At 31.7% G+C, this 72,089-nt stretch overlaps 3 protein-coding genes and 1 long non-coding RNA gene across 5 annotated transcripts in view; all 4 read right to left on the bottom strand.

Moving 5' to 3' along the window:
• LOC132719327 (glycine receptor subunit alpha-2-like) overlaps positions 1-9,311 on the bottom strand; it is a 13,979-nt gene extending 4,668 nt beyond the window's left edge. Inside the window, exons 1-4 of the mRNA XM_060703095.1 lie at positions 8,708-9,311; positions 6,992-7,056; positions 942-1,009; positions 230-299 (exon numbers count right to left, since the gene is read on the bottom strand). Of these exons, the coding sequence (XP_060559078.1) occupies positions 230-299; positions 942-1,009; positions 6,992-7,056; positions 8,708-8,808 (304 nt within the window). The 5' untranslated portion in view covers positions 8,809-9,311. The remainder of the gene's footprint in view (positions 1-229; positions 300-941; positions 1,010-6,991; positions 7,057-8,707) is intronic.
• Positions 9,312-15,011: 5,700 nt separating this feature from the next.
• LOC132719323 (glycine receptor subunit alpha-4-like) lies at positions 15,012-34,456 on the bottom strand. The gene is made up of 13 exons (XM_060703089.1): positions 33,958-34,456; positions 29,474-29,538; positions 28,312-28,379; positions 27,509-27,578; positions 23,676-23,832; positions 22,960-23,042; positions 22,263-22,394; positions 21,553-21,783; positions 18,421-18,653; positions 17,742-17,837; positions 16,750-16,845; positions 16,448-16,540; positions 15,012-15,771 (listed from the first exon to the last, which is right to left on the bottom strand). The coding sequence occupies exons 1-13, from the start codon at positions 34,068-34,070 to the stop codon at positions 15,598-15,600; spliced, it is 1,611 nt and encodes a 536-aa protein (XP_060559072.1). The 5' UTR covers positions 34,071-34,456; the 3' UTR covers positions 15,012-15,597.
• Positions 34,457-37,588: 3,132 nt separating this feature from the next.
• LOC132719322 (uncharacterized) lies at positions 37,589-61,671 on the bottom strand. 2 transcript variants are annotated; one of them, XR_009624206.1, is made up of 5 exons: positions 61,537-61,671; positions 47,883-48,409; positions 41,297-41,887; positions 40,348-40,462; positions 37,589-39,236 (listed from the first exon to the last, which is right to left on the bottom strand). XR_009624206.1 is itself a non-coding variant. In XM_060703087.1 (4 exons), exons 2-4 carry the CDS (start codon positions 41,486-41,488, stop codon positions 38,953-38,955), a joined length of 591 nt encoding a protein of 196 aa, XP_060559070.1. In that variant the 5' UTR covers positions 41,489-41,887; positions 61,537-61,655; the 3' UTR covers positions 37,589-38,952. The 2 variants fall into 2 exon arrangements, 1 of the variants encoding a protein (XP_060559070.1); XM_060703087.1 differs by lacking the exon at positions 47,883-48,409 and having other exon boundaries at positions 61,537-61,655.
• On the bottom strand, positions 52,663-54,983 carry LOC132719321 (uncharacterized). Its single transcript, XR_009624205.1, has 3 exons — positions 53,972-54,983; positions 53,493-53,566; positions 52,663-53,172 (listed from the first exon to the last, which is right to left on the bottom strand). It is a non-coding gene; the product is annotated as an uncharacterized LOC132719321 (long non-coding RNA).
• Positions 61,672-72,089: the final 10,418 nt, after the last annotated feature.

Raw genomic sequence — 72,089 nt, 5'->3', positions numbered from 1 at the left:
CACCAAATTGAATGTTTTCTTTGCCTGAAACAGTATTGCTTTCTTAGTGGTTAAATTATAATTTCAGAAAATAATATTATAATCTTATAGCAATCTTGGTTCGATAGTTTCAAGGTGCAAATGTTTTCTGACAGAATCTAAATGTATATAATCGTAAATAGCCTACATTTATTTTAGTTAATATATTAATTCATCTATATTTAGTTATTTTTTCTGGCGGCTACCATACCTGAACTAGGTTTATAAACTAATCTAGAATCCATCCACTTTTGTCTCAGAAATATACTTATTGAAAAGTCCTGAAAGTAATTAAAAAGAATATAAAATGACAATTAAACAATAAATGCTCACAATTTGCTGAATTGTGAATATGATTTGTTCATAGACTAAAAAAAGTATAATATCGTCATTTTGGTTTCGGTTCACTCCTATTAAACTATATATAGAGTTAACCTGTTATTGTACAATATACAGGGTGCAACGATCAGTTTGGTCAGAATGTATCTAATTAGGCAACATATTTTGGAAATCTAAAGAATATTAAAAGTAAAATCTTTAAGTAAAACTGAACCGATCGTATTATCAATTGAACACATTAAATCACTCAGCTTGTTTCTCAGTGTCTCGTTAGGGTCATCGCAACACATATACACATAACTTTTAACCATTACAATTTCGACTTTTCATCATCGTACCTTCGACTTCTTACCATTGTGGTTTAATTGTTTTGATTTTTTACCATCGTATTATCGTGTCTTCGAGTTATGTTGTGGCATCGTGGTCTCGTTATCTCGACATTTCACTATCGTAGTATACAGTTATGTGTGTGTCGCGATGACCCTAACGGTACACCGTATAATTTGAAATAAAACGATCAATTGTTTGTTGTTAAAGTAACAGTCTTTTCTTGTTCATCGTTCAAGTGAAATATTGTTGCTTACCATATTTGTTTCACTTATTGTGTCGATACTGGTGATAAGTATTTGGACTGACACGTTTGTTGAACCACCTACAAAATATATATTTGATCTTGAAGCATATTTAAAATTGCAACCAGTAAAATGTTAGCGTCTCCTAATACACACCGTATAACCGGCGCCAGCGATGACAGATTGCTGCTGTGATGTCAGAAATCTAAAAAGCACTGATAACTACTGATAGGTCATCAACGTGATAATATCTCGGTATGAAATCGGATACAAGTACTTAACAAGACATTGGTAAACACGTACCTGATTTGTTTTTATACTGTAAAAAAAGGTGTAAAAGTAGGCGAGAATTGTGCTTGGAGTTAGTCCTTACTGGGTACTCCAATAATGAGTTAGATGAGTTGGTTCCAATTAAGTTTTTTAAATGCAACGCATGTAAAACGAGAAAGACTGCTTACATGGATTTAAATCTAAAAGATCAGATTATACCCTCATGATTATCATTATTATGAGTCCCATTTACACACTCATACTTATTGGTTTTTTTTTTAGAAAATCTGCTTATAAATATTTTTCATGAGGACTTTGATTTTCCTAATTAGGAGAAAGAAGCCTTATTAGAATTGTATTATTCTCATTAATGAGTTTTTAAAAGGGTTTTGGGAGAAATTACAGACTAATAAAGAGTATTAATTCATTATTAGAACGGAATACTGTTATTTGGACTTTGTATGCCGTTATTAAAAAATGAAATAAAAGTATTTATTAAGATAAGTAAAATCCTAATTAGTATTTTGTTTAAGTACTTAGGGTTTTATTTATCATCTCAATTAGGATATGACAACTTCATATTTACTTATTAAGTTTTGAAAATTCCTAATAATTTAAAGTCAAACAATCTTGTAAAGTTATATCTGAGAGTAACATAGTCCTATAATATTACTATACACTAGGACACCTAAGCTTTTTGTATTTAATCTTATTTGTTAGAGACTTTCGACCGTGCGACCACATACACGCATCGAGGACAGGTTGGAGGAAGTGTGACCGTGCGACACATACACGCATCACTAATTTCCCCTTCTCATACGAGAAAGGGACAAAGAGATGTCCGCCTCTACAAAAAGGGCAGTCTTTTAAATTATGCCTTCTCTTATTCTTATTAATAAGGACGTTACTTTATACTTTTTTTTTTTTGATGCGTTTATTTAAGGTCGCCGCCGGAAAGCCCATATGGGCGACCATACACTCAAGTCGGGTCATCCTAGAGCGTCCCGCCGAGATTTTTCGTCGATTTTTTCCAGCTTTATTGGTGGAGGAAGACCCCAGGTGCCCCTCCGGGCATTATTTCAGGCACGAGCGGGCACCTGGGTAGAACCACCGACCTTCCGTAAGCCAGCTGGATGGCTTCCTCACATGAAAGATTTCGACCCGAGTGAGGATCGAACCTACAGTGGTGAGGGACCTGTGATCTCAAGTCAAAGACTTTAACCACTCGGCCACGGAGGCCCCTTACTTTATACTTCAATCTAATTAGAATATATACTGCTATAGTTATGCAAACCAAACGGGGTATCACTTATCATTCTTTTTCAGTTCGCTATGAAACATTAAAAAGTTCGTATTTAATTTATAGGGAAATCTTGAGTTTGGACATTTTTCTACTTTTCATTTCATGTATATAATAGAATTATCTAATTTCTGCAAAACATAAACGTTATTTATACGTTCGATATGGATATTTATTTTCACACTTTGCAAATATTGATCTGGGGGCATTTTTGTCAAATTACGCATTTGACTTTGTACATTGGACATTCGGAACTTGTAACAAAAAGAGTAAAATGTGATGACCTGCAAGAGAAAAAAAAAGATTCAACTTTGGGAGCCGACATTGTTTACATTGATAAGACTTATAGATTTCCAAGCGTAATCCTGAACCCGCTGAATTAAATATATACTATGCTTATTTTCTAGTAAATTTATTGAAATCTATGAAATGCTTAATGCATATGTCTTATTTAAAATAAAAGAGCGTGCTCACTTTGTATTGGAATCTGCGTTCCTTATTATGGTTCAAGTAGAACTTGTCCTTTGTTAAAAAAGCTGCTATTTGTTAATGACACTACATATGCATAGTGTGTTCACCTTTATACATGTTGTATATAGGATTTAAAGCAGAACATATCTACTTCGTGTAAACATGTTTATTTTATATTTACAGATATTGCAATTATCAATATATAGAGGATATTGAATGAGTGTAAGTTCAATACTGAATTTATTGCACTCGTTGAATAAAATTATATTATGCTCGCCAGAGGCTCGCATAATATTATTTTATTCAACGAGTGCAATAAATTCGTGTAAGTTCATTACTGAATTTATTGCACTCGTTGAATAAAATTATATTATGCTCGCCAGAGGCTCGCATAATATTATTTTATTCAACGAGTGCATCAAATTCAGTAATGAACTTACACGAATTTAATATTCTATTTATCACATACCCAAAATAAATACCGTTTAAAGTGAAATAAGAGTCATTTTTCATTGACGCGCCTATAGTATAACGCTAACATTTAGCGCGTCTTTACGCTAATGACGTCACGTCAAAATATATGCACGGCCGTGCAATACCATTTTTACGGAGTCGCAAAATCGGCACGGGTGTGTGATAATTTCAAATATTAAATTTCAGCATTGTGAAATGAACTATTCAAGCTTCCATGCTTAGAACTGTCAGGTACCTGGAACTGTCGATTATCAATCTGCAAATATCAGAAAAATAAAGAAATGTAAAGATACATATCTAAAAAGTTAACCAACAGTACTAAGCCTGATCCGGATTGCACGTATGATTAGCCTGGCTTGGTTATATACTTGTTAACTCATTTCGGTCCCAGCAGGATAAAGTGTTTTTCATAGTAACTGTTGTAATATCAAGCAGTTTTTATCAAAAAAGTCGGAATCTTCGGATTACTGGCTGCGGTGGTTAAAATCACGTCAGGAGCAGGAAGTAATATTCTTGGGCAAGAGTCTTTATACTTATTGCAAAGTTCCCTCACCGTATTAAGCCCGTCTCACACAAAACACGGTTGGACACACGATTCTTATACGGTATACTCGGTTATACACGGGTTGACTTGTACGAGTTTTGAGCTCCAGTCGTGCTTGTGGATTAGTTGTCACGAATAAGACTCGAATATAGCACGAGTATGTACGAATTGAGCACGGAATTACTCGGTCAAGCAAGGTTTGAACACCGATTTGCATACGAATACATACGACTGTTGTACGGTTCCAAGTACGGTCTAGTACGGTCTGGTACGGTTAAACACGACTTATACTCGATTTACTCGACTTTCACAGGGTTTACATAGGGTCCCGCCGACTTTTGTTCGAGTTAGGCTCGAAATATCACACATTTGTGTATGTTTTGATATAAATTAACCCATTTTGATGACTTTGCTTCATGAATTTTCGAAATTTCAACGAAGAAAACCTATATATAGATCATTAACATCAATAAATGAATAAAAAGGTGAAGAAATGTAAAATGAATGTGTCTTTTTTCTGTGGTGCAGCGGTTGCTGGAGGGTCCACCGAGCTGGCATTGGAGTTTGAATCCCTGGGAGACATGGTTATTGTCGGTTGGTCCTCCAGCTTATCAGAGTCAATAAGTTGGAGTGGTCGGTGGGCCTGGATGGCTTTTCTTGTATTCCTTCTATGCGTCCAAACCTTCTTCTTTGGATACATTCTAGTGTGATGCAGCAAGTACTCTTGGTAGAGTGGCAGCAGTTAGTTGTGTTTTTGTAACGTTCTTGCTGAGGCCCTGTTAGAACGTACGAGGCCGTGTGAGACCCTGTATACCCGTACTTTAGCGTGTCGGCCATGTATGTTTCGTATATGAATCGTATTGGTCGTATGGCGATCGTAAGAAACCGTGTGTGCACTCGTTTGAATCGTACCGTGATCTTGTGACATTCGGGTGTTAATCGGGTGTTGGATGTAGGACTTGGGGACGGTCTCGAACGATTCCATACGATTTATATACGACATAGATACGGCTGGGCTCACTCGTGGAGTGGACTTCACATACGGCTGTATATACGGTCTCATGCGGTCTCACACGGTCTCTTACGGTCTTGTACGGGCGCTTATACGGTCATACACGGACATAGCATCCGTACCAGTTTTTTAAAAGTTTTAAAAATCATACACGGCTTACACGGATACACTCGAATGGCCCGAGTGTAACTCGGATAACGCTACGGTTAGTTCGGTTGTATGTACGGTTTACACGGGTGGCCAACCGTGTAAGCCGTGTGTCCTGTGTGAGATGGGCTTAACCGGCACTCGCAATGACAGATTAATGCAGTGACGACAGCAATCTAAAGTTTACTTATCACTACAAGTAGCTTAAATTCGGTTGGTATATTAACATTACACAAATAATGACAATTTTAAATTTATTGCGATAGACTTACTCTCCGTTGACTTGGGATACTATCAGGTAATTTTGGACTCGTTACCTCTTTTCATAAAATGTTTTGAGCATCTTTTTGTTGCTCATTCATTCATTCACTCGTTCGTTCGTTGCTTCGTGCGTTTATTCGTTCGTCCGTCTGTTCGTTCGCCTCCGTCCGTCTATCCTTCCATTTATCTATCAGATGATTTTTTCTATCTGACAAGCTACGGGACTATCGATTCTCATAGTATAGAAACAAAGTTCATTGACTGGAATTTTAAGAAGGTCAATCAGTACTAATGTCACTCTGTCATATGATATCCATTAGCTGATTTGTGATACATTTACAAAATATAAACATACTGAAATACAATAAAAAAATATCCCAAAACATTGCCAGCATCGATACAGTTCATTCCAATCAAGGATGTACTCTTTTGATATCATTATCTATATTACAATCTGTTTGTCGGGAAGGATAATGTCCGAGTTGTATCGAATATCTGATTCTGCACGTTTTTCTCGAGATCGGCTCATCATAATTTGTTGGTGTAAATAATGGGGCATAGTTAGTCCCAAGGGAGTGCATGACCGGGAAATAGTAATTAATTATATCCTCTTTTGATAGTATATAAACTATTTGGTTACTCTGGTAAATTGATGGTGATGAATATGTACATTCATGAAGTGACTCGTTCTGATAGAGGACCGGTTTGATCATCAAGATAAAATTAGAAGTCATCCGGGTATAGAGTGAATCCATTTGTTTCCAAGTTCAAAACTCACATTTTTCAAATATTCACAAATATGACTGGTAGAAAACACGGAAATAATCAAAATGTTTAACGTTACTGACCAGAAAAAGTTAACAACAAAGAAGCGAAGTACGGGACAACTCTTTAAAGCTGCCATGCGGAACTTGACACCTTCTGTTTTTAGGATAATGAGTGATCCCTCGGAAGCAGTGAAACAACAACTTCATAATATAATAATATGAATAATATAAGGGTTAAACAGAAAAATATTTAGTGGTTTTGCCACCACATATTGTTATTTTTACACCCAAGTCCGCCAGCGTAAACCGAAAGGAGCTAAACGGATAAGTAAACAATGGGTCGCTGGTCCGATCCTCAGGCTAGGTGTAACTTCTCCGAAACAAATGATCTCATATATTGAGTTTAATTGTCATTTATTTTGTCTCTAATGGCTTATTCAGAAATTATGTGGAATAAGAATTCGACCATTTGCGGTGAAATTGGTAATTATTGTTTAGTTGTCCAGAAAAGCATATGTGTTATGTTAAACTACCGCTGGGTTACATGAATGACCAAAACTGTTAAAATTAGAACGATAGCAATAATGATGCACATAAACAAAGCGGTTAGCTCTTACAGAATTGATCAGTGAATGTCAATGTTAAACCATCACTGTAACTTCTGGTACATCACTTTAAATTGACGTCACAATATCGATTTAAAGCTAACTTCAAAACACTGCTTCAAGATTAAAAAAATATGGGAAATATATTAAGATATGAAATAAAGTTTAAACAATAAATGTTTATTCATATTGGATTAAAGCTAATACAAACCATCTTTTGGATTCGGTGCCAGTCTGCTGTCGTAGTTGGAAAACAAATCTTTAATGAGCGTCTTCCTGAAATGAAGTTTGAAATGAAATGAATTTTTTTTCAATATGATTTATATTCTCTTGAAAAAAAAAGAACTTGTTATAGATTGCTTCCTATAAAACTAATAAAGATATCATGAGAAGTTTCATCAAGGAATAAAGACGATCAAATGAAATGCACAAAAAGTTGCATTGAAATTATTTTATTTGGGATTGTAAGGTAAGAAATATATGCCCTTGCATTCCCTTGTCTCTCTCATAGTTGTGTTATGACATTAATTATTATTCTATGGTGTAATTTATGTTTTAACGATTGATTCAAAGATAAAATAGAAAAACGTAGATAACGAATACAAACGAAAAAAATGTGATATTTCCCCCTGACATACGCTCACCAAGAACTAAATAAATATTTACCAAAAACCATTCATTCATCTTTATCAATAACAGCTTTTAGCAAATGCAATGACCGTTCAATAATTTCAAATCATTTACATAAATAATGGATAAATATTCTGTCTTTATATCTTTTTTAAAGACTAAAATACAAATTAAGGATCAATGTCTTTAAACGGAGCCTTTTCAATTATTCAAATTTTTCAATTATTCAATTATTTCCATATTATTATTCAATTATTTCCATATTATTATTCAATTATTTCCATATCATTATTCAATTATTTCCATATTATTATTCAATTATTTCAATCATTTAAGCATTGAATTCTTAGTTTCTGCTTCTGAGAGTCTTGTTTTTATTAAGTGAGATAAGTAAGTTCGAATACCTGCAGCTCCAATACGGGTTTGGATCCGTCTCATTGCATGTTACTCTGTCAGAAGCAAAAATAATTTCAGCTCATTTGACTGTATAAAATATGGGAGACCTTTATAGATTTCACGTTATTAAATCACTGCTTTGTAGACACATTAGATTTACAAAAAGGACGAAAATGGTAAAAATACATGTCAATCTTCCATAAGTAATGCTATTTTCTAAAAGAAATAGCCTTCAACTTACAGATCGCCAACATATTGTATATAATTATATTAATTCAACATTCACCTAAATGGGCAACTATGTGTGTATCATATTTCTATAAAAAAAAAACAAGTAACGCAAATGTTGTATTTAAACAAAACATATTTATTACTAAGATAAAAAGACATACCCCTTTATGAAAAACATAGACTTATTATCATAAAAGAATATTGAAATTTTTTTCGCTCCAATTAAAAAGAAAAATATTTGTAATGTTCTTGTCATACTATTAAACAAATACAAAACAATTTATTGAAATTTATATTCTGTTTTTTTTTTACATATTAGTAATTACCTTTCTAGACAGTAAATAACGACTGACCTATATGCGTTGTACTTAATTTGAAAGTTGCATGAAAATAAGAAAGAAAGAAAAACGTTTAAAGCAAAAATCCAATCAATCAGACACATATTTATTCAATTTACGTGTATGTATAAACTATATTTTATTAGTTACTTTTCGTAAATTTTAATAAATTTGATTATATTTGACAATACTTATTTTCTAATTCAAATTTTATCCTCATTGGCTTTAATATTTATGGTAATTAATAAATTTGATTGAATATTGCTGTGTTGTTAAATCCACAAAATTAATGTTGGTATAAATCTATAGTGTTTAATGTATATATCACTTACCGAAAACTTTGATCCGTGTGTGTTCCATTTTGTAAACCTTCAATTACTGACAAACAGGCAGAACCTGTAATTGCCAGCCATATATATTTAACTCTAAGCATTGTTTTATTAACGCTTATTTATTCTTGGTTTTTTAAACTTGTTCAAAATATAGTTTGCTCAACGCACCGACAATATTCAAGCCTTCCGTCCAGTTAGTGTCCAACTGTACAAATATCAAATGTCGTTGGTGACTCCTCCGACCAATATTCATTCCATCTCATTCCATTATAAATTGACTCATTTTGTAATTAACTCCATGAGTAAGTGTCTTGAATGTGGACATATATAAATTATTACTTTGTATTGCTGTATGTCACTTATACTCCATGATCTGAAAGTCGATACCGATGGAAATATGATCATATTACAATGTCAGTAACATTATTTGACCTTTTTATCCTTTGAAACTTTCGACAGTCAAATACAAACTCTGAAATAAAAGCTTTATCTCAAACTTAGAAAATTAAAAAAAAAGAATGCACTTCATGACACAAGCTATCGTTGTTTCATAACAAAGAAATATATATCAAGCCGTTCATTTTGTGCGAATTTCAGCCGTTAAATTAAATACATAAATTATTGTAAATGCACCAAAGGTTCATTTTGAACGCATTTAAACCGTTACGTAAGAACTCTCACATTGTCTGTCACTGTAATTCTCTTTACTTCAATATTCGTTTCCATATCATTTTAACTTGCAATATAATAATTTCAACTGAGCTAATATCCAATATTTGCATTGAATGAATAACCGATAAAGGGTGATTTTAGGGAATAGATACATTAAGATATGATATATTTATTAATCTATTATTACCATTTTCATTATTATTATTATCATTGTGTGTGTGTTTTTGTTGTTGTTGTTGTTTTAGTTTGATTATATGTCGCACCAACACTGCAAATGTCATAAGGCGACTTTCCAGCTTTCCTTGAGAAGGAAGACTTCAGGTGCCCCTTCGAGTGCAAATATTTAATAAAATGAACTGGAAAAAAATCAAAGATTGATAAAACTTTTAATTTTAGCATAAAACAGAATCACGTGACATTGTCGTTTAGAACGCCACATATAGAATACATGAAAAAATATGTTCAGGAATGTGAGAGATTGAAAGTAATTACTCTATTTCGAAAGCAAATATGAATTTTTGTGTGTACTGGAATGTCACCATACTTCTTCTATATCGATGTCTTTAGGAAAAGATACAGTTTTTTTACTGAAATATTATTTTGTCTTTGTCCACTTTCACCTAAGATTATAAATCGTATAAACTAAACCTTTTATGCATATAAGTAAGCGACTTTCTAGTATTTCTAGAACATATTATTACGTAAAAAACATGATTTATTCAGAATATGGAAAATACTATTGATTGCATCAAATTTGCGTTGCCGTTGTCAAGAAATGAGAGGAAATTGACGTTTTATTAATGCACAGATTAGAAATGCAAATGCATGATTACGTTTAGAGTTGTTTTGGCAGAATAAGTGCTTAAGTGCGGCAATCAATAATTCAAATGCATGTTTGCATGTTTGGAATTATACGTGAATAAGGCATTAGATAAAAGTCTCAGAACAAGCGTATTGTATAATGGTTTTAGCTTTAAACTTGATGTTAATGAAAACAGTAATAATCCACTTGTTGTCAATGTATACATAAACCAAAATTCTTTGGAAGACTTTTACACTTTTCTGTTAATGCTTTTCAAATATGAGATGCTGGTAACAGCAAAACAAATAGTGCGGATATAACCTCTATCAAGGCATATGATGTATACACATTTTTGTATACAAAGATTACAGTTTCATGTGTTTTTCTAACAATATCAATTCATATAATTAATTTAACGTGAATTAGATCTATATATCCAAAGATGAACAGCGAAAAGTAACATATTTTAAAGTGCCGCAGTCTGCACTCTGCGTAGAGAAAATAATAAATTTTCGTGAATTTTAGATATGGTAAAAGTATATGTTTCCTATATGTGCATTCTTTGGCTGATATTTTGTAAAAATGATACATTGAAAAAAAAAATTGTTGCGACAGTAAATTGTTTTTTCAAATGGTATTCCTCCCATTGTCTTAAAAATATATGTTTGTAAGTACCTTGTTATAATTTTTATTCTTATATTTCAGCGTTTCTATAGAAGAGAGTTTGATTTCGGATTTCCACTGTATTTGCATTTTCAAATTTTACTTACATGATGGTTGTCTTTCCCTACGTCATATCGAATGATTAAACAAAATTGTTTGCAACAGAAATAGCTGAAATGAACCACCAACAAAGAACCTGATCAAATATTTTTTTTTTTAATTAAATCAACTATATCCTTGTGAAGAGGTGGATATCTCCGTAAGCTTATTTACGTTGTTTCTCTTTTCCGAATCCATGTGACATGATTTATCAAAATAACAATATACTTCATGATCGACTGACTTGCAAAGATCATAACGTATTATACAAGTGCTCATATGGCTTGATATTTCATCTGTTTTAACCGTCTATTATTTTGAAACAATGCATTTCGCTTCTAAGAGACACAATTAGAACGGTTCCCCCCGCGTGACACTGGATTTTGTGGCGAAATGCATGTAATTCAGATTGTTAAATGACTTGACAAGAATCTGCCAGAAAACATAAAGGGAGTTTGTAGCAAATGTTAATTCAAGCGTTTATATGTTCGTTTTACTGTTTTTCTGTTTCCACTTATCTATCTATCACTAATTATTCACGGATAAAAGTGTTTCCTGGTGGGATTTTATGTAAGAAATTGCATTAATATTTGTCTCCTATTATGTTAAAAGTGGACACACATGAAGTTAGAGGAGAGCACAAAGAAACAATGACTACTATTATATGATTATGATTGTTTTACACTGTAAACAGACGGAAAATATCTACATTAATCAGTAATTGGAACACGTTAACAGACTGCCCAAGGAAAAACGTCTCACCTTTGCATTTTCAAATAAAAATTATTATGTCTGTAATATTTATAACTCCCTCAATATTTTTTTTCATTTACAACATTTAGTTTAGTTAATGTCGTTGATACCATGAAAGATGTAGTCATTCATATATATTGTTTCAGAAGAGGGTTTACACAAGGTGATATAATAGTAGTTCACCCATTCTACCAAATGTATTTGGAAACACAATACACTTGTTCTCAGAACGATTTTTGTAAAGAGGAAAGGCCTTTGCACCTGTACATGGCTAAACGCGACAACCTTTGTATGCACATATATATAAATGTATCTCATATGTACAGTGCGCAAGGGTTCCGTGTACTAATCTAGACCTTTATCTTTATCTTTATTGATAATTTATTGACTTTGCTATTATTATCAAACATGTATTAGACACAGTAACACACAAAGGTGATCGTAAACTTGTTTGAGAAAAGTACATCCCAGGTAAATTACTGCAATTTCATAGCGTCTTATGTTGACTACATTCTTATCAACTCATAAACTCATTAACCTTATTATTATAACATATCTGTTAAGTCGAACACACGCAGAAAATGCAATCTTGTTTTATATCTGCTGCTTAAACGTAAACGATTGGTAGTTAATCTTTGGCATTTCTCATTTTCTCATAACACGGAGTATATTTGTACGTTTGTAATGCTAAGAAATAGTTATCTATAATAAATGATGAGCTGGCTTTCATAAAAAAATACAGAACAGCACATACTGTTGACTGTTATATATACACATTGAAAAATAGGTTTATATTATATTTCACGCAAACCTTTTTAAGCGGACTGGTCTTCTATGGGCACATTTACAATAAGTATTTCAAGTTTTTATAACATTGATTTGAAATTTCACATACAAGTTGTTTTTTAAAGACTTTCATCAAATAGCATAAAAAATCTATAAAAATAATTCCAGTCCTGTCGTATCCTCAATTATGCCAATGCAAATCATGCAATTTTATGCCCAGAGGAACAATTTGGTAATTGTAATTTTTAAAGTTCATTAAAAAGATGCCGTCTTCCATTATGATATAATTTTAATTATAAATCGTTTGTCAGAAGATTTTCGTAAGAAATAAAAAGATCTAATTGACATTCACCACTTTTGAAGTCTGAGTTAATTGATATCGGAGTTCAACATTTTCAAAGACATGTCTATAAACAAACTACAAAATAAAAAACAAAAAAAATCAGTTATACTGTTACTTTGAATACAATTATTTCCTTATTTTCATACGTGGTCTATTTTGCACGCATTTGCCTAATTACCCTAATAATACCTGTTATAAACGATTTGTTGATGAGCCAAAACGGTAATTACAAATTCTTACGTTGTGTTTATTTCTTGTATACCACTTGGCATGTATGGATGCACTGGTTCATGTTGGTGGTCAAGTGTCTTCGGGATATTGTATATAATATATATATACATACATTCTTGATCTTTTTCTTCCATTTCCATTTCAGTGAGCTTCTTCAGAAGGTCTTTAATGAATATAATAAAATTAACTATAAGTTATGTATTTGTTCTAAACAAAGACTTAAAGTTTCAGATATTAGGCAAATTGTTTTGAATGTCCAAAATAGTTCAAAAAATGTAAGTTGTAACGACATATTTTGTACAGTTCCGCTTGTAAACACTTCGTTACATTTTATTTTGAATCTTTTTTGTGATTGATCACTCCAGTGTTCATGCGTAATAATATAACAATGGTTTAGTTATGTAAGCTCGCTGATCCTGGTAACTTTCATCAATCTAGCTCTTGTAAGAATGAAAAATGACGTTTCATTAGTTAACATAGAGTATACCCTACCAAGTTGATAAATGTCACACACAATATCAAGAGATTAAGAGCAACATTTCGATACTACTGTATATACGTGCCAAATTAGAAATGTATCGTCCGTGGCCGAGTGGTTAAGGTCGTTGACTTAAAAACGATTGCCTTTCATTGCTGATCAATCTGCCAGCATCTTTGAATTATTTCATGTTAAAAAAACTGTCAAGCTAACTTAGGAACGTCAGTGTTTCTAATCAGGTACCCGTTTGTGCCTGAAATAATGCACGGAGGGGCAACTGAGTTCTTCCCCAACCAGTACAGCTGCAAAGTCGCCATATGACCAATACTGTGATGTTTTGATGTAAAACCCATCAAAACAAAAGTCTTTTTTTTTTTACAAATTATAACAACGCAGAAATGTCCCGAATAGATTAAGTACTGTATTACTAACATTTAATGTGTTTTTTATTTAATAGACAACTATTTTTTGGTCAACGATTATAGGCTAAAGTTAAATTTTGTTAATTTGTAGTGCCCGGTATTCAACGCTATAGTGCCATTTATTTATCATAATTGCATAATGTATTTATAGAATATAAATTAAATCAATTAATTAATAAAAGAAATAATAAATGAATATTCAGCCATCACTATTGATTCCTTCGTCTGAAATATAGTTAATATTACACAATTTGAAAACTACTCGTATACTGTTTTCGACTGAAATAAAAACCATACAATTATAACAATTATTAAAAAATTTCTTGACATCTGGGCATATCTAATTAATATGTACTTTTCTATATAGTCATTTGAGAGTGACATTTGGGATGTATCGAAAGGTTTTAAGTACAATGCACACACAACTTCTTTGTATTGCTATAATTTTTTCGTGAATTATTATAACTGTAACAATACTTATTACACATACACAAAACGTTATACAAAATCATAAGAAAACAAAAAGTACAGGAAAGATATTTAAATTATGATTCTCATCATAAAACACGAGTGTTGTTATTGTACTTAACGTTTGTAAAACAAAGCACAATCTATAACTCCAATAACTTTGAAACCATTTGTTCATGCTTAACACACACACAAAATGTAGGTTTACATTATACTAATATTATTGGGTGATTAGTGCATCTTTTTCATCCAGAAGTATACAATATGGTTCCATAATAATTTAGCTAGGAGAATAAGGTCAGGTAATTCATCATTTGGCACTCATTATATGTAACATGGTATTCATAATATTGCGATTAGATATATTACATTGGAAGTATAATAATGTGTTGAGAGTATAACTGTAAAACGTTGTATGAATAAACAAGGTGACCTCGATCGATTTTAATTTAATTAGTTATATATTGTCTTACAATTGTATAGCAATAAATTCAGCATGTAAACTTATAACAATGTACATGTATTTAATATTATAAATATACAAAAAATTGTACGGTTAGAAATCATTTCAACGTAAACAATTCGGGCAAGTTACCATTTAAAGCAGCAAGCCTTCTACAGACATGAAAATTCTACAAACGTAAAATATTCTGAATAAAAATAAACACATTGCAACACGTAAATTACCAGAAATAATCCTTACTAAGTACGTCACACAGTAGAAACATGGTGATAAATACTGCAAAATTAGTCACTAATCACACACAATGTTTAAATTGAATTTTGGTCTTAAAAGTTTAATAAGTTTTTATCAAGTTTGATTTTCTTAAAATAGTTTGCCACATCTGGAGGCATGTAGTTTAAAAAAAAAACAACAACAACTTAAAAAACATAACAAACATAATGAAAACAAACAATCATAAAAAATGTCCCTTTGTTTACATTTTTGAAAATTATCTTATGCTACGCGGAAGGGGATTTACAAAAAACGACCAAATTACACGCATGTCAGGGAAAGTTCTTTTAGAATACTGGTGGCATAGGCTTATCATGTTGTTTCAACAGGTCACGGGTTCAAACAAAAAGACAAACAAACCTATAATTCTAAACACCTTTTTTCGCTCTTTAACCATGTGTGTTTGTCCCGTATTCCCTTTTGCATAACTAGTCCCTCTAGTCTTTCTGTGGTTCCCAGTAGATATAAGTTAACCAAAAAACTAAATTGAAAGTCAAAAACATAATTGGGAATAATACACGAGAAATTCTGTCTACATTGCGAGCCTTTTCTCTGTCTGCATTTAAAACACTTCGAATATCCAAGTTCTTGATGCGATTGAGCAATTTCGACTGAAAGATAAAAAAAAAAGAATATTAATTTGTACGGAGAAACAATACTTCAGGCAAGATTGCATTATTGGCTGATAGCAGTTTTAAGTAACAGTCACTGAACTGTATAGAACATGAAAAGCATGGATTTATGTTTTAAAAATAATATATATATATATATATATACAGTGCAACTGAAGCAGAAAGGTCCTCTGTAGAGCATGAATCAACTTTCAACAACGATTTCGAAACATCCAAAACAAGGACTTCACAATAGTTTTACCCCTCCTGAGACCAAAACATCTAAGCTAAAACCGAACCATTTTCCTTCCAAGGGGTGTTCCTCTGGAGATATGAAATTGTACTGTCAGTTTCTGAGATTACAGGATTATTCATGAGAGGAAACTCTCCAGCTAGTTTACGAAATTCATGTTATTGTTCTTTGGTGCTCGATCGTGCCTTAAATAATACACGGAGGGGCACCAGCGGTAAAGCTGGGAAGTCGCCATATGAACGCTACTGTGCTGGTGTATCGTAAAACCCAACAAAATTGAAATATATTTAACGTTCGAACTAATTATATAAACAATATAAACTATATATGTTAAATTAAAGTTTTTCTGTTCAATATGTTCTTAAATAACCAATGCTTACTTTATACTGTTTGGACACATTAACGCAAACAAAAATAAGCTACCTTTTCCTTTGATGTATTTTGTTGGCCCGCTTCACCTTTCTCTTGGTCACCATTTGTAAAACTGATCTTCTTCATAGCGCTGATAAATGTAGGCTGAAATTTAAAGAATATTGTTAAAATGGACTTAAATATGCTAGTATTCTAACATATGGTGGTTTAAAAAAGATTTCGTTAAATCTTCTTTAAGAACTTACTATGATAGACATACTGTTGTCAGATCTTTTTATTTCTCCGGCTGTATGAAACTCCTAATTACTTTTCATTTACAAACCGTTCATCTGATCATTTAAAAGCGTTAATACCTTTTCTTTTTCTATGTTTACTTCAGTTTCATGTTCAACATTTTCTTCATCATCAGTTACAGAATTCATCTTTTTCATAGCTTTCAGGAAGTTTGGCTGAAATATTTATAAGACTTTTTTTCCAAATGATATAACGTGTTGTGATAATGTTGGCAACATGCTAAAAAGTAAATAGAAGGATGATTGGAGAAATCTACATACTCCGATGACAATGTCTTTATAAAGGGATATTTAATCTTAAATATTCTTGAAACAATTTATAACTACAAATGTGCCATGATAAAGTAGTGACAAAATAAACAATATTCTTATATACAAATATTTTAGATAAACAAAACATCCTCGTGTAAACTAATTAAAATCTACTTTTCATATTTTTTAACTATTAAACAAATGTCAAAATTAATACAATTCAAAATGATTATCGTTTTGATGATGTCTTTTATATGCTAGATAATTCATTCTTCAAAAATATATTATGAACTTGAGCAAAGTGACTGCTATAATTATGTACCATTATATACATTAAAAGAAGTTCAAATTTCTGAAATTACGGTTATTTAGTTAACACAATAGCTCCCACATACACATTACACCTAAACGAGGAACTATCAAATATAAAGGAAGCGCCAAAAAAAAAACACGACGGTTTCTCTAATGTTAAAATTAAGATAATTATGTTCCTTTAGTAAAAAAAAGTTTAAGACTAACAAAATTTCTTAATTGTTTTGGTTTTAATCAAATTTACAGCATTGCTTCAATTCTGGGGAAATTCGTTTTGACACTGTGTTTTTTTTTCCTGATTTTACTTAAATACAAGTAAGAGTGGATACCGGTGTCGCGTAATAATTACACGGGCATAATCATGTCCACAATTTACACATGTTTCTTTTTTTTAACTTGCATGTGACTTTGTTTACCGGACAAAAATATTACTATTTATTTAAGTTGAATAAAACCAGTAATTATGAATTAAAGTAAGTTTCAGATACCTTTTCATTTGGCATGTCTTCTTGTACAGTTTCTCCATCATTTTCTTGATCGGCATTTACCGTCTTCATTTTCTTCATAGCACTGAGGAAATTTGGCTAGAAAATATATAACAAGATCAAACATCAAGTTGATAGATGATAAGTCTGTTCCAAGTTGAATGCACATCATCATCATCATCATTATCATCATGATCGTGCCATGTAGATAATAAAACGCTTGAAACTGTTATTTGCTATTTATACGATTAAAGTGATATTTATACGATAATGAATTTATCTTACTAGAGTAGGTTTAAACTTATGTATCAAATAATACTCAAAATGATGAGTTCACACATACTCTTACTCATACTTTACATATTTCAATTGGTGCACTTAAATTTTAAGATATGAAAAGATAATATAGAAACGTACTAAAATGAAAATTGTATGTTTGTGAGGTTCTCAGCTTCATGTTATCTGAGTTGTGTTAAACAGCTTTTCATTTTAAGGCCATTTTTCACACTTGAAATAATTATTTTCGAAATAAATGAATGAGCAGGTGCAAACAAGTTATTGTTCTACATCTTCAGTAATTCACAAATTCACAGATTCTGAAAACGTCCAACAATCTCATTGAAAACCATTTAAGTTTAAAACACAGTATGTTAATTTCGGTTTTATTTCAAGAATTACAAACCTTTACATTGGGCGTTACTTTAGAATCTTCCGATTCTTTGTTTTCAGATCCACCGGGCGATGCATGAACTGCATTTTTGGCAGCAACACCTGCCATCATTGTGCCTACGGCAATACTTCCAATTGTAGATTTCTTACGTCGCTTTTCAACACGGGATAACACATTCACATAAGCAAACTCAACGAGGCCCAGGAAAACGAAGCCCAAACAGACAGCCATCCATACATCAATAGCTAAAAACAACAAATATTTTTACATTTTTGTTGAAATAAAGATAATAAGAATGCATACATCCTAAGTATGAAGATTGTGTACCGGTACGTTATATTGCGTACATTGTCTTTTGTTTTATTGTTAAATCCGTCCGTTTTGTATTCTTTAATAATGTTTGATAAATAATTTTGAACCATATGAAATTGTGAAAAATGATACATTTTTAAGGCTGAGATATCAAAAAATATAGACAAAAAAGATATGTGTTTGTGTAGTGAATATGCTATATATCACGCTGAGAAGTAAAAAAATCGCAATATTATGGAGAGCATTTAACGCAAGTGAAAATGTTTATATTTTCTCATTTTGATGCATACTCACGATCAACAAACAAACATGTCTTATAAGAATATTAAAGCAAATAATACCGTTTTCTTTGAAACAAACACAGGAAAGACACACGTAAAACTAATGAGGTAAGATATTAAAGGTCTACACGAATTTGTGAAAACAAAAGTACTTCGTGTTTATAGTCATTATTGCTGAGTGATATTTTATGCAAAATTGCAGAATTATAAAAAAAAATCTCCAGAGCTATATCTGTAGGTGATGTATTGTTGGTGATATAGATTTTGTCCCACAACCGGTTAGCATAAAATAAAATATAACAATTGCAAAGTATTTTTGATCGAGTTTATTATGATACAAAGTGAAAAGGGCAAAATGCTCCACTCTGATTTAATCAACCATAAAAAAATGATTCTCAATACTAAATGTATTGCAACCAATGGACTGAGGTGACAAAAAATAAAGAAAAAATAAAAAATGAAGGCACTTTACAGAAGCACATGTCATTTTTTAATAGATAAAAATCATCAATTATTAGCACATACTTTTAAAAAAAATGAAACTTACTTAAAAATATGAGGACACACTTCAAATCTTAAATTTTAGCATCAGAAAAAATATCCAACGCCCCTTGTACATCGTAAATTCTTTCACGACAATACATTTTAACAATCACTATTATTAAAAAAATGAAATAACAAAATGAAATAGCCTCAAAAGACAGTAGGCTGCAGAGTGTGTATGTGAATGCATTCAGTAAACGTTGCTTTCCCTTGATGATTGTTCATATTTCAGGCACGATATGGCCAGTTATGTGTTGACGTGCCGTAAAAATCCAAGCAAACAAACAAACAGAAGTACAGCACCAATTAGAATAAGAAGTAAAAACAAAAACGTCCATGTGTGACGGCATTTGTAATAATAAATACTACTTTTGCACGATAGGAGATCATTTCTTTTTTTTCCTTATTGTACAGACCTCTAATTTTGTCAAGGAAGAAATTGCCAAATTTTAACAGAATGTACGTAATAAATGAAATTCAAGAGCACATCGGACAGAAATATGTACATCGCAGTGAGGTAAGTAGAAGAAGATGCTGACAAAACACCAAAGGATGTCCAAATCTAAAATTATATTACTCAGACAAAAATGGTTTAGGAATTTCCATGCTGGGATAAGAAAATTCACTAGAAGTCTATAATACGCTTAGAATGTTCTATGATTCAACTAATTTGAGAAGCGCGTGGTAATTTCCTTACTGCTATTCAAAGCCGAATATAGTGTCTATCTCTTAAACAATCTACTTAATTAGATAGTATCAATCGTTTAATAATTTCATATACGCAAGAAATGATATTGTATAAATCCTGCAGGGATCGACTTGCAGGGCAATGATTAGGAGGAAACATTATGATTTAATCAAAATAGAATTATTGTCTGAATCAAAGATTCATATTGCATGGAAATAGTACATCTTATCTAAAATTGGTGTTCATTTAAGACCTAAAGTCTTCTGAGGCCTTAAGAAAATGTTCTGGTGTCGTGCAAATGGTACCTGATAATTCTTTACATAAATCACCAACGAACTAAAAGGTCAGATCATCTTTTTGCTTATTAAATGAAATATCTGCCTCCTATTACAAGATACCAATTTCTCATGATTCAATTGTTATTTCAATACGAAGAAACGTCTGTAAAAGGCGTGTAATGTGTAATGAAGCAGCAATCGAAGCAGATTTTGTCCTTTTCCATTCAAGTGGCCTAACATTGTTGACGATTCTGAAACAATTTTGTGTAAAATAAATCAAATATAACACAATAGCCATTTTTGCTATACATTCCGGTACACGAATCAGACCATGTTAGGTTTATAACCTCCCCAATACCTGAAAATAATGCAGAAATAAAACTTTGGGCATAACAGCTTGAAAAACTTGCATCTTCTAACTTGAGCTGTACCAGCGTAAAACATAACAGAACCGATCATGACTACATGTAGTTAAGTCAGTATAATTGGAAAATATGTTAATCTGTATTTGAGAATCTCATGACATGCGGTAATATGTTGGGTTTGAATACACACTAACACGTTTGAAGGCATTAAGGCTACTCTCCAGCTTTACTGGTGGAGGGAGACCTCGGGTTAGATATGTCATGCGCTAAATATCTACGTTTATTTATCAAACTTCAATCAAATGAACAAAAAAATATTTGCCAGAGTACAAAATATTGTATGCATATTTCAGACCAAATGAAATTTGTCGTAATATACATGTACGATGATGGTTTCTGCCAATAGCTAGCTTCAGCCAGAAGAAAACACATACTTATATAATCATCATGTTACTTTTCTTTCTTCCATGTTAATAAGGTATAAATATAGCTGAGACAGCCGATTACGAAAATGACGAATAGTTTATTTAAGTTCAAAAACACTTAAAAACATGCATAATGTTAGCATTGGTGTATGTGCAAATATAAACAAGTGGCATGCACGGTGTTTATGCGCACACGAGTGCTTGTTACTTTGCTACGGAAATATTAATGGTAGTTTGTTTTCTTATCTGTACCTTTTAGATAAGACACCTTTGGTAGATTATTTCTTGCACCGGCGCTTTGCGTTGTCATAGTAAGAACTGTGAGCAACCCAAGAGAAATCCGTGCAGGAACGGCGTCTATGTCGAGCCAGAATGACACCCAAGATAGAAACACTATCAAATAACTCGGAATAAAGACTTGTGTGACGTAATACCCCACGCTTCGTTGCATGTATATGTCGAACCGGACGCAGCTGTATCCAACTATAGAAAAGTAAATATATTTATATTTGCTTTACTACTTATTACAGAGAACATTCTTACTGGCATAACAAATAAACGGGAATAGATTATTTTTGTCAACAGTAATGCAATAATCCTAAAATCTATACATTAAAAGCCTATTTTCTTGATCTGCGACTATTATCCCTGTTTTATCGTTTTATATATAACGTTAACTTACAATATAATTAAAAAGACCTTATTTCAACAAAATCGACATCTTACGTCAAAACTTACACACTGTTAAGTCTGGTATAATTGCATTTCATTCAAAAAGAACTACCAGAATTCGTATGGTCGATAATGCATTTAATACATGATACGAGTATAATGCAAATAGCATTTCATATTTCTATTCAATGACAGATGAGAATCCGACGGTAAAAGGTTCTTGTTAAAATATAAAATAGCATTTTCTTTTCATTTTGCTGGAAAGTACAAGCATCATAAATATAAAATACCTCCGTAGTAGAGCTTATCACATTGGCTCGTTGTTAAGTCATTAAGGTAAAACTGTGGTATCTTGATATCTCCCTGAGAGCTAATTGACTTTTTATCCCATTTAAATCGAAGTGTTTCAGTTGTATAACCATCTAGAAACAGAACAAAATTGTTTTTTATTCCATAAATTTATGAATAATACATTGGACAAATATTTAACTTTAATTTGATAAATTGTCTTTTCTATACAAAAAAAAACACAAATGTAACGTCATTAAATCTTGAGCAAAACTATAACAATATACTGAAAAAGCTTTCTTGCATAACTAAATATTAAATGTGTAATTAAAATTAAAATTCAACTATATTTCGCCGCTTATTTACAAAATAATTTTTTGTGGAACAATGAAATGAAACTATTTTATGCCTAAATTGCCATTTCCAATTACAAAATCTTACGAGTGTATTGACAGAACTTAGGCGATCAAAAGCAATGACTAACACGTCTAGCCTGCCAAAGTTTTCAGTCTAAATGCTTTCATAAATTCGTTAAAAATTCGTCGACACTTTCATCATGTGCCTGTGATGGGGCACATTCACTTGTTGCGTCGTATTAACTATCATAAAGTTTTATTGTAATTCATTAGAAAAATAAAGAAATGTCCGTTGTTTGCAAATTCAAATTAAAATAACAATGATAATAATATAGGTTCTTACAACTTTCCATTTCTACAAAACAATGCTGAGAATCCATTGGGAACTTCCGTAAATCAAAGTTGCATTTTATAGTCGCAGAAATCCTGAAAATATAATAAAACATGGAGGTTAGGCACTAATTATTGCAACATTGCAATATTCGTAGAGATAATTTTAAAACTATTGTTTTTTCTTAGAAATAACACTTTTGGTTTCTCATAGATTTTCAGGCACATTCAATTTAATTTTGACTTGTGGTAGCTGTTAAAGTTGGCTCGTGCTTCGTTTCAGTGTTGTTATATTTTTCAGGATCATTGATTCCAGCACGTTTGGGGTTAAATATTGCATACCGCTAAAATCGGTGCTAGCAGGCATGATTGTATTCTTCCAACAGACACAATCAAAATCTCGGCAATTTTAACGTAATTTTGCTGTAAGATGTTAATGCTACCGTTGGATCACTTTTTTATATAGAATTTTAGAACTTTTAATGCTTATGAGGAGAGTAAAGAATTTATTATAGGTAGGTAGGTAGGTAGGTAGGTAGGTAGGTAGGTTAGGTAGGTAGGTAGGTAGGTAGGTAGGTAGGTAGGTAGATAGATAGATAGTTTTATTCTGGTAAAAAATACATGTCATAAAACAACTACAAATTTAATGTCAACATCAAGAGATACATTTATGATTTTTACGGCTAGTGACATGAAACTAAACAACAGCTTAAACAGTTTATGTTATACCTGAGACTATATTGTATCTTTCCATCCGGATACACATGCATTAATTTGTTTGGTACAGTCACGTGGTGAACCGACGCCCTTTTCTCCGTCGGCATGAACAGGTCTGGAATCCACACTTTTGAAATTGACGTCGTATCTAACTCAAGCTTTTGCATTCCTAGTAAAAATGAGAATTAGGAATATAAATCCCGTGGGATGAATACAGAATATGGAATTTAATGGAATTTACGGTACAACATATTACATTGAAAACCAATTTAGCTATATTTTTCTATTTGATAAAAGCTTATTGCAAAATTGAAAAGTTCTTAAGTGAAACAAAAATGGCACACTTACGAACGCTACTGAATTTTAGTTTTTCAAATCAACATTGTGTTTTTTTCATTTTGTGTAATTTGAGTATTTTTTAAAGGCTTTCAACACACTATAATGTTCAATCTTCATTGCAAATATACATATATGTAAGGGTATAATGTTATTTTTGTATTTAAGTTTAAATAAGTTTCTAACGAGTAATATAAAAGCAGGCCTCTAATGCATAGATACCTGACCTGTCCAATTCTAATTGTCAGATAAGTGGTTACAATAAGAATTTCACCACAACATATTTGTTAACAAAAGAGCACATGCCATTGTTTGTGGGTAAATCTATTGACATTGAATTAAAAGGTCAGAGAAAGGATCTATCAATTGACAGCAAAGTCCATTGCTGACTTTATCTGAGGTTTTTTTTTGCGTATAAAACCCATCCAGACATTTTTGAGGCTATGATAAACAATGTTATTATTATTATAGCCTAATTGTTATGTTTAGTCTTAGATCTTTATGTTAGGTCAGATTAGGAGAAAACATAAATCCGGCCAAGACAGATCATTACTGACAACTCAGTGGGCGTTCATGTACGGACACCAAGTTTTATATATGTTTCTTTGTGCTGCAACACCTGTAAACAAGCGGTACGACCTGAATGTTGTTCAATGGTGGCGGAGTAACAGAATAAACAGCGTAACTCTCTGTTATGTTACACGAAACACTTTGTATCAACGTAACAATACATGACAAGTAACATTTTCTTTGGCTGATGGTAAACTCATCTTGATCAAATTGTAATAGGTAATCTGTCAAGACAGCTTCTTGAAAAATTATTATCCACTTGTCTGAAACACCTCAGTTCAGTAGCTGCTTAATATCATACCAAACAGAATAATAATTAGCATTCGTTCAAATCACGATAATTGTGAAACTGTTCTCTATGAGTTAACTGACAATATTCATTATATATCTCCCCCACACCCTTTACTCCTAGAAGTAACAGCTTTTACACTTAACCTACATTCCGGTATGTTACAATTACTGGCGTTCCATCCAGTTATAAAATTACATAATAGAATAATTGTCAGGAAAATTTACAGACAAAATAATAATGTATGAAAGGTTAAGAGAGTGTTTTGTCCTCTTTACAAGACTTCCCAAATGTAATAACAACACGGCATTAATTTGAAACATTTTGTCAGTTGTTATTATAATAAACAATGTAATTGTTATTATAGCCTAATTGTTGGGTTTGGTATTTGATCTTTGTGTTAGGTCAGATTAGAAGAAAACATAAATCCGGCCAAGAAGTAACATTACTGACAGTTCGAATTACGTTCAGGCACTGACACAAGTTCTATAGGTTTTTGTTGTTCAACACAGGTAAGCATGCGCAACGACCTAAAACACGCCCCAGAAACTATTGTTTCAAGATTGATATATTGTAATTGCGTTTGAATTGTTTTGTTGATACACCTGTTTCAAATCTATACTATAGTCTTTCGTCGAACGCGTGCATTATATACGTAATTATATGTTTTTGATAATATTAACATGTTTTCATGATCCAGATCGCACCATCTTTGCAATGAAGCTCTACACATTGACACATTGAAACAAGTGTTTAGATTTTGATTAACGTATAATAAAACCGGGTTATAGACATATATTTTATAAAAAATTCATTTAGTAGCGACACGTTGTTATTTTCTGGAGGAACATAGTTATATTGGTCAACGTAGTCCATCGAAAGCATATTGCTAGGCAACTTTTGTTAGCCAATATGATTATTCTGATCGTGGCATGGATTTGAATTCTTAACATATTTATTATTTCAATTAACTTATCTAAAATTCAGAATTGCATTATTCTTTCCTTTTCCCTGTTTGTTTTGTTTTGTTTAGTAACATATGTATACTTTTTATCTTCATATTTTGACATGTTATACAGGTACATGTATATTGCTTTTAGAATACCCAAATTTGAAAAACAATCCGATATCAACTAACTACTTTATAATACATTGATACGTTTACAGTAAAGCCACCAAAATACAGTTAACACATTCTTTATCATCATATAAGTCGACAAAAATATTTCGACATGAAATGTATTGTAGAAATAAATGACTTTTATTGACATTAGCATGTCATGTTCATGAAAATATCTGTGTATTCATTGTCTTATGAAAAGGTCTGTTTCAGTCAGTGTACATCTCATGTGTTTTTTCAACTTATCGTATTTTATATAGGTTGTTCGCTAACTGTTGCAAACCATAAAGTAGAGACTACATTTCATCACGGAATTTCCAATTTATAGTCAGTTTTTCTGTGTAATTATTACTGGACATCCGGTAATTAATAATCGAATAAATGATACACATAAGACCGTTTCCTTAATTAACATTCATATCTGGAATACGGTTGCCATGTTATCAAGAAATAATATTTGTTTTGGGATTTCTATGTCTGATTGGCCATTAAATATAGATTGAATGCCGTGTTTATCAAAATCATACAGACTTAGATTGAGTGCTAGCACATTATCTTTAACTAGTATTTGGTAAAGAAAAACTACATGACAAAGCAAAAACAAAAAGGATTTAATTGAGCTTAGTGATGATTGAAATAACTTTTGTCCAATAGGATTGTAATATTTGAAATGACTCGTGGCAAATTTGTGTGTTTAATTGGCTATCTATTAGAAGGTCTAGTTAATTGACTGTTTTTGAAGTAATTTTATTCACTAAATTGCTATGTGTTCATTACTAACCAGTTTCAGTTTTAAATTAGCCGATCTATTTCACCATTATTGTCTGCACCTTTGACCGGTTTGTACTTGAAAAGGGAGTCAATCCACCCAGTATTTACATTTTCTAAAACCGGTATGAATCCATGCAGTATTTGCCTATGATTTGTTTTCATTTCAATCGGGAGTCAATCTATAGATACATTATTTTTTCTTTGATTGGTTTGTATTTTACATCCGGAGTGAATCCATATAGTATTTACCTCTGATTGGCGTGTAATTTAACCGGGAGTCAATCTATACAGTATTTTTCTTTGATTGGTTCGTATTTTTAAAACCGGAGTGAATCTATACAGTATTTACCTTTGATTGGTGTGTAATTTAACCGGGGTGAATCTATACTGTACAGTATTTACCTTTGATTGGTGTGTAATTTAACCGGAGTGAATCTATTATTATACAGTATTTACCTTTGATTGGTGTGTAATTTAACCGGGGTGAATCTATACTGTACAGTATTTACCTTTGATTGGTGTGTAATTTAACCGGGGTGAATCTATTATTATACAGTATTTACCTTTGATTGGTGTGTAATTTAACCGGGGTGAATCTATACAGTATTTACCTTTGATTGGTGTGTAATTTAACCAGGAGTCAAACTATACAGTATTTACCTTTGATTGGTGTGTAATTTAACCGGGAGTCAATCTGTTCATTATTTTTCTTTAATTGGTTTGTATTTTAAAACCGGAGTGAATCTAAAAAGTATTTACCTTTGATTGGTGTGAAATTTAACCGGGAGTCAACCCAGCTCTGTCTCAGGAACATACTGAGGGAAAAGTCCTAGAAAAGTAAAACAATGACCGTATTGTTAATGATGGTAGACAATTTAAATCAAATAGGTATTGAGTGATTAGAAAAAAATCTACGAAACAAGTGCTTGAAATCATTGACAAAATAATAAGAAAAAGTCAAATGGAAGATATTTTTCAGTCAGCTAAAATAATCTGATATATAATACTTATCCGTTAATTAAACATTAATCACACTAGTTTCTTGAAATTCGTGAAAGTCTTATTTAATATATCCAATTTGAATAAAAGGTTTGTAACCTATGTATAGAAAGATGCGTTCCTTATTACAGGTCAAGTAAAGGTAGTCTTTTCTAAACATAGCTTGCCAGTTGTTTTTCTATAATAATACTAGTGTATATTTATATTGTGACTACCTATAGGGCGTTGAGTTAAAAAAAACCTACTTGTTTTCAAAACGTTCAGTCAAAACATTTTATAATTTTATTTTTATATTTATAAATAGAATATGTAGCAATCATTAATATTTTCTAACATTTGAGCATAGTGTATTTGTAAGTGCCTGCTTATATGTATACGTTTTAAAAAAAATGTCTTGCAGAAAAACTTTGAAACAAATGTTTTTTATAATCATGAAACAATAATTATCTATTTGAATTCAAAACCAAAAAAAATAACATAGCTTAAGGCCTTTTATTTCTGTTCCTTTAAGGGTTTGTGTATATTTTCTGATCACATTGGTAATAAACATAATAATGGCTTACCATATTTGATTCACTTATTGTATCAATGCTTGTTAAAAATATTTGAATTGTTACTTCGGTCGCTCCCTCTGCAAAAGAAGTAAAATAATCATATGAGCCGCGTCACGACAAAACCAACATAGTGCGTTTGTGACAAGCATGGATCCAGACCAGCCTGTGCATCCGCGCAGTCTGATCAGGATCCATCGCTTACCAACCCTATTACAAGTAGAGAAACTGATAGCGAACAGCATGGATCCTGATCAGACTGCGCGGATGGGCAGGCTGGTCTGGATCTATGCTGGTCGCAAACCCACTATGTTGGTTTTGTCATGGCACGGCTCATTCAATTTTTCTAGACATAGTGATTATAATGGATTATCCCTTTATTATTGTTGTCGGCAAGTTTCAATAACCCCATCGTCAATAATAAGGATTCCATGTTTGTCAGGAAAGTAACAAGTAAAGTAAAGGTTTAGGTCACTTTGGACTGGCAAGTGTAATTACAGTAATGCATTTTTGTCACATAAAAAGCTTACAATGATCTCAGTCGTCAGCCTCTTATTATCAATCACAAAAAAAAACATATAGAGAGATAGAAATATAAATATTGCTTTATCTACCAGACAGAAAATAGTTTTTTTTATTATATATTGGTATTGCTCAAAGCAATACTTCAAGTCATTTGTCCATATGTTCGTTCATAAAGCATTCAGAAATAAAATTATAACAAAACAGATGTATGGTCTCAAGAGATCTTAAATGATTGAAGCGTTTTCGAAATAGACCTGGCTTATGTTTGGTAGGGTACATTAATGAAACATCTGAAAGGTTTATTTTTTGCAAAACGAACTCTTCTAAAATATTAGACATTTTATAATTAAAAGATAACTAATTTAATAACTACTTTGGGGGAAAATATTAAATAAATGAGATAAAAAATATTTTGGCTGTTACAAATACAAAATGTATGTTGAAAAACATGATTCAAGGTCACGTAAAATATCAAATATGCGGAGTTGTTGTCTTGTTTTCGGAGTTATTATAATGTAATGAAATACACAAAGAGCATTTCGTCACTTTAGTGCGGTAACGCAATAAGCTCTTCTATATTGTATCGGAGTTAATCAGTTATTGCACTACGGCTACGATTTAAAATAAATTAAACGAATGATATACCCACCTTCGGGTGACGTAGGAGCAAGCCTATTGTCATATCCTAAAAATAAACCTTCTATAAGCGTCTTTCTGAAATAATCATACACAGAACATGTTACTTTTTTTTTAAATTCACAGTCATATAAAAATAATGTTTTGCAATATTTTACTATATGTTCAGCAGCAAACAATCATCGATATGATACAAACACCAATTTTAAAAGTATGAACATTTTACAGAAGCAATTGTTCGAGGATTTATGGATAATCAATTAAAGATTGTATAAAGACGTTATGCATGCAACACAAAATTGATTAATAATAACGAACGATCTTCGTCATATTTTTGCCTAATCATAAAATTTACAAGATTCAATATAATCTCCTTTTGGTGTGTCTCAATGGTTTCAAAATGATTATATTTAAGATATGGTCATGTCCTATGTGCGTCTCAAATACGTACGTATACAAGAAAATTGTCAAAATCACTATTAGCACAAAAGAGACATCTTAAATAAGGACAAATACTTAAAATCAAATGACTTTATTAAATTAGAATATAGCAGGTAAATATTAATCAGATTACCATTGGATGATAATTTCAGCAGTAATAATATAAATGAACAAAAATGAAATATGGGTGGATATATGATAAAGATTAATGGCAAGAATGCGTGGAACGTGCTGGGATTGAAAACATATGTTACAAGGTTGAACTATGATAGAAAATAAGTATTGCTACATAGGATTATCTTATAAGTGTACTTCATTTCTTACACTAACCTTTCTTTTATGTTTCTTATAGAAAAAGTGTTTTTATTAATATACGTATTATTTGAACAATGTGATTTCTCATGAATAAATCAGAACCATACTGGGTAATTTATTAAAACTAACAACATCACACACTTGTTTCCTTTCTATGGTCAAATTGTTAAACATTATTTTTTTCACTGTATTTTACAGTCATATCATATATGTTTTGTTCTCACATATTAAAAAATGGTTTTAGAATTGTGAATTACTAGTATTAGGTTAATTAAAAAAATGAATACTTCTTTAATTGTCTTTTCGAAAAGGGAAAAAAAATTGGATGTTGACGATACAAATTTCACGTTTATAAAATTTCATAATTTTTTTATTTCCGGTTTTGGAATATTTTAATTATTTCGTAAAGTTAAAAATTCAAAAAAAAAAAAAGGAATAATTTTGCTTTTGGGCTTTTTTAGCGCTTCGTTTAAAGGGCCCGGAAAATGTGTAATTATTTACAATAAAATGTTCATGAGTAAACCCCCCAAAAAATCCATTATTTTATTTTTTCCGGTTTCTTTTAAATAAAGTTGGCTTAATATTAGGAGTGTTAATTTTCCTTTTTTGATATTTTAAACGGCTGTTTTTTTTTGATAAACAAAAGCAAAGGGACAATCAAACAATTCGGGCAAGTGATTTTCTTCAGGTGTAAAAGATAGTTTGTGTTTTCCCTATTCAGTAGGGAAAATAAATTTTCCCCGAGTTAAAAGGAACTTTAAAAGTGCTTTCTTCCTTAAAATCCCAAACATTATCGTAAATTTTGGCAATTTTCCTTTTAGTCAGGTCGTTATATATATTTAAAACAAATAATAAATGCCGTCCTTTACCGTTTCATTTCACCTTAAATCACCAACTTTGCAGCTGATATAGGGTAACATAAGATGAAATTTTTAAAAAATAATCTAAAGTGCCTGATACAAACATGAATCGTATCAAAATATTCCCGGATCTTGACTTTTATACATTGTATTTAAATATTAAATAGTAATGAATAAATACCGTAATTTCGACGGATATTTCATGACCATCTGTCAAACACTACGCAAGCATCTTTTCGTCTCACCCAGTAGAATACATTTTGTGGAATATGTATTGAAATACCTATTTTTATTGGACAGTTCAAAACTTCAAAGCAATGCAAATGCGTCGTAACAAAGACTGAACTGATAACATATTTGCTTTTATATTTTATAAAAAGTGAATAAAGCCTTAAATGCATTATTCCTGATGCAATATTTACTTTTTTATAAATATCTCGTTTTTCATATTCAACGTTTCGTGCACAAAATATTTAAATGTAATATATTGTTTAAATTAATTGTTTAAATTACTTGCATGCCTGACTCTAAGTTAATAAATTAATAGTATAAAATGCAGTTCATTTGTTAAGTTATCACTAAAGGATGGTGATGATGAAAAATACACCACATAGCAAAACTGTTCTTTATCGTGGTTTGTGCAATCAAAAAATAAACAAATTTTTAAGCTTGGTTTAAGTTAAACGCAAAAGGGAGTGCAAAAAATTGGTATGTTAATTTAAATGGTTGGTGTTATAACATACCTGCATTTCCAGAATGATACATCATCCTTACAAACCTTTCTGTTGCATGTAATACATATGAGACGATGTTAACGATACATGTTTACAGTAGATAAGCTTAAAATGTTTTTCATGCATATTTGATCAAAAATATATATTTGCGAAACATTTCGCTGTAATGTATATATTAGTGGCTAATATATGCAAGCTCATGGTCGTTTTTTGTGATTTATGGCAATATATCACATACGTATTAGCGAAACTTGGAAGCCATTTAATATGCAATGGCTAATATTGATAAATGGAATAATATTTATCTGCCGGTCCTTCGGCTTCATTTTCCGAATATTAAATATTGATTTAGGTATATTAATATGCATAGCATCATACGTATTGTGCAAGTGCAGCCTTATATACGACGAAAGTTCGCAATAACGTGTAAATCAATTTGTTGAAACTTGTGAAAAAAGGCATTTAAATAAAACAAATTCATTGTTTTGTATGTATGTCACAAAAATATGTACGGCTGTTATCTAGCTATGAAGGATAAAACAACAAAAAGTAACTAACCCTACTAAGCAACGAATTGTTATTTACAACAAAGCAAAGTGGACAATTTAATTAACAGTAAAAAAACATGCTTCGTGGTAATATTGAAGAATAGTTTTTAAAGCAAAGCCAAACAATGTTGCCATAGATTACAAGAAGTCAATGCTTACGTAAATTAACAAAACCTTATACATGGATTTGAACAGCAAAAATATTGCCATATAAAGTACTTTTAGCTAACATTAACAATACACATATTGAATTATATTAAAACATATGATAAAGCATCCCTCACTCCGTTTGTAAAGCGGATAGAAATGTGGTGAAAAAAAATATTAATCTACTCATGTTTTGTAAATGAATAATACTCAAATTGTTACCTTCATATATTTTTATATATGTTACATGAGTTTGTTTCCTTATCCTGAGATGTTCAACTTTAAACATCTTTGCTCACATTTTAACATGATTAATTTAGCGAACATATTAAACATTATGATGACTTTATAAAATGTTTAATATGATAATAATTGTTTGCTATAAACTGTAATTCGAAATGACGAAAGACAACTTAATGGAATATTCTACATAAAAATTGTTATATCATTAATTTGACTGACTTTTTTTACTTTAAAAATCTAATTACCTAATTTTAGAAATTTTAAAATTTTATTAACAATATTTTGAAATCCCAAAAAAGCAATTTGCCTTAAATTTGCTTTCAGTTCACCAGAAATTTGGTCAAATATGCAAAAATCTTTATTATCCGTAATTTTTTGTAAAATTTAAGACTTATTGCATCAGTTGTAAAACAACAAAATTTTTGTTTAAATCGTAAAACTTTTTCTGTTTTTTTTTTAAAAATTTTTGGAACGGGGGTCAACTTTACATTTTGGGTAATTTTTTGTAGTATTTCAATAACAATAATTTCAAAAATAATTCTTTTACAACAGTATAACCCGATCAGATGCAGGTGTACGGACTGGCATAGATCTCTAAACTGAGGGCAAGACTTATCACTTCCGGTTCTAATTCAAGCTTGGTAATTCTTATCTATATTTCAGCAAATAGGTTAAACAAAATATTACGTGGTAGGATTTAAGCGTTTTACACAGATGTTGCTGATACAACATTAACCAAGAAACAAATAAAGTTTTAATTCTAAAGAGATAAAGTTTTAATTCTTAAGAAAGGACGAGCATGAATTGTATAACGTTTAAGTTTTGCCTTTAGATCATGTTAGACACTAAAGAAAGAAGTCATAAATGTAACAAAAATGTTTTAAAGGTAGCAATATATAATTAAAGTAGTATTTTGACTGTAAGTTAATGCAAGATACTAAATCCCTGTAACTGTACTAACTGCTAAACAAAAACAGATGCAAAAGAGAAATAAAAGAGAAAAATCTGAGGCATGATGGGCCTTTAAGAAAATGTTCATTTATAACATTCAAGCATAGAGATTATTCTAAGCAGATTAACATGACAGAATGAATATCAAATAAAATCAATCCGCTTCATTGTAAAATAAGATTATAAGTGTTTAATGATTTTTCCACCGTTGTTGAAAATGGTACCTTATTTGTAAGTTAAATTAATCATTTCTGTTACCTGTAACCTTGGTCTTGCGTTCCATTTTGCTGACAATGCACATTTGCTGAAATAACAGTCATCAGCACTATCAAATTGCTGATATTAAAATCCATTTTGTACTCTTGACGCATGAATATCACATATCAGTAAGGAAGAAGTAAGTTGAAAACAAAATCCATTTTTTTAAATATTTATTCACATCCGAATCTTGTTGTACTTTCAGTTTTATTTCAAATATTCTGTTAATTAATGATACTGTTTTATTAATAAAAGGATATCACGCAAATAGCAGTTTTTTTTTGAAGAAAAAATCTTAGTAACAAAATCCAATTAATTTTGTTATTCATTCACATCCAAATGTTGTTAGGCTGTCAGTTTTATTTGAAATATTCTGTCAATGAATGATACAGTTTTATTAATAATAGCATAGCATATGAATAGCCGATTTGCAAATCTTTTTTTCCTAAAGAAATAGTGAATCTGTAAGCTCTGGTAAAACTTCTATTATCAACACTCACATACCAGCATACTAATACGTTATTTATACTATTCACAGGGCAGTCATTCTAGAAACCAATAGTGTCTGAGGTTAGATGCTCTGGAAACATATATATGTCAAAACCGTCTTACTCTTCATAGCAAATTTCTAGCATTTTTTGTGTGTGTTTCGTTATTTACTCCGGTATGTCAATAAAGGCATGAACCTTAATTTTCACAAATTAAAAAGCAAGAAAAATGTTTTAGAAATATTAGTCAGTATACGCATAAAAAATTCTTGTTGTTGTTGTTGTAATAGATGCATAATATGGAGCAAATTTTTTAAAGTGGATAGGTCTTAAATGGGCATATGATCCATACGTATTTCAAGTATTTGTGAAAACAACAGAAACATTTATATCATTTTGGAAAGTTCTAAATGCTTCCGTATGAGCATTCAAATATGATCAATAATAATATTTTGTTCTTGAACAATTTATTATTTGAATCTATGATAATCTATAAATCTTGAATCTCACACGACATCGAATATAATTCTTTCGTTGTTCGTTACCATTTCTGATACTAAATACTAATAATTATTTATTTAATTACAGACCTTCAATTATCTCGGGTGAGGAAGTGTTACATGTACACGAGGGATGGAGTTCTTATAACCATTTCTATTTTAAAAAGGGAATGTCCACTCATTCCCAATTCACGTACCAATTATGGCCAAATTACACTACAAAAAGGATGCCCTTTTTACCATTTTTGAGAAAGAAAAGAACAAAGACAAGCAAAAAATCAACATAAATGTATTTGTATCTTTTAATTAACAGTGATTTAATTGACATAACTGTAAGTTAATTTGTTACGCCGGCTTAACAAAATAAAAAAATCATTTTCATTAAATGAAGAAAAATGTTACGCCGGCTTAACAAATTCTCAAATCCAAGTTGTATTACAGCACAAAATTTCAAACTGTAAGTTGAATTGTTACGCCGGCTTAACAAAATCAAAAAATCATTTTCATTAGATGAAGAAAAATGTTACGCCGGCTTAACAAATTCTCAAATCCAAGTTGTATTACAGCACAAAATTTCAAACTGTAAGTTGAATTGTTACGCCGGCTTAACAAAATAAAAAAATCATTTTCATTAGATGAAGGAAAATGTTACGCCAGCTTAACAAATTCTCAAATCCAAGTGGAATTACAGCCTGTAAGTTAAATTGTTACGCCAGCTTAACAAAATCAAAAAAATATTTTCATTAGATGAAGAAAAATGTTACGCCGGCTTAACAAATTCTCAAATCAAATAAATATTACAAAGAAAATTTCAAACCGTGAGACAAATTGTTATGCCGGCTTAACAAAATGGAAAATAATTTTAATTGTAAGATAAATAATTTCCATTAGATGAAGAAAAATGTTACGCCGGCTTAACAAATTCTCAAATCCAAGTGGAATTACAGCACAAAATTTCAAAGTTAATTTGTTACGCCGGCTTAACAAAATAAAAAATCATTTTCATTAGATGAAGAAAAATGTTACGCCGGCTTAACAAATTCTCAAATCCAAGTGGAATTACAGCACAAAATTTCAAACTGTAAGTTAATTTGTTACGCCGGCTTAACAAAATAAAAAAATCATTTTCATTAGATGAAGAAAAATGTTACGCCGGCTTAACAAATTCTCAAATCGTTGTATTACAGCACAAAATTTCAAACTGTAAGTTAATTTGTTACGCCGGCTTAACAAAATCAAAAAATCATTTTCATTAGATGAAGAAAAATGTTACGCCGGCTTAACAAATTCTCAAATCGTTGTATTACAGCACAAAATTTCAAACTGTAAGTTAATTTGTTACGCCAGCTTAACAAAATCAAAAAATCATTTTCATTAGATGAAGAAAAATGTTACGCCGGCTTAACAATTTCTCAAATCAAATAAATATTTCAAAGAAAATTTCAAACTGTGAGACAAACTGTTATGCCGGCTTAACAAAATGGAAAATAATTTAAATTGTAAGATAATAATTTCCATTAGATGAAGAAAAATGTTACGCCGGCTTAACAAATTCTCAAATCCAAGTGGAATTACAGCACAAAATTTCAAACTGTGAGTTAATTTGTTACGCCGGCTTAACAAAATAAAAAAATCATTTTCATTAGATGAAGGAAAATGTTACGCCAGCTTAACAAATTCTCAAATCCAAGTGGAATTACAGCCTGTAAGTTAAATTGTTACGCCAGCTTAACAAAATCAAAAAAATATTTTCATTAGATGAAGAAAAATGTTACGCCGGCTTAACAAATTCTCAAATCAAATAAATATTACAAAGAAAATTTCAAACTGTGAGACAAATGTTATGCCGGCTTAACAAAATGGAAAATAATTTAAATTGTAAGATAAATAAATTTCATTAGATGAAGAAAAATGTTACGCCGGCTTATCAAATTCTAAAATCCAATTGGAATTACAGCACAAAATTTCAACTGTAAGTTAAATTGTTATGCCGGCTTAACAAAATGGAAAATAATTTTAATTGTAAGATAAATAATTTCCATTAGATGAAGAAAAATGTTACGCCAGCTTAACAAATTCTCAAATCCAAGTGGAATTACAGCCTGTAAGTTAAATTGTTACGCCAGCTTAACAAAATCAAAAAAATATTTTCATTAGATGAAGAAAAATGTTACGCCGGCTTAACAAATTCTCAAATCAAATAAATATTACAAAGAAAATTTCAAACTGTGAGACAAATTGTTATGCCGGCTTAACAAAATGGAAAATAATTTTAATTGTAAGATAAATAATTTCCATTAGATGAAGAAAAATGTTACGCCGGCTTAACAAATTCTCAAATCCAAGTGGAATTACAGCACAAAATTTCAAAGTTAATTTGTTACGCCGGCTTAACAAAATAAAAAAATCATTTTCATTAGATGAAGAAAAATGTTACGCCAGCTTATCAAATTCTCAAATCCAAGTGGAATTACAGCACAAAATTTCAAACTGTAAGTTAAATTGTTATGCCGGCTTAACAAAATAAAAAAATCATTTTCATTAGATGAAGGAAAATGTTACGCCAGCTTAACAAATTCTCAAATCCAAGTGGAATTACAGCCTGTAAGTTAAATTGTTACGCCAGCTTAACAAAATCAAAAATTATTTTCATTAGATGAAGAAAAATGTTACGCCAGCTTAACAAATTCTCAAATCAAAGTGGAATTACAGCCTGTAAGTTAAATTGTTATGCCGGCTTAACAAAATCAAAAAATCATTTTCCTTACATGTAGAAAAATGTTAAGCTGGCTTAACAAATTATCAAATCCAAGTGGAATTACAGCCTGTAAGTTAAATTGTTGTGCCGGCTTAACGAAATCGAAAAATCATTTTCCTTACATGTAGAAAAATGTTAAGCTGGCTTAACAAATTATCAAATCAAAGTAATGTTTCAAAGAAAATTTTAAACTGTAAGATAAATTGTTATGGCGTCTTAACAAAATCGAAAAATCATTTTCCTTACATGAAGAGAAATGTTAAGCTGGCTTAACAAATTCTCATATCCAAGTGGAATTACAGCATATCAATTCTCAAATAAATTGTTAAGCCAGTTTAACAAAATCGAAAAATCAGTTTCATTAGATGAAGAAAAATATTACACCGGCTTTACAAATTCTCAAATCAAAGTAATATTTCAAAAAAAGATTTTAAACTGTAGGATAAATCTCATATTAAAGTAGAACGTAAATTATCAATAAGTCTAACAGTTAAGCTGGGATGCTGATTTAACAAAACTAAAATTAATTTCATTAGCTGAAATGTTAACCAGCTAACATTTGTATAATATCAAGTAGAAGAACAGCATAAAATTTCAAGTTATCCGATAAATTTATATGTTAGCTGAACCACTGAAATTCATTGGAGCGCCTGTTTATCTAAGAATTACTGTAGTTCCAAAGTTCTAAGTAATATTTTAAAACTACCATATAAATTGTTATGCAAATGTTAAGCTACTTCAACACAATAAATAAATTAAGTATATATCAATACATTTCATGACAAAAATTGATAAGGTAGCTTAACAAAATAGTTTAACAGAAATATATAGAAATACATTCAAGGACAAAACTGTTAAACTGGCATGGAAATGAAACTCGGATTTTCTCAGAATCAATCAATCTTAACAAAATAGTAAATAAAATATGTAACTTAGCATATGTGTAATCAATCAAAGATTAAATACATACAAATTAAAATATATTCTAGTTTGCCAAAAAAAGTAAATAGTAATATGTGATCAATTTACAACTTACATAATTTGAAATTATTTTCAACTATTTAGAAGGTACCAAATGGTAATAACATTAAATCAACTACATTCAAAAAATTGTTCTGCAGATTTTTAATGGTAGTATATATGAAAAAAAAATTGCATCACAGCAGAGAAATAAGAAAAATATATTTCCTAATTGCTAAATGAGAGCAAGTCATCTATGCAAAAAATACCCATAAAAGTGTGTAATCAGCTAAGCACATACAAAGAAATCATTACCCATATGAAATCTTAATGCAACCTTCCCTGTATGCGCTATCAACAAAGCCTGAAACAGGTTTTCTAAATAATACAGCAATTCAAGTAAACAATACAGTTTCAAGAAATTTAAATATATAAAAAGGAACAATAACATTATACAATTTTCAAACAGGTTTAACAGAATTAAAATCCAGATGTGTTTCTTTTCTTCATCTGTGAGCGGAATCATCACAAGTCTTTGACAGTCCTTATTATGGGCCCTTTTCCGTCTTTGATCTGTAATGTAAGACAACATTGACTTTTAATCAAATAAAAAAGCCTAAAAATAAGATAAACTGTTTATTTTTCTCACATAATGATATCAGTATACTGTATTCCTAGAAATATTCGCGGATACAATATTTCGCGTTTTTCACAACATCAACATTTTCACGGAGACAAACTTTCGTGGATTTGTAGGCGAATATTAAGTCGCTACGGCCTAAATTACAGTTTCTGAAGGCAACGGCTGAACAACGTACGGTATAAACCTACATGTATTTGATGTCCAAAACATGAAAAAATAATATTGAAATAAAATTATTCCCAGTCTCCACCCCTATATATACGCATGCAGTATAGCCTTTTTTCCATTTATGAATGTCACATTAATGATGCAGCAATTCCTGCGATTTATGATTGACCTTAATATCTATAAAATAGAACAAGAATAGCAGGTAATTGACTGTTATTTTTCAGTCCAGACTAACGGTTATTTTGTGCTTCTTAAACAGTATCATACGGTACATAGCTTTCATTATAACAACATAACATGATACTGTTAAAGTAGCACGAAATAACCGTTACATAAATCCAGACGTCTGGACCAAAAAATGACAGTTATTTCGTGCTACTTTAACAGTATCATACTGTACATCGCTTTCATTATAACAACATAACAGCTGTTTATCAATGTAGCAGTTGATCGCTATAGTACTTTTAACAAAGGATTACACATACTCCAAGCAACTAAAATCCAAGTCATTCAATGAACGCAAACTGTAAATGCTTTTGTATACGCCGTGACTAGCGAATAACATCAATAAGCATGATAATTACTAATAATTGACATTTTTTTTCATAGTCCAATGAACTTTACATAATTCTTTATACGTTTCTAAAGCACCTGTGTTTATATGTTTTTTGTGTGAGTAGATTATAATAAATATTCTGCATGTTTTTTTTATCAACATATCAACAGAAATGAATATCTATATAATATGGACAGGTTTATCACATAAAAAAACAGATGTTGCTGGTGCGGCTCAAACCCTCAGCCTAGTGACTGTTTTTTTTTTAGTAAACTGAGTACTGACTTCATGAAATATATAAAGCTACTGAAAGTTACCTGTTTTTCCGCTTTTGTTTCTGGTTTTCTGATTGGTTTTCTTCGGCATAGACTTTCTTTTTTCATTTGACATTATTCTTGATTGTGTCTGTTGCCTAGGTTTCTTTATGGTTATCTAAATATTCATAAAAAAAAAGAAATTCCTGAACAGTTATGTTATCCTTTTCTGTTATATGTAACATAGCATTTCCTAGTCAAAATGCTTTTAAAGTACTTATTATGAAAACATTAATTATTTCAATATTCAAACAATTAACTTTCACATTTTAAAAATCATTAAAAGAATTATATGATGCATAAATGACACAACACAAGATGTCAAGTTCAAGTAAATTCTTTTTAATTTTTCACTGTGATGGAAAGAGTTTATCAAATATTATTTATAATAATGTCCACAAATATCTCAATACAGCTTTCACCTGAATTTTCTTAAGTTACTGTTAAGTTGTAAGTTTTTAAATACTATAGATGTTGTAAGTTCCAAATTCAAAATAAGACTATTAGATGTTAGTTCCGAAATTAAAATAAGACTACATATAAACGTTTGAATGTTACTAAAAAAATTTTTTTTAAATTTTGTGTCACAATTCATATTATATTTCTTAAAATTAAGGTCCCTATCTGTACAACAAAACTTTAAGGAAAAACTATAAAGCAATATAGCAAAATCTCAATAATCAATAGAGAAAATATTGAATTCTTAAAGAATGCTCAAAACAACAAAACCTAAAATGTTGCAGGCTTGGTTTGTTTTAGCCCATTCATCGATTGTAGTGGTAAATGCATGGCCCTCACACTGACTTAAGCAGAACACATTAATTACATAGGTATAAGGTGAAATTTGAATTTTGAATCATCTGCTTCAATCCTTTAAGCTGTAATCTGTTACTATTTAGAAATATTCGTTTTTTTCTTTTTGTCAAGCAATATAAATAAATATCCAAGATACCTTTGGCTCAACTGTTTCTTTGTTAATCTGTTTATCTACCTCCTCTGAAATCGTTATGCTGTTTGTGGCTTCAATATATGTTTGTCTGGGAAGTTCCTCCAAAATCCATTTCGTTTTTTCTGTATTGGGCTTGTTGTTTATATTGTCATAAAATGTTCTCCAAATACTCCATGTTTCATGATTTTCAAACATATGTTAAATATTTTCAATTTGTTTCAATTGTCTCTCTTTGTCTATGTTGGAATAATCTGGGGCTAAAGTTTTGGGCTTATTTTTTGGAATGGTTTTAAGTATAGTATATTCCATTGGAATCCATGAATTACTTTGGGCACCTTTATAAAAACCATCTGTCTTTGTTGCTGCTTTGCAAAATTTATAGTGCAAGGGCCCACTTACACCAGTTAACGATTTTATTTCTGGAGAGAGCCAGCTTTTTACATCATACATGTTGTCCAACATCTTTCCATCAACTAGATCTATAAATTTCTGAACTGTCTCAACATCTGTTTTTCGCAATTTATCGGCCACTTTACTAAAAGCTGCATCCACATCCTCATGGGTGTGCCCAACTATTAGAAAAGATAAATGTACCTGAAAATAATTAAAAAAAAATATATAAATTACATTTAATCTAAGCTGGAGAATATGAATAGCTACAAATTATATGTACCATCATATGGATTTAACATCAAGGATATAAATATGTATGTGGATAACTTTAGACATTTTGCTATTGCTTGTAACAAGTAACAATCTTGTTAACTACATGTACTAGTATACATGCAGAGTTAATTCAACCATATCCTAACTTCTGTAATTCTTGAATAATTCAGACATACAGTTGAATTTTCTATATATAAGGGTTTATATTTATATAAAAAATAATCCATAGAAGTGGGCAGATATATGTTTGATGAATTTTATTCATTGCGTGAAAGTGGGATGGCACTGTATGTCTGGGCAGACAAATATAGAAAGAAATCTGCACAGAATTGAAGACAAACTGACTTTTAGTATAATGACAAAAGCCCCCCCCCACCCATCAAAAATACAGGTAGGACAAAAGCCCCCCCCCCCACACACACACATGGGACAAATGCCCCCCACCAAAAATACAGGTAGGACAAAAGCCCCCCCCCCCCCCTCAGTCCATGAAACATTGTTATTGAGAATCTCATCAGTTTAATTCTGGAACTTGATGTATTGAGACAAGTCAAATGCAATTGTTTTAAAAGATAATTTACATTAAGATTTAAATTGAATGGTACAAAAGTTCTAATTTGATTTATTGTGTAATTGGTATATAATTCATTGATGATATGAATGTTTTTATGTTTATTATATATTGTACAGTACAAAATTAATATCAATGAATATTTTCAGAGAATCATTTATCAACCCTTATCAAGGGAATAAAAGTGGAAGGCGCATACTTGTCTAGATTTATTTGAAGTATAACCCAAGTTCCCTAACACTGGGCGTGTGAAAAAAGATAGTTATCAGTCTGGTCTATAAACCTTAGGGGGGATTTTGTTTGCTGGACTGGGGGGGTGGCTTTTGTCCTACCTGTATTTTTTAGGGGGGGGGGGCTTTTGTCCTTTGTGTAAATTTCATGGGGGGGGGGCTTTTTTTAGAAGGGGTGGGGGCTTTCGTCCGGGGGGGACTTTAGTCCTACACTAGTCTGAAGCATCCGTCCCTTAACATCCGTCCCCCTATATAAGGTGCTTATTAAATCCCACATTAACTGTAACTGAAAAGGGAATTTTACTCTTTAACACCAAAGTTACAATGAAAAATGAAGAAATAACAGAACAAATGGAGTGAAATGATGTATTTATATAGAAATTATTATTAAAAATTTTGTGAACACCAGATTTCTTGATTTTGAAAAAAAAATCTATATTTTTTGCTCTGAAAACAACATTATTTACTTTGAAATAAAATATATATCATTTTATATGTTATTTTTTGACATCAAGTGGACCTATAAGTTTATTAAGATAATATTTCACACAACAAATAAATGCTATTAAAAAAACTAGAAGAAACAAACTGTCAAAACAGGATTGTTAAAATTGTAAAAACATAAATTTCTTTACACAAATCATGTATCCCAGCCCCTCATAAAACAGTGGGATTATGGATCCCAACTATATACACACAGAAGGGACTGGCACTTATTGGCAGTTAACGAGCTGTATATTGGGAGCTGTATTGGGAAGTGTGATATATTACAAAACAGTAAGGGTGCCAATTAAGGGTGATATTCATTATGCTTAAGAACAGTGGGAGGGACTACCATATCTGTTAGAAAAGGCCTCCTGTCATTATGTAAGCTGTAGAATTATTAAGCCAAAGGATTTATTGAACATCAAAATTTTATAGGCTAAAGATGTAGTCAATGAAAAATAAACAAATAAAGAAATATAATTCTAATCCTTTTTAGATAAAAGATAATTAAACATAAACTTCAATGTAAAATCAAGTGAACACATTTAAGTCAATATTGACCATGAGGTCATGGTATTGACAATTGTTCTTTAATATTAAACAAGAACATTTGTAAAAATATAAACACAAATGCCCCCACCCCCTGCAGATATTTGTCAGTAATATAGTAACATTTTTTCAAAAAAATGTTTAGCCATTCACTCAATTATGGACAGATAATGTATTTTGCAAACACAGTTATATAACTTTATAGAGTAGTGTGATTCAGTGAAAAATATAAGTAGGCATGTCATTGCTGGGATACGGACAAAAGCCCCCCCGGACGAAAGCCCCCCCATCTAAAAATGACAAGGTGGACAAAAGCCCCCCCCCCATGAAATTTACACATAGGACAAAAGCCCCCCCCATAAAAAAGTAAAGGTAGGACAAAAGCCCCCCCCCCCCATGGTCAATCAAATTTACATATAGTGTATTAAAGTTGTGTTTTTTATGTGTTTAAAAGATATGTATGGACATCACATGTAGGTGACATAAAGCTAAGGATATTAATTTGATCCCTTTACAAATTTACGAAAGTGATTAAACATTACTACTCTTCTGACCCTTGTTGTGTATATGAAAAGCTATGAATTCAGTATCGCATGCATGCATTATTTCATCTGTTATCATATACTTTGTTATCACTTCAATATATACATTATAAAATTAATAAACATTAAAACAAATTCTTTTCATTTTTATTTAAAAGTTTGTGTGAAATTTGATGAATTTGAGCACCTGTGCATGTGAAAAAAGATTGGGGGGCTTTTGTCCTACCTGTATTTTTGATGGGGGGGCTTTTGTCCTATGTGTAAATTTCATGGGGGGCTTTTGTCCACCTTATCATTTTTAGTCGTCATTGCTATCTGAATCTGATGTAGTTGAAAAATTTCAACTTACAAATGAAAATCTATCAATTATCTATGCATGACCTTGAACCCAGTGGCCCCAAAGTCCACTCAAACTTAAAGGACCAGTACCTGATGTATTCTTTTTCTAAATATGTGACATTGGTAAAAAAATACAAAGGCTGTATAAGGAGGAGACATCAAAGCTCGACTAATTAAATACTGGATGCAGTAATTCAATAAAGACAAAACTTATTATGACAAAAAATCAATTATGATATGAATGTATTTATGTATAAGTTTCAAGAAAGCACCACTCAAATGATGAGAGACAGACCTGAAATCGAATCCCACAGTATGTGACCATGTGGCAATGATGTATGCCAAATATCATAGGCTGTGATAAATAGTTGCTGACTGCTGAGAAAACTGTTATGAAAAGATTTTCCCCGCCCGCCTGCCGCCCGACAGTCACCATACTATAACCCAGGTTTGCACCTGTGCAACCCAGTTAAAAATTCCAAGTTCAAAGGGGGGAGGGGATAATTTTTGAAATATTAATGCTAGAGTTATGAATCTGGTTACACAATTTGATGTTGGCGATAATAAGTAACAAATATTTGAAGTTTGAAGTACATGTACATACATATGTATATAAGAAACGAAAAAGTTATAGTAACAAGAGGGCCATGATTGCCCTGAGGTCGCTCACCTGTATATAGGCCCCCCCGACCCCCGGGCCAATTTTTACCCAAGGGTTTATATTTGTTTATTTGAACAGACTTGGTAGACACCCATAAGAAAACATCTAAGTTCTAGCTCATTGGGTTTTTTAAAAGAAGATTTTTAAAGTTTTTACTATACACATATAGTAAAAAACAATGACACCCCTGGGGCAGGGCCAGTTTTGACCCCCGGGCTTTTATTTGAACAAACTTAATATCTAAACTCTAGCTATTTGGGTTTTTTCAAAGAAGATTTTTAAGTTTTTGCTTTACACTTATAAGGAAAATCAATGACCCCCCCCCCGGGCGGGGCCAGTTTTGACCCCAGGGCTTTTATTTGAACATACTTGGTAGACACCCATTAGAACATGTTTCATGCTAAATATCTTAGCTCTAGCTCTTTGAGTTCTTTAAAATAAGATTTTTTAAGTTTTTACTATATGCATATAGGGAAAATCAATGACCCCCTGGGGCGGGGCCAATTTTGACCCCAGGCCTTTTATTTGAACAAACTTGGTAGACACTCATTAGAAGATGTTTCATGCTAAATATCTTAGCTCTAGCTCTTTGGGTTCTTTAAAAGAAGATTTTTTAAGTTTTTACTATATGCATATAGGGAAAATCTATGACCCCCTGGGGCGGGGTCAATTTTGACCCCAGGGCTTTAATTTGAACAAACTTGGTAGACATTCACTAGAAGATGTTTCATGCCAAATATCTAAGCTCTAGCTCTTATGGTTCTTTAAAAGAAGATTTTTTAAGTTTTTACTATACGCATATAGGGAAAATCAATGACCCCCTGGGGCGGGGCCAATTTTGACCCCAGGGCTTTTATTTGAACAAACTTGGTAGACATTCACTAGAAGATGTTTCATGCCAAATATCTAAGCTCTAGCTCTTACGGTTCTTTAAAAGAAGATTTTTTAAGTTTTTACTATATGCATATAGGGAAAATCAATGACCCCCTGGGGCGGGGCCAATTTTGACCCCAGGGCTTTTATTTGAACAAACTTGGTAGACATTCACTAGAAGATGTTTCATGCCAAATATCTAAGCTCTAGCTCTTAGGGTTGTTTAAAAGAAGATATTTAAAGATTTTTCTTTCGGTTGCCATGGCAACCAGAGTTCTGCATGGAATTAAATTCTTTGAACAATTTTTAAAGGTGACCACCAAAGGAACATTCCTGTGAAGTTTGGATGAAATTGGCTCAGTGGTTTATGAGGAGATGTCATTTAAAGCAAAAGTTTACGGACGGACGACGGACGGACGGACGACGGCCGGACGAAAAGCGATCACAAAAGCTCACCCTGTCACTTTGTGACAGGTGAGCTAAAAATAACATTTTGAGCATAATTTCCAAGTTTAAGAATGAATTAGTCTGAATAAAATGTGTGCTAGAGTAATGAACCTTGCCATAAATTATTTGGCATAAATATTTTTATGTGGGTAATTATAAGGAACATAATTATATTTGAAGTTTGAAGAAGATATCTTAAGTTATACTTTTAGTAAAAAAATAACATTTTTTAGGGAAAAATGTAAGTTCATGGGGAGATGATTCTTACAATATAGATGCTAGAGTAAAAAACCTAATGTCCCATAAGATGTGGTTGATGATATTTACATACATTTGAAGTCTGAAGTTGATCCCTTAAGAAAGAAAGATATAAGAGCAAAAAATAATATTTTTAATTTAATTTTTTAAATTCCAAGTTCAATGGGGGGGGGGGGGTAATTCTGAAAACATTCCAGAGTTATGAACCTTGTCATATAAGATGTAGTTGATGATAAGGAACATACATTGAAGTCTGAAGTTTTTTAAGGAAAATTCTAAATTCAAGGGGATAATTAATTAAATCTGAACATATTGCATCCAGAGTTATGAACCTTGTCACATAAGATGTGGTTGATGATAAGAAACATATATTTGGAGTTTGAAGTTGATACCTTAAGAAATGAAAGTAACATAAATAAAAGAATATTTTACTGCTCTGAAATCTGGACAGAGTGTAGGACAAAAGCCCTCCCGGACAAAAGCCCTCCCATTAAAAAGTGGCAAGGCAGACAAAAGCCCTCCCATGATAATGAATTTGTCCGCCCTGTTATTTTCACGGGAGGGCTTTTGTTCGCCCTGTCATTTTCATGGGAGGGCTTTTGTCCTCCCTGTCATTTTCACGGGAGGGCTTTTGTCCGGGAGGGCTTTTGTCCGTTTCCCATCTGGACATGGACCCTGGCTCTCTAATCTATATATTTTGTTATATAACTTGCCCAGATCATTAAATTTGTATTGATTAGTATGTGTGTAAATTATGAATCTATTGGTACAAATAGAACTTAAGAAACATTAAAACCAACTTGCCTTTTTAGGTTAACTTTGTTGGACAGATGGATGGTTCAATTACTATATAATTACTATGCCCAGGGGGCATATTAAAAATCCATTTCATTTAAAATTACCTTTTAAATTTTAACATGTGATACATACATGTATATTTTCAAGGTCTAAAGAAACTGTGACTTACTGACTGAATTAATTCATATAATGGACATTGTCTTGTTTCTGCCAGGTGCTTTAAATACACATCACTTTTCACTGTCTTGTATGGCAACACCACTTTAGCTGTATCAGGCATTCTGTCACCATGATTAGTAGAATGATCTTCTAGCCAGTTCAAAGTTTGCAGTGTTTTATCTGATATGTCCCATTTTTTTCCAGAATTGTTGCAACATTTTTTTGATAATTTAAGGGTATGTGAAAATGTGTTCTTATTATTAAACTGTTCATAAAAACACTTTAGAACATAAAACATTTTTTCAACACTTGTAAATTTATCTAACTTTAGCATACCCAGCTGTTATCAATGGAATATTTAGCATTTTATAAGCTGCATTCTGAATGCCTTTGAATTATCCAAAATAAAGTTCCCCACTCTTAAAGTTCATGTTTTTCAAACAATCCAGACCACAAACAAATGTATCTTTCAGTGTACTTTTAATAATTAACAGACTGGTGGCTTTGGACTTCAATTTAAGCTCTTGCATACTTCAGCTGAAAAATATTAAATATTTCTATGGTCATCACTCATGTAGAAAAATAATCATCCTAATTATTTATGGAGCTTTATATCAAAAGGCTCTGACACCCACACTAGATATGAAGCTGTTCAAAGTTGCATCTTTTTTCAGGGCTTCCATTAAGTTCCAAAATTTGGAAGTCAGAGATTGAAAATGTCTGACATAGGATGTCACATTATATTGGCAAAGAGGAAAAGCATTACACTTTGGAAGTCAAAAACAAGGAGTATAAATAAATCCCAAACTTCCAGTAATGGAATTGCCTTGTTTTTTTTTCAATCATCACAGTCTATCATTGATAGTCATCATTGAGAGTAAAAAGTCACACCTCTATAACACATATTGAGCAGTGATAAATTTCCATTTCAATCTAATTGTGACCTTTGAACCAGATTCAGTATGATTAATTTTCTGAAAATCTATAGTAACCCAGTCTAAGAAATCATTAAGATTAATATTTACAACAGTTGGGTTTTGGGTCATTTTAATATAAAAATGTGAATATGAATTATAAGTAAGAGAATGTCCTGTGAGTTACAGGTAAATGCACTGACACTGCTAAATATATTGCCAGTATTATGAAGTAAGTGTAACACTTTATGTAAGTAAGTAAGTAAGTAAGTAAATATTTTATTAAAGTGACATGTGCAAACATAAATAATGATGACAATAAACAGTTACATAAAGGCATGCACCCGGCCCATCGGGCCTATAAGTCACATAATACTTGTCAAAACAATAAACATGAGAACAATAAGCGAATCAATGGTCATGAGTATAGTAAATATACTGTATACAACAGTACAAGTTAGAAATTTTATTCATTTATGTATAATAATTATAGGATTTAATACCAATTATTAATGTAACATTATGTTTACAGTGAAAGCATACTTTTGACGTACATATCTAGATACTTAGAATTACTTAGTATTACTTGAGATCAGTACAGTATACAATAATATAAAAATGTACATCATTTAAGAACCCGTTAACGTCATTCTGGTATTACTGTCTAGCAAAATGTGATTCAATCAAGAAACATACATCGCCGATATACGATCTCATGCAATAACCAGCCTTATACGAAAAACAAATCTAGCAAGGCCGGGACATGGAATCGAGCAAGTGTGTATTGTATTACTTGTTTTATAAGTGAAGTTCTTAAACGAAACGAAAATTCAAGTTCTACACTAGGAAAGTAAACAATATTCAAATATGTTAAATATGTGATTAACGTAACTTCATTCTAGTAGACTAGTAGTCATTACCAGCATGTAAGTGTGTAATATAAAAGTGGTGTTACACATAATTATACTGCACAATATTACAACGTGCTTATATCAATGAAAAAGTAATAATAAGATTCTGAGTAACAGATATACTTTAACAATATCAACTGTATCAAGTACTGGTTGACGAAAACGGCTAATGAAAACATGCAAATTGTAAACTACATCTGTGATACGAGATACACATAAATTGAACATTTATTAAAGTATGCTTTAACGATAAAATAGTTTCATATCTCATCATAGTACGAATAGTGTCAAATATGAGCGGATCAAACATTTATTTAAATAAATGTTTACTTTATCTTTGGAACAAATTGCTTCTACGTTTCAAATATGCGGCTACCAAGTACTTTGCTAATCTTCTTGGGTGATGTTTTACAATGTTTACAAATTTATCACAGTCTCTCATATCTACATATTGGTCACTTAAAAGGATTTCACTAAGATAATTATGTCGAGTGTCTTGATATAAAGAACAATTCATTACAAAATGCAGTTCATCTTCAACGGAACCAGTATTACACAATTTGCAAAGTCTCTGTTCTGGTGTTTCACCAACATACCGCCCGGTTTCTACACGGAGTGGTAGGATACCGCACCGCAATTGTGCGAGAAGAGAGCGCTCGTTTCGTGGTAAGTTAAGATCCAAATAAGATTCTTTACCAAAAATCACTTTTAAATTGTATGTAAGTTCGCAGTTTTGCAACTTGGGTTACTTTTGTAGCCCAGTCAGTTTTGTGGTGTTCAATAATAGAATGTTTAGCTGTTGCTAAATTAATTGGTTGGCGGTTTATAAAGTTATCATTCATTCCAATTTTCGACATAATATCTTTCACTTCGCTACACCAGTTATTTTGACAATGGCTATAGTCCACATTGAAGACTTGTTTTGTTATTCTATTGTCATCGAGCGATACGAGCCTATTCCACATTCGTAACATGTTTAACCATCGCCTGTAGTTGGTGGGAACCCATCCAATGTCACCAGTAATTGCAAGTATAGGTGCAAATCTGTGGACACCAAGATAGTACCTGATCGCACGATGCTGCACATTGTCCATAACTTGGTATTTTCTGTAACCCCACACACACTAAAAAATAATCCATAATTGGCACAACGCATGAATCAAATAGTTTTTCAAATGTATTAAAACCAAAGTGCTTTAGGTCTCGAACCTTTGCAATAATTTTGCCAAGGGCCCTTCCAGCGCTTTTTGCGAGAATGTCGGCATTTGATGAGAAGTCTCCCTTGCAATGGAAAGTTACACCAAGATATTTGTAACTATCTACAAGCTCTAACACGTTTTCACCAATCCTGAATGAAAAGTCTGTGCATGCAGCGCGGCCTCGGCGGAAGTGAACACACTTAGATTTTTCAGTGTTAATGAGTACGCGCCAACGTCTACACCAATCACGTAACGTGTCTAAAATACGTTGTAGATCTTCCTCTGTCTTAGCTATACAAACGATATCATCTGCATACAACAGCATTGAAACCTTTTTACCATTAAGTTCAAAACCAAGGTCAAGGTCATTCACTTCTTTTACAAGGTCATTGGCAAATATTGAGAATAGCGTCGGCGACGCCGTATCACCCTGTTTTACGCCGGTAAGACACGTGAACCAGTCCGTTAGCATGTTATTTAAGCGTACACTAGCAGTGGAATGTTTGTAAATGCTCTTTATTGATGTATATATTTTACCGTCAATGCCGTTTAGCAACAATTTGTATAACAACATGTCGATATCGATGAAATCAAAGCATTTACGTAGATCAATAAACGCTGTAAATACCGTTGTATTGTTACGTATGATGCCGTTAAGTGAGAACACGTGGTCTTCGCATGATCGATTACGCCTAAACCCGTTTTGCTCGTCTTCAAGGATTTCGTTCTCGTCCAAATACCTAGTCAAACGCTTATTAATAAATCCAGTGTAGAGCTTGCTCACGCATGAAAGTAGACTTACTCCTCTGTAGTGTAAGGGGATAATTGGATCTGACAAAGGGTCCTTCAGAATAGGGCAAATGATCAGCTTTCTCCAAACTGAGGGTAAAATGCCAGTGTCAAACATTAATTGAAACAGTTCTCTCAATGTTGCTATAATAACGGGGCATTTAAGCACAAAGTATGGAATGTCGTCATAGCCGCAGGCAGAACGTGATTTAGCTTTCATTACCAGGTCACTTATCTCCGTTAACGTGATATTGCCGTTAAGCGCTACGTTTGATGTATACAAAGGGTCATTGATATTGTTTTCTAATAGTAATTTATGCACCTTTGCCCGTCTATAATGCTCACTATCGAATTCGCTATTATCTGTTCCGTTGTATAAACTCTCAAAGTCACGCTTCCATTTTTCAAGAACTTCGTTTTCATTTCGCACAACGTTACCATTTTCGTCTATAATTTCACACGGGATAGATTTATCACTACGTGGACCCAGCTTCCCAAACCAAAATCGCAAGCTAACATTGCAAGCTTGTCACAAGCTTGCTGCAAGCTTAAGTTGCAAGCTTGCTACTGGCTAGTAATTGGAACCTTGCAGCAAGCTTGCGATCAGTTATTTAAAAAAAATCTGACTGCAAACTAGTTAATATTTAAGCTTGCGCAAGCTTAATCGCAAGCTTGCGCAAGCTTAATCGCAAGCTTGCGCAAGCTTAATCGTAAGCTTGCGCAAGCTTATTTGCAAGCTTGCGCAGGTTTATCTGCAAGCCTGCACAGGCTAAGTCGCAAGCTTGTGCATGTATAACTACAAGCTTAATGTATAAGCTTGCGCAAGCTTAATGTATAAGCTTGCGCAAGCTTAATCGCAGGCTTGCAAAAACTGTAAACCCTATTTGGAAAGGGAGCTGCTACGTATAACAGTCTCTGAATCCTTTATAACATGCAAAAAGAAAAAGGCATTATTTACCATGATAAACTTATTTAATCATAAATTGTAAAAAGAAACTGATGTTAAATTTTTCATATACTAATGTTTTCTTCCAATTACCATGGTAAATAGTCCAGCCTTGATGGAATGACATTGAAAAAATCCAGCCTAATTCCAGCATCCCTGAATGTTCTTAAAATGTAAAATTCTGGGATGGAATTCAGCACAGGAATGTTTGGGGTAGAATTTTTATGAGTTTAACATGATCACATATTTCTTTCACAAAATTTAATACATATCCTTTAGTCCAAATACAGAATAGAACATCCTACATTCACTATAACACAAACAGTTTTTTTCTAGCTGCAGGTTTTGGTAGGTTCTTGTTTTCTTAGAATCCAACACTTTGTTTTAAGCAATTATTTTGCTCTTAGTCTGTTAGTGACAAACTATTCAATCTTAAATTTGTTTTAAATGTTTCTGATTATTTAAATTACTATTTCTTTTATCGGTGTCCATTTTTAGTCCTCTGCCAGTGTTTCCTAGAACTTCTTATGGTTGTGCTGACCTTTAAAGATAAAATTCATAATTAATTAAATACAGATGCAGTAATGAACTATGTTTTATTGCATAAATGCAGTTATATTACATATCTTTTAATAACATCGAATCTAATGTTTCAACAGTATTAACTATTAAATATTAACTATGCTTATGCATTTTCAAAAAATACTAAAGCAATGCAGTATATCTTATTTTAATGTGCACAAATGTTTAAGAATTTCTCTGTATGAGAATTAAGTAAATTTGTGACAATATTTATTACCCAGTATGTATTTTTTCAAGAAAAGATGTGGAATAGAAAAGTATTGAGATTTAATAATATACCTTTTCAGGATTAATACTGCACATCATTATTAAACACTGCCGCTATTTCTCACAGTCAGCACTTATGTCCCAGCCTGCAAATTATTTATGTATAATGTAATTTAAGATTGTTCCATTGAAAACACAACACATACATGTAAAATAACAAATGATTATGATTGACCCTGTTCAGCTGTACAACTAAACTATTATTTGTACCATTTAGTCCTATTTAATCAAATTGATTTAATTTGTTTAATTTGCAGGAAATGAAAAAGATCTACTAACATGCCATTTAAACAATATAAACAATCATTAAAAAGAAATCATTGAATAATTTATATTTTACAGATTATACATGTATAGATTAAAAAGAATTATCAGAAAAACAAATGCATGAAGTTGAAAATATAAAAACAGCCTTGAGCTCTTGTTACAAATGTTAATAATTTGATATATAACCTGTTTCTGCATTAATGTAACTTAAGGTTTATAAATACCTGATTCTGTTGTATATCTCCTTGTTCCAGGTGATTCTGATTGTTATCATACCAATACTTAAACACTTTAAATGTTAAACAAAACAATATCTCCAAAACTGCTAAAATATCAAGTACATCCTCTGCTCTCTTTGCTGACCCAGATATCTTAGAATTCAAATTTTACAACAGTTACTGTAAAACTGGACAGGTCTATCATTATGTAAAGCAGGGTTAATCTACTCATCATTTTAACTTTCATTCTTTGAGCGTAAAAGAAAATATCAAATAGCTAATAGATATATAGATTTTAAAAATCATTACAAATTTTTGTACAAAAAGATTGCAATGTCCTTCTAGACAAATTCTGCATATGAAATTTATAATGTTATCTCTCCCCAAAATAATCACATGGAACAGCCTGATCTGTCGGAATGACCAGGGAGTAAATTAGTCATGCACAGATGGTCAATGAATTTCATCAAGGCTCTGATGTATGTAGCATAAAATCTCAGTGGATGTAGTATTTATTTTCCTAAATAAAAGCAATATATATTGATTAATTTAATATAGAATATATATGAGATTATTTCATGCACTGTTTTTGTTTTGTTTATTTATTTATTTATTGTTATCCAAAAACATGAATTCTTAGAATTTAAAAATGGCAAGCAATGCAATCCCATCTTGATTATTATAGTGTCTGAATGATTGAATCACAGACTTTAATTAATTTATAGTTAAACTTAAAGCCTGTAATTAAATGGATATTATTTCATTGTACATAACTTCATGTAGATTTATTGAAATAATAATACGTATTTAACAATCAATTCATTTACTTCTTTTGCACAGACATTTTTTCTGAGATACCCTTTTCCAACTACATGAAATGTATAAAGTGTCAAATTTCAAATCATTTACAGTAACTTGCATTAAAATAGATGATGATTTTATATTTTCTTCGTAAATTTACAATACTGAGCTGAATATATAAAATAACTAATAACTAATAATAAACTTTAGCGTGGTAATCTAGTTTAAAACTAGTTAATTATCACTGATACTATCATTTTTTGGAATTTTTTTTTTTAATGTGTACACTTTTGACAAAAATTTTCTAAGTGTTTCAATTACTTTAACAAGAAATTTCTAAGTGTAGATTTGTACAAAAATTTTCTAAGTGTCTACTAATTGCAAGCTTGCGGCATTGCAAGCTTACATCAAATGTTTGCAAGCTTGCATGAATTTTAAACAAGCTTGCAATATATTTCAAAAGTCATCGCAAGCTTGCGCAAGCTTGTTGCAAGCATGCAGCAACCTTGTATTTAAGCTGTAAGCTTGCGGCAAGCTTGTGACAAGCTTGCGGCAAGCTTGTCGCAGGCATGCATTTTGGTTTGGGTTGTTTATCTTATCCCAGAATTCGTTGGGATTATTTGTCGATATAGTTTCTATTTCAATCGATTTTTCTTTCCTGTACGCGCGTTCTGCTTGCCGCAACGATTTATCGAAACTGTCCCTTGCATGTATGTATTCACGCCTCAACGCTGTTTTGACTCGATGGTTATTACAACATTTTAGAAACTCACGTTCCCGCTGACGTAACCGTTGCCACTGTTCTGATAAAGTGTCATTCCAGTACGGCTTTCTAGTTTTGTGACGTTTATTAGTTGACCGAGATTCATATTTTGGCAATTTTCTGTTCATTTCGCCGGTTATGGCTTCACAAAAGGTTACTATAAATTGCGTCCATATCACACTGCGTTTCTCGGCAACTTTCAATATTTGAAATACAGTCTATAATTGCTAGTCTCGCGATATCACTATCCATAAAGTCGTCTGGAACAGTTCTCACCTTGTACCGTTGTCGTCTGATCTCCTGACCCGCAGACGTTTGTTGACCCATATTGTGCGAAATGTACCGTGTTAAATTCCGTTATAATTGCCGAGTGATCAGGTAATCTTGATCTTTCACCCAATAGCTCGTGTAATCCGCAATTATCTACAACTGTTTGCATTGATAAAACCATAAATGAGATACACTGCGTGAATTGGTCGTGTGGAACACATATATAGTCAACTACCGCTCTACCCTTACGAGAAATCGAGGTCCAATTGTTATCATGGTACTGATCCGAACATTGACCGTTTAAGACACAAAATTTCGCATCGTTCAAAAATTCAACCATGTTGGTTGACTGATTTGTCCAAGACGTGCCTAGGTGGGATACTGTCAAAATTTCCGATAATATCCGATAATGAACCGATTCGTGCGTTGAAATCTGCTGCTAGGAATATACCGTCACTTTCACTATTAATATATATTTGAGATAATAAGTGAGCGTAAAAACTTTGGGCATCACGACAACGAGTAGAGTTTTCTGGTGGCAAATAACACGAAAATACTATAAAATCGTAGTCTGTATTTTTGTGAACAAATTTTACGCCGAGTATTCCGTCAAGCGATTTTTCTATAACAGAAATTTCATATTCCTCATAAAGCCATGATTTAACCAAAAGGCCTACACCTCCCGACGGCTTTGGTGCATTGACATGTATATCTTGTCTATTGTACCCAATCCACGTGTAACCTGGCACGAGTAATACATCATTTCCACCTAGATGCGTTTCACATAATGAAATTATATTGCTATTCAAACCATTCACTAAATTAATCCGCAATTCATTATTGTCAGTAGTCCAGCCACACACATTGAGATGGGCAAGACTTATAGACTTGGGTCGGGGTGCATCCTAGTGACCAGCTTCCGGTGCCTGGCCTCTGTTGAACTGTGATGGTTCCTGCGAGTCTTGTTGAGTCGGGGTTGCCTGTTGTTGAACACGCTGTTTTATGCGACCGCTAGCGTCTATGCGCAACGAACGTCCTTCCGGTAAATTTCGCAGGACTGCACGTGCGTTCAACTCTATGATTCGCTCAATTCTCGATTTGCTGCTGCGAACCTGTACATTTTTATACTGTGTTATGAATCTTAATTGTGGTTTATGTCTTAGGAACAGTACCTTTTGTTCCAATGAACCCACGCTGAATTTCAAAATTGGCGGTTTGTCATGAAATTTTGCCGGCAGACGGATGGCGTCGGTAACGGTGACTTGGGACTTAACCTCTTCTCCCAGCGAATTTACTAGTTCTTGAGCTTTCTGAATTAAGTTTTCATTGACCGTGACCTGAATACCACTGGCCGTGAGAGTGCGATTTGGGTCATGCAAAGGATTACCATGATTAACGGTGGGTTGGTCAGATAATCCGCCACTGTTCAATAAATTTGATCCTTGTTGCTCAAGGGTATCTAATCTAGATTGCATGTGCTGAATTGTTGTCAATACACCATCTACGCGGCGAGTTTCTTGAGCGATGTTTTCAGTCAGCTCTCGTTTTAATGTTTGCATTTTGGAGTTGATAGTTGAGGTCAGCTCTATTTTCAAATTGTCCAATTTAGTTTCAAATAAAGCCATCATAGAGTCCTGGCCCTCTTTTATCTTAGTCACAGTATTAACTAAAAATGCTAATTGTTCTTTTTCTGTCATGATAGATTGTTGAGAAATGCTACCTGGGGTCGAAGTATTGGCTCCCGCCATATTTATACCGTCGGCGCCCTTCGATGATTTGCTGCTAGGAGTTTGTCTTCTGGTTTCCATAGAATCGAACACTGTATCCTCACACTCACTGTATTCCAAATTACTTTCAATACAACTGTCATATAAAACACTATTTGCTGCGCCGAGAACTTCGCTTGTCAATAGTCCGCCATATTTGAACAATTTTGTTGACCTGTTATCACTATCAGAGTCACTGCTTTTCTTGCGTTTTTGTCTATCCCTGTGCTTTTTTCCACGACCCATGTATGATACCCAACTCTAACAACATTTCAATAACTATTGTAACATAAATCCAGGTCTGAATGTCATTGGAAATGTTTTAAATCCAGTTTTTTCTTTAGCGGGTGTTTATCGAGACCTCACCGCCATTGCTCGCTTACGTCACACCTTTATGTTACAGTAACTGAGAATGAATACATGTATAAATATCGCAAATCACATTTCTATGAAGTAAAGAGTAAAATGAATTTTGTAATGATGGACTATTGCCATCACAAAAACCTGCCTCTGAGCATTTTGTGTTCAGGTAAGTTTTGTAAATTATCAATATTATATAAGAGCTTAGTTTCTTATGAAATCTCATAAATTTCTAAAAGATTCATTTAACACTGACTGACTCATTAATCACCTTGTAATGCCCCTTTAAGTTATTGCATTTTCCCCTAAAATTGTTGATACATTCCAGGGTAAAAACCCTTAAGCTAAAAATTATCTAGTCCCCCTGCCCTCCACCTCCTATTTCCTGCAAATATCCCATTCATAGTGGCACTATTTGTGTTTGCTTAAAGGGACTTCACTGGGGTTTAATAGCCTACAAACATAACATTTGAATTTCTTACATGAATGAGTTGGGGCACTTTAAACAGAAATATGTGCAAAGATAGTTAAGAAATATAATTTGAAATAAATTAAAAATAGTATTTTTATGCTTTTCTTAGATTTTAGTGAAAAGCATTTAAACGTGCATCATTTTGAGTCCTTTTTTTACAATTTCAAAATATATTCTGGAAAAACGAGGTGCGCAAATGACCTAAAATTTTGCACAAAGATTAGTGCATGGTGACTAAACCTACATCAAATGGTACATTTATCTGGAAAAATATTTTCAGTCCCATCATGTAAAAAACCTCAGTGGAGTCCCTTTAAACACCCCTTTAAGGGTATGCATAATTATATCCAATTACTTTTTTGATAAGGATCTTAAGTTTAAGATATACATGTATATATCACACTGTTTTATAATGGGGCCACAGGGGGTATTGTTTGATAATCTTACTAATTGACAGTGTCCAAAGCTGATTTCCTAATCACTACTGGTTGGGGACCACCAAAACCGGACAACCACCAAACCCGGACGGCCCCGAAAATGCTTGATTTAGAATTTTCTTTGTTCAGTGGTTGTCAGTCACTTTTTTATCAACAATAAATGTATGTTTCTTCTATAATTAGGTAAATAAATTTATTTCAACCTCCGTAAATGGTAATATTTTAATGTCTATTTCAAGAATGTTGACATTGAAATTTGGGGGTCAAGAAAGCAATGCCTGACCTCATATAACAGCAATAATTATTTGCAAAGTAAACAATAGAATATCCAAAACTTCAGCATTTGCTGCTGAAATATTGTGTGTCATGTTAAAAATTAAAAAAAGAACACCAAAGCTTTTATCTGAATTAAATCAACATTATTACATATCTGTCCGGACACATGGTACTGTAGTATGTACAATTTAGGTAATTTTGATACCCTCCTTGACGGGCCTCGGATATAAGTGTCAACATAATCAGAACTAAACAAACTAGTTTGTTAGTTAGGAGAAGAACCTAGCTCACTCAGTACTGTGTCAAATTTTCGTACCTTTAGCTTTAAAATTACGAAATTTGTATAGAAAAATGTTCAAAAAAGTGTCCGGTTGATGGTCCCTGACCAGTATTACTATATATAATTTCTGTAACAAAATCCATTTGTTGAGTCAGATGAATTCCTTTATTACTTTTTTTAATTTTCTAAACGATCTTAAAGATTGCTACTTAATAGCTGTAAATGTTTTTTAAATATTGAAAAAAATGACACGCCTTTTACTGAAATTTTACTTCATCAATATTTCTATCTCAGAATATAATAAATTTAATTATATTTGATATTACTCTTTTTTTTCTGTATCTAAAAGCTGAGAAAATGTTACATTCAATAGTCAGGGGGTTCAGCTATTTCATTTCCAACTCTGTATTTATATTTTTCATCAACTTTTTTTTTAGAAATTTAAACAACAAAAGAAGAAAAAAGATTATAACCCACATACTATACTGTAGGGTAGGGGCTATAAATCTTGGCCTAGATAATTAGACAGGTTAAATACTATACACACTTCACACCCATACAGTAGCCTAATTAATTCGGCGTGAACGGTTTGACCCATTTTACAGAATTTTTTTTCTTACTGTCAAAAGGAAAAAGACAGCGCCCGTCCAAAATTATCTCGGTGTCTCTTTGACAAGTCTAATTAGTTGGACTAACCCATACAGTAGCAACTCAGGTCTAAAATTTTATTTTTATAACATTTGTGGATAGATCTATTATTTATACTTCCACAACCATTTAATTCGGGAGACGCTCAAAATCCCCTTGATCATAATCCCCTTGGTTGATAAACGACATAGTGATCGAAATCCCCTCAACAGAAATGACAGGGTTATCATAATCCCCTTGGCAAAAATAAAGGGGTGGTCATAATCCCCTCAGTGGGTAGTCAAAAATCCCTCAAATAATGTGAAATGGTTGGGAAATTTATTTTCTTATTTTTCTTTTTAGTTCAATGAATTTAAGAACCAACTGCTTCAAGAATTGCTGAAAAAAAAGAGAAAAGCATACAAACAATTAAAAGGTGTATGTTTGTCACAGCCAGTTAATAATGACACCCTTTATTGATGTTATTATTGCTGAGAAAATTGTAAAATACAAACAAATAAATGATAGTTGATTATAATTAATCATTGCAATTATAGTTATATGTAACAAACAATCAATTAATCTTTGCAATGATAAACACCTTTAAAGGCAAATTTGTTGCACACTAGCTTTAGATCTTTCCAGATAATAACTTAAAATGAGGCTATTAATTGCAGTTTGCTATCTAAAATTACTTCATCTTTGTTTTACTTAACTGCAAACTGTTATTTTGTTGGGTATATAATATGATGGCTCTCTGCAATAGACATGAATACCCAAAATGGAATTCATTACAAGTAACAAAGGTTCTCGTAAGCTTCTGTATGAAGGTTATGCCTACACAAAGAAAATTTTTTTTCGTCTTATTATTTTTTTTAACCTTTGTATAGCACTCTTTTTAAGTAAAGCAAAAGAGATTACATGAAAATATTAATGGAGACATAAAGCACATCATAATAAAAGTATGCATAAATCTGAATTATAATAGGTAAATATTAATTTCAGCATGCTAACTTATGTTCTATTTCTAGGTGTAACACAATAGTTTAGCTGGAGTGACAAAAGATCAAAGGAAAAAGAATTTTGAGTAAAGGGGGTTGTTTTTCAAAATTTAAAGGGATTTTCCCCCTCCCCCTCATTTTTCCCAAAGGGGGTTTTTTGACAATCCTTTAAAGGGGGATTTGAACACCCGGCATTTCTGTTGGGGGGATTTCGATCACTATTTTTTTTAAACCCAAAGGGGGATTATGTTTAAGGGGTTTTTGGAAATAAAACTCATTTAATTCAAATTTGGGTTTTGCACAAAATAATGAAAAATTTCAAAAATCGCCAAAACGGGAAGTTTAAAATTATAATTGAAAAATTTCTAAATGTTCACATTCCGTATAAAATATGCAAAATAGTCCAGTATGTTTGAACACCAAATCTTCTTATATTTTAATAAATGTAACAAGAAATATCTAACTCTAAACTAAATTAAAAAATTAATCACCATCGTATTTAAGAATTATGAACTTACCAATATTCCAATAAACAGGAGCAGGTACCTACACATCAACATCATAAGTGTCATGTAGAGTCACCCGATTAACGATTGCGACACACGAAGATGCTAATTACACGGACGAGTGGATTTAAAATACAAGGGGCGTATTTCATAGCGCGCTTCCATGTGCTGGTTAACTGATTTAAGTCTGATATTGAAATATTGAAATTCGAAAATTGTAAAAGATACAGTAGAAAATACAGATAGAGATTTAAATATGAAACTACATGCAAACACGCAATTTTAGATAAACACACCCTTCAAAATGAATGGACTTATCGACCACCAGCATCAGCGTGTTATCATTTGTATAATTAGGCTTCGTGTTATAAAAAATGGACGATGTGTATAAAATTCGCCGCAATGTTGTGGTCATGGCAAAATGGAATGTTAGGTCTTTGAAGATAGAAACAAAATTAACAACAACAGTAGATCTACAGTACAGTTGAACTCAGTTCAGTATACAGTAGACTGCAATAAAGGTAAGTGGAAGCTTTTTGCAAAATTTGTTGGATGTACCACGTTTTTATGTAATATAAGATCTGCGAAAAGTAAGGAAAAGGCTTTGAGGTAGTTCTGGCTTCCAAAACTTTATAAGCCGCTTTTTAACATTTTTGTTTTTCATCAGATGCGGCATTAAAGTTCACGTCATGTCATATATATAAACGGGTACGCTGAAGACCTTAAGCTAGCTTTGAGGTTAAAGAATTGAAACAGATATAGGATACAGGATAAGACATTAAAAATAATAGAATTTAAACCTTGAGGTAATAAGAAAAATAAAGAGACTTATTAGTGCCAATTTAATTATACAGTAGATTTTTCTTCAAAAAAAGGGAGATTTTAGATTTTTCTATAAACAAAGAAGAAAGTTCTGACATTATATTAATCAAAGCACTGAAGGCGCTGGATTTGTTTGGGTCTCAGAATGTCAGAAAGGTGAAGGTTGTGAGATTATAAGCCAATTTGCTTTTGTACAGTGCCACCAATGCTTTCCAGTGTTTTAACTGTAGTAAATATTGGCTATATGACTAATTGCAACACTGATAGTCAATTCAATGTTTATTTGACTTAAACAATTAAAAAAAAAATGAGTTGCCTCAACTGGGATTTGAACTCCAGACCTCTCGATTCATAAGCGAGCGTGCAAACTCCTCGGCCACGGTGAAGTTATATTTTAACGGCCTGAAGAAAACCATATTATTCTAAATAAGGGTTTGTAGTTCTTATTATTTCGACGCTAAAACCTGTTGTTTAACACCGATGTAAATAATCATGGAGCTTACTGTAAGCATGTATATCTATAAAGAATGAAACAATATTAGAAATCTTCGACCATTCGGGAACTACTTTGCTTGAAAATTAATGCGCCTGTCTGTGTCATTTGACAATCTTTATGCATTGATCTCCCCTGAATTTTTCGGCGTTAGTGTACATATAAAGGGAAGTAACCGCTTAAAAAAGTGGACTACTTTAGGCATTTGCAATGATTTCAGGACTTTACACATCCAGGAGGTGTAAAGTCCAAACCTTTGCAATTAACAACATTAGGCTCTGAAATTTCGCTACCATTATTTGTTTGGTCTGACGACCCAAACAAATAAAAAAAAAGAGGGAGATTTCTTAATTTGTGAAAATACCCCTTATTTTAAGAAAAATCTTTGAAAGTAAGGCAGCAGAAAGTGGGAGTCTCCCGCTTAAAGTGGGAGAGTTCACATGTATGTCTTTAAGTACAGCATTTTTCAAATAGGCCTAACAAAAAGATGCAATGATAAAACTTAGATATCTTAATTGACATTTTCACAAAGAATGAAAATTAATATATATATTTTTTTCTAAATAATTTTACGGATGATATTCGTTCATTTATATTATGACAAGATATCGGATAGATCTTTCAGGTCTTAAAGTAAATACACAAGTTTACACAGAAAATATCTCTATAATGGGAGATGCCACTACGACTGCTTTAATTTTATTGAATTTCATTATAAACAATTTATTTTTTGATAAAATTGCAATAGTTACATTACAGGATTATTGATAATTTTCAAACACATCAATTTTTTTTACCTTTAAACAGTAAAATAATGATAGAAAACTAGAAATATCATGTAGATCTAGTAATTATGTTATGTAGTTTCATTTGGTGTAATTCCCAAAAGCTAAATCGGTAACCTACCGGAAAATGGTGTTTACCGTAGCTGCTAGGTTTTCGAATAGGTCAATATATTTTACAGCGGAATAAAGGCTGTATCTCCTAGCCCAAAATAAGTATATTTTCCCCTAAAAATGCAATTATATACATCAAATATTATCAATTATGCATGGACTTTTTTCATCATTAAAATACTTATTGATTAAGTCTTTATAGGAAAAAAAATAGTTTGATATAAATCATCTTTACTGACACAATAAGACTATGTTAATCAAATGATGTGAGGCAGTTTGAAATAAAAATTTAATTTTACAAGGGAAAAAAAATATCGTTTAAAAATTCAGGAAATAAAAATTTTCACTTAAAAAGGGGGAAAGGGGCATAAAAAAGAATTCAAAACCCCCCCTTTGGCTTTTTTCATTGTTTTAAACATTTTTTGAGAAAAAACATTTTTTAAAATATCTTACAAATAACTCATTAAAAAAAATTTGGCAACATTTCGGATAAGATTTTTTCTTTGGAGCTTGAAAATTTTTATTTAAAAAAATTTAACAGTTTTTGTGAAACTTAAAAAAGGCGAAATAAAAAAGGTTTACCTTATTGTGGGCAGGGACCCCGCGTTCCCTTTAAGTTTGCCCCAGACATAAGTCAGTCAGGACTAAAAAATTGGGAAATCATGCTTTTTATAATGCCCGGAATCGGGCAAAAAAACCCCGAAAACTCTGCATTTCTTATTTTTTGAGTTATTGCCCTTTGTTAACTTTTCATATTTTTATTTTTGTCCGAGGCATTTCTCCTTAACTATAAAAATTATGGATATGAAACTTCATAGGATGATAGGTATCATTGAGATGAAGTGCACTGCACAAAACAGGTACTCTGTACTTCATGATTTCTTAGTTATTACCCTTTATTAATTTTCATACTTTATTTTTTTCCGGGCCATTTCTCATAAATTATAAAAGCTATGGACTTGAAACTTCATAGGATGATAGATCTCATTGAGAAGAAGTGCAGTGCACAAGAACTTGTACTCTGCACTTCATAATTTTTGAATTATTACTTTTTGTTAATTTTCTTACTTTATAGGCTAAAATTCCAGTGCATAACTTAGTCACTTTAATTTTGATTGACTCTAAATTTGGTATGTTAGCTTTTTTTTATTGTTAAGAATCCATCACAGAGTACTCCATTTGATCTGTCAATTTAAAAATTTTGCATGGTATTCTTATTTTTCATAATATAACAGTTTTATTAACCCTGATGTAACATTGTTACAATCAGTTCAAATGTCACCAAAGTTAAAGGTACATGCATGTCCATAATGTAGGAGCAGTTTTTGCAGAAGAAAATGCCTAAGTGACAGCTATATTGTTCACAAGGCAACACATCCGACCTCCGAGTTCTAGTTTATAATCAGTGCCATTTAGGTAAATTTTTTGTTGGCACGTACATGTTATATTCCTTTTCTCCTGAACAGGGTTTCGTTAAGGGAAGTTTTGGGAGTCATTTACTCCTTGATTTTGGATTGTGACTTCCAAAACCTATTACTTTTTCTTCTTTACCAATATAATGTAACTTCCAATATCAGAGATTTTGCAGTCTCTTAACTTCCAAATTTTGAAAACTTAATGAAAATCCCCTGTCAGAAGGGAGATAATTCAATGTGTACATATGCAATCGCAACAGTAACCTGTAAAATTAAGACAGTATTAAACATGTCAGTTAAAGTGTCTTGGGGTAGTCCAGGGGTGTATTGGGGGTACTCTTGGGGTGTCTTTTGGTAACTAGGCCATGCTATGTACCATGAATGTTAAATTGAATTGAAATTTCTATAAAATGTGTTAGGTAAATTCCATTCTCAGTTGTTGGAATTTGATTTCAGATGTCTGCCTTTTCTGATTTACTGTAAAAAAAAAACAAACAGCTGCGCTGCAACACCATAAAGACATATTATCTATAGAAATGATTTAATAATAATGTTTCCGTTTTTTTCCTTCGTATTTTCGCACAGACTTTAATCATTAAAAATTTGTGATTTCAGGGTAAAAAACAAAAACAACTTTGGCTCATCAAACGCCCCAAAAATTTATTTACCTAATAAAGTTATGATATTCAATAATATTTTTGTTTAGAAAAACAAGCTTGCAAATATTCATTATAATAATTGTTTATTTATTTTTAAAAATGCTGTAAGACTTAAGATTCAACAGTGCATTTAGGCTAGTCATACGTGACTGACTTATGGCTAGAACTTTTTGCTAGTAATATGGGCCCATACGGCTGGCCATTGCTATTGATTGATTTAAATCATATCATGGTACTGAGTAAGCGTGAATGATTTTGACCCATTTAACTGACTGCTTTGATTTGAATCATATCATGGTACTGAGTAAGCGTGAAATGATTATAAATTGACCCTTTTTAAAACTGACTGCTTTTTCTTTCTGACAAAACCGTTACACAGAAAAAACTGTACTGGCACAACTGTTGCTAATATGAATTAATCAATTTAAACTGTTTATTTGTCGGAAATATCATGTAGTTCTTAAAAAAATCATTAGAATAATTATTTTGTTACTTTTTATAATAATCTCAATCAAAAAAGTATTCAATGATAGCTATAGAGTGAATGCATAGATCTCCCAGTGATTTATTTTAAATTTGAATTGTAAACCATTTCTTTATACTTCATGTCCTAAAGATTGATAAAATATTTAGGCTTGTAAAGTAACAATACATCCTTTAGTTTAAGTTTTTTTTGTTGCTGTAACAATTATATTTTATTTTTAGATAGTTCTGGCATGCATGGAAGAGATGTCCTTGAGTCACAATATTTTCGATGATGAAGGTTCAGTTATATATGCAAAAAGGAGCAAAGTTGAGCTTTTTTGTGTGTTAAGAACCAACATTTCTAGATAGGGAAGTTTTAAAAATTGGGAAAACAATTTTAATTTTTCAAAAGAATTTTGAAATTTCTTTTTGTTAACGAGCCCTTTAAATTTCCCTATAGGGTAACCCCGGGGGAAAGGGGCTCAGGGGCCCGGGTTTTGAACTTTAAAACTTGCATACCCGCAATATGCCTTATGCTTATCCAGCATAAATTTTTTTTTTAATAAAAGGAAACCAAACTAAATTTAATATTTTAAAACTACTGAAAATTATTTTATCAATGACGTCCAAAAAAACAGTTAACATTTAAAAAGAGTCATTTAATATTTAACATGCTTTAATCTATTTATGTAACACAAAAAGATTCATTTCAAACCCTTTTAAATTTTCACCTTTATGTTGTAATATCACTTTATTAAAAAGTTTTTTTACACTTCTGCATTAAAGGATTATGTGATAGAATAAATTCTGTTTGTTTTTATCATTTCTTGAAATACTGCCTATTTTAACAATTCAATTATTCCCTCTAGTCAAGCAGCTGAAGAAACCTGCATTTTTTAAGAAGTTTGCCAAAAAAAATATTCTTTGTTAATTTTACCTCTGCTATTTTTTTGTAATGCAGGTGCCAGGGTCCAGTATGAAATTGAAGACGGAGTGACCACCAACATTCCCTTCTGGAAGAAATTTTAGTTTATTGAAATTGACCATTATCTTTAATATTGGAAAGATGATATAATTAGGGTGCTCATACATTCCTTTTTGATCACAACAATTTAAGTGTGCATGTTTGTGGGAAGCCATCCCATAACCTGAAGCAATTGTTCAATACTGCCAAATTATTTATTTTTATGTATATTTTTTAAATAGGTTCATAGAATGCTAAAAATCTAGTATATAGTTTTTGAATTTTTACACGGCTTTTAGACACAGTATAAGTACATAACACTAAAATTCACTGTTAAAACTGTCAAAAAACTTAAGTAGTATATTATACTAGTTAGTTTTCTGTTAAATGATAAGCCAACATAACTATTGATCTGATTGTTTGCAAAATGTTCAAATTTGTACATTTCTTAGGCTCTGAGAATTTTTTTAGCCAACATTACATTTTTTCATTGAATGAAATTTGGTTTATTTTGCTGTAACAATGAGCGGCATTTAACAATTAAGAAAGTGATTGTTTTTAGATTTAATGTCATTACTGAGGTATTAAAATTGTTGAGGTCAGACAAACTATTTTGATTTCTTAGTCACATGATGTTGAGTGGGCATAACAATTATATCTAAGTTTTTTGAAAATTTATTATATATTATTATTATATACATATGACACATATTTTTGGTGTGTAAAACAGTAAAAGACGTTTTATCTTATTGTAATATTATAACGATTCTTTTACGCGCCAAATGTGGCATCTATTAACCTTGAACCGGCATAACAATTTGACTGTTGGGTTATTGTTGAACTCTAAGAAGTGTGAGAAAATTGTTAAGGCCAGCATAACATCTTTTCTTCTTTAACATTTTATCTGTCAGTGTGATTTTTTCATTTGAAATATTTCTTCGATATGAGAAGTAACATTTTTCTTATTAATTAAAATAAATTTCAATTTATCTGATAGTTTGAAATTTGTTTTGTTTTTCTACTTCGATTTGAGAAAAAGTTTAGCCAGTGTGCCATTGTTTCATCATCTAATAAAAAATGAATTTCAATTTTGTTAAAGCCGGCTTAATAATTATGCCCCCACTTGAAAGAAGAGGGGGTATATTGCTTTGCATTTTGTCTGTCGTCAGTCCATAACCAATTTGGTTTTTGAGATAATAAAGAACCCTTTTGGGCCCAAACTTCCCAAATTTTTTTAAAGATTGATTATTCAACCATTTTGATGAACCCCCATTTATTTTGGGGGCAGGTCAAAAGGGCACAATGACCTTTTATGTAAAAAAGGTTACCGTCAATTTTTTAAGAACCTTTGGGCCCAGGAAAATTCAAAATTGGTTATGAATTGGGCATGGGCCATAGATACCCCCCTTTGATTTGGGGGAAAAGGGGGAAAAGGGGCAAGGTCCAAAATTAACCTATATGTCAAAACGGTTTTTTTATCAAAAATTACAAGGCCCAAAACTTGGGGTGGCCCAAACTTTGTAAAGGGGCTTGGTCTTGGCCCGTGGTTTACCCCCAAATTTTATTTTGGGGGCAGGGGGGGCAGGTCATAGGACATTTGTACTAAAAATTGGTTTTTGACCCAAAAACCCCAAAAAACTCAAGTTGCCTTGGTTATATCTTTATAAAACTAAAAAATGCATTTTGTAAAAGAATTTGAAAGGGCTTAAAAATATAAAAACTTGGGGTGTCATTAATGGGCCCACATATTTAAAAAATTATGGGAAATTATTTGATAAATTTTAATTTTTTTTGTCATAAATTGCTTTCACAAACAATGCGGTGACAATATTATTAAATTTGGACTAATTTAACCCTATAACCCTTTTTGATTTTTTTTTAAATAGGTCAAAAGTCAGTCAAATTTAAAAAATCACATAAATAATTGGGGCCCATAGGGGGGATACTGTTTTAAAAAATAAACTTGTTTTTTCTAGAGTTTAAAATTTTTCAGAATTTGCGGAAATATAATTTCTTGGATATGAGAAACTGTTAAGCTGGTGCAACATTTTCGTTCAATGATTGAAAATGAATTTAAACTGTTTAGCTGGCATAACAATGTATTTGATAGTTAAAATTGTTGTGCTGTAATTCTACTTTTTGAGCTGGCATAACAAATAATCAGTTAGAAATTTTCATTTGAAATATACTTGGATATGAAGAATTTATCTGTTAATCTGAAAGACTTTGCTTATTTCTACTTAAATTTGAGAAATTGTTAAGCTGGCATAACTTTTTCTTTTCATCTTATGAAAAATAAATTTCCACGTTTGTTAAGCTTGCATAACAATTTAACTGATAGTTTGAAATTTTGTGTTGAATTCTGCATTGTTTTGAATTGTTAAGCAGGCGTAACATTTTTATTGATTTAATGAAATTGAATTTTAATTGTGGTAATTGAGCCAGCATAACAGTTTTATCTGTTAATTGAAAGTTTTTGCTATATTTCTACTTAAATTCAGCAATTGTTTAGCCGGCATAACATTTTCTTCATCGTATGAAAATAAATTACACATTTGGTAAGCTGGCATAACAATTTAAGTAATAGTAATGAATTTTGTATTGAATTCTGCTTAGATTTTGAGAAATTGTTAAGCTGGCGGAACATTTTTTCTTTCATGGAATGTAAGTGAATTTCAAATTTGTTAAGCCAGCATAACAATTTTCTTGTTCTTATCAAAAATGAATTTTAATTTTGTTAAGCTTGCAGAACAATTTATTAGTTAATTTGAAATCTGCTATATTTCTACTTAAATTGAGAAACTGTTTAGCCGGCATAACATTTTTCTTCATCTTATGAATATGAATTTCAAGTTTGTAAAGCTGGTATAACAATTTATTTGATAGTTTGAAATTTTCTTTGTCAAATACTTGGATATGAGAAATTGTTAAGCAGGCTTAACATTTCTCTTCACATAATGTAAGTGAATTTCAAATTTGTTAAGCCGGCATAACAATTTGACAGATAGTTTGAAATTTCTTTGTCAAATACTTTGGATATGAGAAATTGTTAAGCCGGCGTAACATTTCTCTTCACGTAATGTAAGTGAATTTCAAATTTGTTAAGCCGGCATAACAATTAAACTGATAGTTTGAAACTTTTTTTGTCAAATACTTGGATATGAGAAATTGTTAAGCCGGCGTAACATTTCTCTTCACATAATGTAAGTGAAATTTCAAATTTTTGTTAAGCCGGCATAACAATTGATCTGATAGTTTAAAATTTCCTTAGTCAAATAGTTGGATATGAGAAATTGTTAAGCCGGCATAACATTTTTCTTCACGTAATGAAAATTAATTTTAATTTTGTTAAGCTGGGCGTAACAATTGAACTGAAGGTTTCAAAATTTTCTTCGTCAAATACCTGTAAATGACAAATTGTTAAGCCGGCGTAACATTTTTCTTCATGTAATGAAAATGAATTTTAATTTTGTTAAGCTGGCCTAACAATTTATTTGATAGTTTGAAATTTTTTTTGTCAAATACTTGGATATGAGAATTCGTTAAGCCGGCATAACATTTTTCCTTCATGTAATGAAAATTAATTTTAATTTTGTTAAGCCGGCATAACAATTTTCTTGATCTTCTTAGTCAAATACTTGTATATGAGAAATTGTTAAGCCGGCAATAACATTTCTCTTCATGTAATGTAAGTGAATTTCCACTTGGATTTGAAATATTTTGTTAAGCTGGCGTAACATTTTCCTTCATCTAATGAAAATGATTTTTTTTGATTTTGTTAAGCTGGCGTAACAATTTAACTTACAGTTTGAAATTTTGTGCTGTAATTCCACTTGGATTTGAGAATTTGTTAAGCTGGCGTAACATTTTTCTCATCTAATGAAAAATGATTTTTTTGATTTTGTTAAGCTGGCGTAACAAATTAACTTACAGTTTGAAATTTTGTGCTGTAATACAACTTGGATTTGAGAATTTGTTAAGCCGGCGTAACATTTTTCTTCATCTAATGAAAATGATTTCTTTTTTTGTTAAGCCGGCGCGTAACAAATTAACTTACAGTTTGAAATTTTGTGCTGTAATTCCACTTGGATTTGAGAATTTGTTAAGCCGGCGTAACATTTTTCTTCATCTAATGAAAATGATTTTTTTATTTTGTTAAGCCGGCGTAACAAATTAACTTTGAAATTTTGTGCTGTAATTCCACTTGGATTTGAGAATTTGTTAAGCCGGCGTAACATTTTTCTTCATCTAATGGAAATTATTTATCTTACAATTAAAATTATTTTCCATTTTGTTAAGCCGGCATAAACAATTTGTCTCACGGTTTGAAATTTTCTTTGTAATATTTATTTGATTTGAGAATTTGTTAAGCCGGCGTAACATTTTTCTTCATCTAATGAAAATATTTTTTTGATTTTGTTAAGCTGGCGTAACAATTTAACTTACAGGCTGTAATTCCACTTGGATTTGAGAATTTGTTAAGCTGGCGTAACATTTTCCTTCATCTAATGAAAAATGATTTTTTTATTTTGTTAAGCCGGCGTAACAAATTAACTTACAGTTTGAAATTTTGCTGCTGTAATTCCACTTGGATTTGAGAATTTGTTAAGCCGGCGTAACATTTTTTCTTCATCTAATGGAAATTATTTATCTTACAATTTAAATTATTTTCCATTTTGTTAAGCAGGCATAACAGTTTTGTCTCACAGTTTTGAAATTTTCTTTGAAATATTTATTTGATTTGAGAAATTGTTAAGCCGGCGTAACATTTTTTCTTCATCTAATGAAAATGATTTTTTGATTTTGTTAAGCTGGCGTAACAAATTAACTTACAGTTTGAAATTTTGTGCT

This window comes from Ruditapes philippinarum, unplaced genomic scaffold (genome assembly GCF_026571515.1).
Source record: "Ruditapes philippinarum isolate M1 unplaced genomic scaffold, ASM2657151v2 ctg9313_1_1_1_1, whole genome shotgun sequence".
Taxonomy (NCBI): Eukaryota; Metazoa; Mollusca; class Bivalvia; order Venerida; family Veneridae; genus Ruditapes; species Ruditapes philippinarum.
This window is presented reverse-complemented; position numbering and strand designations above follow the sequence as displayed.

Bases quoted from the DNA above. Each gene is read 5' to 3' on its own strand.
- LOC132719323 (XM_060703089.1), bottom strand. From the start codon at position 34,070: ATGCGTCAAGAGTACAAAATGGATTTTAATATCAGCAATTTGATAGTG. The intron at 23,833-27,508 runs GTAAATACTTTT...CATTTTTACTAG, and splicing joins AAATTTCACACCAATCAAAG to GAATGCAAAAGCTTGAGTTA. The intron at 16,846-17,741 runs GTATCTGAAACT...TAAATATTTCAG, and splicing joins AAGACATGCCAAATGAAAAG to CCAAACTTCCTGAAAGCTAT.
- LOC132719322 (XM_060703087.1), bottom strand. From the start codon at position 41,488: ATGTTTGAAAATCATGAAACATGGAGTATTTGGAGAACATTTTATGAC. The intron at 40,463-41,296 runs GTATCTTGGATA...ATGAATATTTAG, and splicing joins AAGAAACAGTTGAGCCAAAG to ATAACCATAAAGAAACCTAG. The intron at 39,237-40,347 runs GTAACTTTCAGT...CTTACATTACAG, and splicing joins AAACAAAAGCGGAAAAACAG to ATCAAAGACGGAAAAGGGCC.